At 44.9% G+C, this 64327-nt stretch overlaps 1 protein-coding gene across 1 annotated transcript; it reads right to left on the reverse strand.

The window, feature by feature from the left end:
- Positions 1–1803: 1803 nt before the first annotated feature.
- Positions 1804–58668, reverse strand: LOC139052760 (mitochondrial amidoxime reducing component 2-like). Its single transcript, XM_070529839.1, has 8 exons — positions 58336–58668; positions 53467–53736; positions 43768–43950; positions 16827–16974; positions 15572–15718; positions 15437–15498; positions 4198–4269; positions 1804–4130 (listed from the first exon to the last, which is right to left on the reverse strand). The coding sequence occupies exons 2-8, from the start codon at positions 53709–53711 to the stop codon at positions 3986–3988; spliced, it is 1002 nt and encodes a 333-aa protein (XP_070385940.1). The 5' UTR covers positions 53712–53736; positions 58336–58668; the 3' UTR covers positions 1804–3985.
- Between the last annotated feature and the right edge of the window lie 5659 nt (positions 58669–64327).

A 64327-nucleotide genomic window follows, 5' to 3' on the forward strand; every position in this document is an offset into this window, starting at 1 on the left:
GTGATCTCATTATGAAGTCATCTCTGCAGTGCGTCAGAAAGCCTGAGAACTTAGACATATCATCCTTTATACACTGCAGAGTAGAGGAGCATCATGCCCTTGTCTGATTGTTGCTTGCTAGGTAAGCCTCATAGAAGCCAATCTTCACATTGCTACAGGCACCGCCATGGTTGTGCTGTGTAATGGTCAGAAAAGGACAATGCTCCTGCACTTCACAGCACACAAAGTATGTTACTGCTGGGTCCATCAACTCTGCTACAGGTTACAAACAAAGCTGCAGAGTCTGATTGTGAAAAAATGTGGGATTCAGTAACTTAAGGTTCGCCACAGTACAACAGTTGCAGCATATGAGAAAAGGCTCTATCAAGCTTGATTGAGTTCATGCAGCCACTGCACTAGGCTGACCAGATAGGAGCTCAAACTGAAGAAGTCGCAGGAGCAAAGGTCCCACATCCAACTCGCAGCAGGCCTGCAGAGATTCTGTTGTGGCATGGAAGAGCTCGGGAGGCTCAAACTGCTCAGGCACTCAGTGGTTCCAAGCTCAGGGTTGAAAGGGTGCCCGGAGGGTGATCACGTGGAGACCAATCAGGGTGCATCTTGGTGAAGTGCGATTGCACGATTTGAGCCTGGGAATGATAACCATGGTATGTGCAGAAAAGTAGCTCCTGCTTGCTAGCCCTGTCTGCCACATTCCCACCAGGGTGGTGGTTCCCATAGACTAAGCATGGCAGATAGTCCACGGATGTGAGCTCAGGATGAGGTGCAAGGCATCTCAATCCAAACATGGACCAGGAAGCCTACAATTTTGCCCTTTCCATCAGCCCCTCAAAATCTGTCACTTTTTTGTGCAGCTTACTGCAATTAACTACTAAGCCCCTCAGCTACTCGTTCAATTTCTTTAGATGCTATGACATGGCAATGCCTCTGGCAGGGCCAAAATATTTAAAAATCGCATGACCGAGAAGACAGTGGTTTCATATGGTTGCGGTGAACCACACGACAGTGCCATATACTATGGCCTCCAAGATTAGAGGGGATGAAGGGAAAACCTTCAAAGCCGTGCCAGTTTCAAAGCCTAGTGCGGAGCAATACAGTAGTCGCTCCATGTCGGAAAAGCAACACATGTACAAGCCCAGCAAGAATGACAAAAACAACGGGAATGCCATGCAGGCATGGCCTAATGAAATTGCATCGCTGATCGCCCCACTCATACGGAAAAATCTTCTGTAGGAAAAAATTCATGAGGTGAGGTTTCTTAATACCAGAAAATTTAAGTATGTTAAAGTGCATTGCAAAGCCCCTTTAACAATCATGTGTTCCACAAAGAGAAACATGAAAGCTATATTTTCTGATCTGTATAACAATTCCAATCCACCAAGCTAAATTAGCATGCAAGAGGAGAACTGTGCTAAAATGTTTGTGGATAGTTAAATTAAATTATGGGGTTTTACGTGCCAAAACCACTTTCTGATTACGAGGCACGCTGTAGTGGAGGGCTCTGGAAATTTTGACCACCTGGGGTTCTTTAATGTGCACCTAAATCTAAGTACCACAGGTGTTTTCGCATTTCATCTCCATCGAAATGCAGCCGCCGTGGCCGGGATTCGATCCCGCGACCTCGTGCTCAGCAGCCCAACACCATAGCCACTGAGCAATCGGGGAGGGTTTTGTGGATAGTGTAAACAAGCCCAGAGCACTCCTGAGTGCTCTGTGCTGCAATGGCATGTTTAAAGGAGTACATGCAGTATGAAGAAGAGATCTAAAATACTAGTAGACAGCTAAAGGAGTAGATAATTATGCTGGTTAAATGGGGGGTAAACTTTATTGGTTACACACATCAATGCATAAAACAAGTGCTGTAGTATCCCTACACATCAAGACAAAAATATAAATGCCTTCATACATCTTGGTATCATACATTGATATTACACTGTCGAGTGTTTCCAAATTCTAGTATTAACGATTGACACTTACCACACAAAATACATTTGGTAAGCATTCAAAAGTATTTCTAGAAATAACAAGCACAAACAGCAACACCTGCTTCAATGGTTACATCATAAATGCAGAACAATAACATAATGGTCTCAATAAAAAAATGAAAAAAAGATATTGTTCTGTAAGAGCCTGGTAAACAACAAATTGCTCTTGTAAAATGCAACATCTTGTAAGTCCTTCAATGTAAGCATTTCCAAAATAAGCTTGAGTACAATATATGTACATGTAAATGTCAGGTGGTTCAATATATAAAACCAGTATCAATAGGCTCAACATGCTCAATAAAGCTATCATGAACATATGGAGCAGAAAAGGTAGGCTGGCACATATTGCTATTTTCTTCTTGTATTCTCTAGTAAAAGCACAAAACTGCAATATATGCCAGACTATACAAGCCACCATTGTCCTTAAGTTAGGGTAAAAATCATCCACACCTTGTACATGCTATCACTGTAACTTATTGAACCATGTTTAAAAGAAATGCTTGCCATATATCAAACCCTTGTGCAAAAAAGCAACCCAAAATTTTAGTATACTGTCACCTGAACCTCGGGGAATCTTATGTCACAGTAAAGCATCCATTCTTTGAATGGCTGATATACATGACTATGAAAGAGCCCATACTTGAAACGTCTCAACATAAAGTGACTGAACTTAACAGTGTAGGTCTCTTGTTATTCACAACAGCTGCCGAGTAATGATTGTGTGAGCCGTACCTTCAAAACAATTCGTCGCAATTTCAGAATGATCTATGGCAGTGGCAATTTAATCTGGAGGAAGCTTTTGTAAAAAAATCCTCTATTGTGCATGTGTGGAACAGCTTCAACAATCTTCATTGCATAATGCAGACGGCAGCTGGCCTGATGACCAAGGCAACCTCTATAGCTATCACACTGCTCACGGTGAACACAGTGGGCTACTATATTTTCAACTGGAGCAAGCCCCTTCATGGCTACATGCAGCGACTACCAGTACCGCGAGGACAAATTGGACCTCCGAACCTGACTCGCTGCCTATTTGACATCATGCTGCCAGCCTCTGATCACACGCTGCTACATCGCATCTCGTTTATAGCACATGGGGCTGCACATAAGCAAACAGATTGCCTGAGCACAATGCATACCAGTGTTGATTTTACACTCGCATATTAATTCTAGGAGTTATACAAACAGCGTGAACCATTACTTAAAACAGTCACTGTATCGGCATACCCAAAGTGTGAATGGGCACTGACAGAAACCTGTGCATAAATCAGCGGAATGTCTTGCTTTGAATACAGAGATAACAGTCACAAATCTTTCTCATAACAGCATTTGTAAACTGCCAAGTTATACTTTTGTTACAGAAGAATGTGAAAATCAGTGACAAAGGTTGTGCTTGGAGAAGTTTGGCAAAGCCTAACTATGCCCAGTTAGAGGACAGAAACGTCTCTTATATAATGTGCAAGGGAACTCTCTTACAAACACAGTAACAATATCCAAACTATCCTGTCTGATAATCAGTTGAACACTTACATGGTACCCAAATGCACTCATGTTTTTCAGTTACAGCCAACCCTTATTGTGTGGCTTCATAATAATGCAGTGATAGGTAACCAGGCTGATAAAATTGAAATGCTGACAGCAACCACAGAACATAAAAGTTATTTACTTTACTTACAGGGAACCTGATAAACTGCCATGACAACACAGTTGAGCACGAATTCCTGACACAGACAAGGCATATATAACGATTCGGTTAATGTCAAGAAAAGCTCAAATACAAGTGAACGGCCTGCACCAAAAATTGCGTTGGCTGCCAGTATATCTTTAACACAGGCATAATGTACCCATCTCTTCTTGAAGTGAAGCGCAATAGATGGGACAAAGGAAGGCGAGACAGATGATACAAGCGCTTGTCCCACCTGTCTCACCCTTGCTTCGTCCTGTCTGTCAAGCTTCACTGTAGTGAAATATGTATCATCAACTGGTCCACAAGTATACTCTTCTTACAGAAGTGGATTTGGGGCTATTATAGCGCAGATCTCATCTCCAGGTGCAATTCTGCCATCTTTAATGTGAATTGAGCCGATGCCAAGCAATGGGTGCGACTCGTACCTTTCAAGCCCTAGCTTGGACCTGTCAACTCTGTACCTGCAAAGTGAGACCATGGTCACATGAAGGCCACATTTAGATAAAGCACATCACTTCTTGCACTTACTTTCTCAATGTCACAAGTGGTTCCTTGCCCGTCTTGATACCAGTGTCTTGGTCAACTGTAGTCATTACACATCTGGTAATGGTGCACCATTATTAGTAATGCTATTTCACACAAAAAACCTGAATGTGCAACAGGACGGTAGAATAAACTATCAGATTTGTGATTCACCAAACATAATTTATTTGGCAACCACAAGTGCTAGACATGTTTACCGATCAGATATTGGCATATACCCTGATGATTCATTCAGTTCTACTGAGGTTACCAAGGCAGTAAATGTATTGAAACTCTTATACGGAATGTTACAGGGAAACAAGCCATCAAGATTTGTATATCCTCAATCGTCATACTCCTTTACAGTCACACCCACTTATTACAACCCTAATTATGGGCAAGCTGTCACTTGGTACCAACACCTTTTGCTCAAGTCAATTAAAGAAACAAGGTTTAAGTTGAACCCACTTATAAGAATATGCAAGTGCCACGAAACTGTTATGGTTATAACCGATAACTGTTATAACCAGATTGCACCTAAAAAAAAGCAAAATAGGGGGATGGCAGAGCTATATAATGGCGGGGAGACCAGTGCCCCTCCCCACCACTTTCCTCCACCCAGCTGCTGATCGTGTTGACTCATTTAACTGTTTAACCCTGTTTCCTGCACACTCCAATTGCATGTAACAAGCCATGGCTGTCGGCGTTCAAGAATGGTAATGCTATATAACAACTGCAAAGAGAGATCACGGGCGGCAAGTGACATGCGAGCTCCGCTGAGGCATCGCGTTGGTGGCCCCAAAAGGGCTTATTAAGAAGTGTGAGAAGGTTGGCGTGGCAGCCCCTCAGCTTGAGAAATCCAGAAAAAACACACTGGGAGAAATCGCCACAAGCATCTCGCCACGTACTTCTCACTGGCTTGCATGAGAAAACCCTATGTCCATCAGCCTTACTTGCTTTCCGTGAAGCTTGCCGACATCCGTTGTATTCGGCAGCAGGAAAAAAATTTCCACCCTTGAGAGCTTACACCCTTAAACAAAATTACACTTTTTGGGAAGTCTCTTGCAACACAACAATAATTGCCATCTGCCTTGTCCGCATTTGATTTCTTTAATGCTGCGAGCTCGGTATTTCCAAGTCACAAACGGCATGCGCATTATCAGCATGTCGGAGCATTCTTGACAGGGAAGTAGCGAGTGCAGCGTTTTCAAGAAAGGGAATGCAAGCAAGACAGATGATGATTATTGTTTTGTGGAAAGATAGACGCAAAGGGTGTACATTGTACAGTGTACAGTGTAGGCATGGAGTGGTGGGTACCACAATTATTTAGGATGAGCACTATCTACCTCTTAGAATGCTCGATATGGTGATCAAACTCGAAGAGCCACTCGCAAAAAAGTTCTCGTGTCATCCATGCCATGCGGTTGTGACAGTAGTGTACAGGTATCCTGGCAGCACCGCGGAAGAAGTGGGGATTTTTTCAATTCTTAATGACAAGTGTGGGGCACCTGTCTCTCCCGCCCATCTTGGCACGCAAAAAATACAGCGAGACACAGCTTGCTGTTTTTACTGCCCTTACACGTGTCTCCTCTGAGTGCATGCGTCTTGGATGGCAGCATCTCGCAAAACAGTCCTGTTTCGTCGCCATTATATATGTCTGTGTCAAAGCAGTTGTCAAGGATGCGGGGCAGCATTTCCTCCACCCACTTCTGCTTCCCCTCCATGTCAAGCGAAGCTCCCTCGCTGATGACGGCTTTGTAAACAATGCCGTGCCTCTCCTTGAAGCGTTGTGCCCAGCTGCCACCTGGCTGGAAGTCCAGATTTTTTATGAGTAGGGCAAACTGCTTCGCCTTTGTGGCCAGAATTGGCCCGGTGATGGGCAAGTTCATGGCACGAGCATCAAGGAACCACTCTTCCACCTCCCTATAAGCACCTCGAACACATTTGCGCCCGTTGTCTGCTGACCAGTTTTCTTTGCCCAACTTCTCTGCCAAGTGGATGATTGTCAACACTGTCGGTTGCGACAGTCCGTACTCCTTCACCAAGTTGCATACTTTTTTACTTTATTTGTAGTCCTTCACAATACTGCACTTCGTTTCCAAATCTATAGCAGTGCCCTTTCTTTTCACTGGCAATATTGTGCACTGCCGATGATCAGTGGGCAGATAAGGTACCTTCTGTTTTGGCGGCAAGTCAAATGAGGTGGAGAAACCATGTGGCCAGGAACAACTTCAGCGCAACCAACAAAGACGAGCACAAGCGACTTAATCCATTGGCAGAACTACGCAGCATGAGGGGCCAGCGAGCAATCTGGGAGCAGCACTGTCAACACAGTTGACGTGGCCCATTCGTGTTTCGGAGGTTGGCGCGCGGCATAGAGCTACGGGCACAGCCCACTCATGTTCGGAGGGGCAAAGGGCGACTGGAGAGAGGTGCACGAGGGCGGCGATGCAGAGAAGGCTGGAAAACAGGTTATGCAGTATGACAATACAGCAGCCGTTGGAGCAGCCGGTGAGGGTGCGACGGCTTTAATTTCTCTTCTCAAGGATTTTGCATTCCATTACCTTTTGGCACGGACACCTAACAGCCAGACTTCATCATTATAACCGATAATGCAGCATGGGAGCATTGTAGTAAGCAGGTTATTTCACCATAGAAAACATACAAAAGTTGATGGTGCAGCAGCTTCTCATTGTTATAACCTATATATTGTTAAAACCGGTATCGTTATAAGTGGGTTCGACTGTATGACATTCTTTTTTCTGGTTATTGTTAACACCATTTCTGCCATGCTTTCCCCTGACATGTGTAAAGTAATCATGACCAGCACAAATGAACACCATTTTAAAGCTTTCCAAGGTCCACTGTGTCTGCTCTCCTATGAACATCGTACAAAACACCTCTGGAAGTGTTCCATTTCTCTCCAGAATATTTTCTGCCAGCTACATCGAGACAATCTCCTGTCTTAAGCACACAATGCCCTCTAGCCAACACCCAACAAGCTGCTTAGAAAAAACTTGTGTGCTTTTGCGCAGTACACAGCAAAGTTTGTGGCTCCACTCTAATGCACTCAAGTGTTTGGAATTAAGGTTGAATTCTTGAGAAAAACCTACATTTTTGGTACTTCAAATAATTACAGAGAGATGTGGCTGTGTCCAAAGACAAAGGCCACAAAAAAGAATGTGCTTGGAGGTGCCGGGATACAGACTACAGAGTATGCACAGGTAATTATGAACAATAAGTTACACAGGCCACTTGTGCAGCTTCTTCACGAAGAAGGACTGCATCCATTTATTTAAAGGGACTGACAGCTAATTTTTATGGTACCCGTTTTTTTAGTGCAACAGAAAGCTTACTGGTGAGTGTCCAATCAAACAGTGCTAACGCATTAAACCCTGTGGAACATTTTTTATCAGAATTCTCTGGTCTGCACTGAGGATGGAGTCATGCTCAAGAAACATGCTGGAAGCAGTTATAGGTGAGTGCAATCAAGATTATACGCCGACTGTAATAAAGTAATATTTTGTGTATCAAGCCAATGTTCCTGCTGTTAATATTTCCTGAAGCGCTTAATTATTTTTACAACAATAGGTGGAGTTTGAAGCTACACCCCAGTGAGCAACCCCTCCAAGTAACAAACTGATCTCAAAGGCTGTGCTTTTGCTGGCTGCATGCGCCAGGCTTGCCTTTTTTTTTTTTTTAAGACTAAGCCAAGCTAAGTGGAAGGATATGCCAGTAGTGCTATTACTGCAGTGCTGGCACCCATTCATGACACAATTCGTCGACGGCATTTTGCATCTCGGAGACCACAGTTCTCGGGGTACTAAGTCGCAAACTCACGCGCATTACAACAGCCCTCACGCATGCCGCGATGCACTGAACAGCTCTGCCTGCTCTGCCGCTCCACTTGTTAACCTGAAGGCAGCGACGCTCATTAGTGTGGACTTCTTTTACTTCGTAATATGCATAGAATAAAGTGCGCAGCTCACATGTCTGAAGATGGGAGCGCTGGCCCCCAGACTTTGTACATCGCTACGGTGGCGATTCTCCATTCATATATTGGCACCATAGCACAAGGCCACCACTCTTGCATGCGCCTGCCACCTGTACTATGTTTATAGAAGTTTTTTTTTTTCTTTAGTCTCCTACTATTATCACTACAGCACACCTTTTCAGCGACGAGGGTGCTCCTTTTGTTGGTAAGCTTTCTCCAGGAAGCTCTGCCCTCTGTTGTATCTCTTACACTTGTTGCTCTCTTTGGTTTGTCTGGTCAAGTTCGAATAAATGAAAGCGCTCCTCTTTTTAAAAGGACCACACAATTGTTTTAAGATGGCTGCTTGCGCAGCACCTTCAACTGTTGATTGGAGCAGCGACTCTTCAGACTCCGAATGTGAGCCAAGCTCAAACTCAGATGACAGCTTGGCATCCGAAGACACTTCAACTGCATCAGAGTCTGACCCCAACACCATGAAAAAGTACTAAAAACAATAGTGCTTTTCAGTCTTCTGCAGTTTTTATTTTATGCTGTGGGTTTTTATTCCTTTCGTCATATAGGAATGTGAGGACTATCTCAAGAGACTATTTGCCATTATCCACGTCATTCTTTCCCTACTGCATAACCAAAAATAAACTGTTGTGTTTGTCTTATAATATCCAAGAAAAAATATTGATGCCTGAGGGTACATCACTTCTGAAAGAACCGGGCATTGAAAGGGTAAACAGTTTCTAGGCCTGTAGCACTTTTAATCTCCTTTAGTCCCATACAGGGTGTTCTATGCAACTAAAACCAAACTTTAACATAGACATGGTGCACTGTTGACAGATCAGCCAAACTGCATATTGCTAGCAGGTTTTTCAAGCTACTCAGTCATTCTTATTAATCGTATCACGAGAAACCAACGAGCGAAGACACCAAGGACAACATAGGGGAGATTACTTGTACTTACCAACTGAATTAAAGAAATGGGAAATTAATGGCAATGAAAGTGGATGAAAAAACAACTTGCCACAGGTAGGGAATGATCCCACATCTTCGCATTACACTTGTGCTGCTCTAACCAATTGAGCTACTGCAGCGCCGTTTCCCCATCCACTTTCTTGTATGGGGAAACGGTAATTTTTGTAGTAAATTTAGATAGTTAGACTCAACCAAGTAATATGCTAAATGCTCATTTTAAGGCACAAGTTATATTCATGAGGGTTGCAGGGAATTTCCGGAAATGCTCAATGCAGTTGTTTACGTGGAGTTATTCATTGTGCACTTTTCTTTTTCTAGACTTGGTGGCAAGTCCCTGAAGTATGTAAAAAGGAGGCCACGATGCGTTTGCACATCTGTAGTACACTGTACATCTAAAGTGTACTTTTAATGAATGGCACCCATATGCCGGCCAAAAAGGAAGCGACAAAAAAATTTCAAGCACATTTCCCTACTCCATACTCCATTTCCCTGTGCTACGGACATTTTCCTGTGCTACGGACATTTTCCTGTGCTGCGAACGTTTTTGTGAATCGCCTACGCCGCCCCCGCGCGTGCACGTCAGGCGCCAGATGCGCGACGCGCATTCGAGCGAGCTCCGTATCACCGATCAAGTTTCTCTGCCCCAGCAACGAGCATGGACCTCGAAGTGGCCGCCGAGACGGGCTGGCGAACAACTCGCCTTCGCCAACCGGTGAAGCTGAGGGACGACTCTTCACCCCAAACTGTCTCCACACAAACCTCAAGCACTCGTTCTCATTCCAAGACCAGGCCACCAGTCAAAGCACAAGTTCTCAAGGCTGGACGCATGCCTCCGCTACCTTCCAACCAAATCAAGTTTGTCATTCGCCCCAAGGGAGCCCTCAACATCGCCAAAATTGGTAGTCCTACCGTGACTACAGCCGTTCTCCAAGCCGCACAGCTCAGCCCAGCTGACATTCAACAAGACACGGTGTGCCCCAACACCCAACAAACCATTGTCGCTGTTAGTATGCCAAGTCTGCAGAACGCCAACAGGTATGTCTGCATAAAATCCATTCAAGTCAATGGGGTAACGCACGATGTTAACGCGTATGAGACGGCCGCCAAGGACACCACGAAGGGAGTCATCCGCGGAATCCCCCTCTCCGATACCCCACAGCAAGTCAACGCCAATATCGTCAATACTCGCAACCCCCTCGCACTAGCCGCAAAACGAATTGGAACGACAACCACCGTTGTTATCGCCTTCAGTGGCCCCGACGTGCCATATCTGGTCCGTTACGGAGCTACCTTAATCCCATGCTCATTATTCCGCAAGCAAATAGAAATTTGCTACCAATGCGGCCGCCTCGGACACCGGATGGATGTCTGCCCTTTTCCCAATAACAAGATCTGCAGAGGTTGCGGAGTCCGCAACCCACCTCCCGATCACACTTGTAACCCCAAATGCTCACTGTGCAGCGGCCCTCATCTTACAGCGGACAAATCGTGTACGGCTCGCTACAAGACACCATACGTTATTCGCAAGCGCATTGGGGAACGCCGAGCTGCAATGCAAGCCACCCTTCAAGAAAGCGACTTCCCGCCCTTGAACTCCAGGCCCCGCTCCAGATCCCGGACTCCATCACGCTCGAGGCAACATTGTTCCCGGACCCCTTCACGTTCGAGACAGCGCCGTTCCCGATCCAGATCTACTTCTGCCCCACCCGCCAAGTCTCCTACTACCAAGGTGAGCTTCGCAGAAGCCCTTAAGGGCGCCTCGCGAGAGGGTCGCAGCACACCTTCTCCACAGTCCATGAACACCAATGATAACGCAGAAATAGCTCACCTCAAAAAAGAAAATGCCATTATGCGCGACCTAATACACAAGCTCTCGCAAGAGGTTCACGATCTTAAACAATCCAAGACATCCGCTCCTACACCACTTGCCGAAGCGTCCCACTCCTCTAGCCACGATGCTCCACTGACACCAGCCCCCAAAAAGCGGGCCCTCCAAGAGGAAGCCACGGGCCAAGTGCGCTCAGAGGTTAAGGACATGCTAGTTGCACTTCAAAGCATGATGACCACACTCCAGAACGCAGTCAAATCCATGCAACACGCCGTTCTCGCACTGGCACAGTGCGTCACAAACATTGAAACCCACCTACAAGCTCTCCCCATGCCCGCTCCTCCTACCCTCCAAACCCCAGCACTGCCCCTGACGGCATCCCCCAATCCCCATCATGGCCCACAATAACAGAGATACACTTATCTGGCAGTGGAACTGCCGAGGCTATCTCCGCAAACAGCCAGTCATCCGTCAACACCTTCGTACCGTCACCCGGCAACCGGACGTCGTCATGATTCAGGAAACCCATATCGATTCGGTCACCCTCCCAGGTTACCAACCTTTCATCCCGCCACATGCTTCTCGCCGCCTCTGCACTTTCGTCCACAAGAGAATCACCGCCATCGAACACAATATCCACGACCGAAACATCGAACACCTTCTCGTTGAACTTATCCCCACCAGGAGACGTAAGGAAAGTATTTTTCTCCTTAAAGTGCACAGCCATCCCTCTGCCAAAGTTCGAAGCCGTTTTCTCACCCTCTTCAAGAAGGCCCTTAACGTAGCTGGCACCAACCCCCTCGTCATCGGTGGAGACTTCAATCTCCCCCACACAGTATGGGGATATGGCTACTCGACGACGGCGGCTCAAAACCTCTGCAAAGACTCCCAAGACCTCGGCCTCACTTTCATTACAGACCCCACGTTCCCCACACGCCTCGGTAGCTCCACTTCCCGCGACACGACCCCCGACCTGACATTTACCAAGAACGTCACCAACGCCCAATGGAGCAACACACAACATGATCTCGGTAGTGGCCATTGCATCATTGCCATACTTCTCCCTCGGATAGCTGCAGTTACTGCCAAACCCCGTGAGTTCACGTGGGTTGACTGGGATGCATTTCGCAAGCATCGATCCGCTGACCAGCACGCAGAACGCACAGCGGACATTGATGCATGGACCCGAAATCTCCACTCCGATACCAATGCAGCCACGCACACCATTACCACCGATGCCCCCGTCGAGCGCATGGACAGTAGACTGGCCCACCTCCTCGCGGCTAAAACATCCATCCTATCCCGCTGGAAAGGGCAACGTCTCAACAGGCACCTCCGCGCTAAAATAGCCCTCCTTAATAGGGAAATTGAAGCCCATTGCCTCACTCTGAGCCGTCAGCAGTGGACTGAACTGTGCAATACTGCTGACGGACAGATCCATTGTCCCTCTTCTTGGAAGCTTCTCAAACACCTCCTCGATAGTCAAGCCACCCGCTCTTCCCAACAAGATCGCCTCACTAAACTTCTCTATACGGAAAGAAAGAAACAGGGCCGTGCCCAAGTATTAGACTACCTCACCAACAAGTATCTTCCCGTGGGCCCAGTGCAATCTCACGGCTCCTACACCGGGGCCCCCAACCCCCCACTGGACGAAGAATTTAGTGTCGCTGAGATCCAAGCCGCCCTGCATAAATTAAACAGCCGTTCTGGCCCTGGGCCCGATGGGGTCACTAACAAAGCCCTCCGTAATCTGGATGATGCCTCCGTCACCCACCTGACAGACTATATCAATGACTGCTGGCGTAATGGTGCCATTCCGCCGGCCTGGAAAACAGCAAAGGTCATCCTTATTCCGAAACCTGGCAAGCCTTCTAGCCTCGATCATCTTCCCCCCATCTCACTAACCTCATGTGTGGGAAAGGTTATGGAGCATGCCTTCCTCACGCGAATTAACACCCATCTGGAAGACACTGCAGCGTATCCTCACTCTGTCATTGGCTTCCGGGCCCACCTGTCGACCCAAGACGTCATGCTACAACTTAAGCACCATATACTAGAAGATAGAACACGTACTACTAAAGCTATACTCGGCCTCGACCTCGAAAAAGCATTTGACAGCATAGCCCATTCCACCATTCTTGACCGCATCTCACGCCTTAATCTCGGTGCGCGCGCTTATAATTACGTCAGAGACTTTCCGTCTAATTGCACGGCCTTCCTTTCGGTGGGGGATCTCCGCTCCGACGCCCAGACTTTGGGCAGCGCAAGAACTCCCCAGGGCTCCGTTATCTCCCCAATGCTTTTTAATCTTGTCACGATCGATCTTGCCAAGGAGTTGCAGCAAGTGGACGGTGTCACCCACACCATATACGCTGACGATATAACCATCTGGGCCCACAAAGGCAGTGACGGCGAAATAGAAACGGCACTACAATCCGCCATTGAAACAGTCGAGACCTATATCCAAGGCACGGGGCTTCGCTGTTCCCCTGCGAAGTCCGAACTCCTTCTCTACAGGCCTACTCTCCGTGGCCGCCGTCCGAAATACTCCACCGCTAAACGCCATTACGAAGACATCGCGCTTCATCTCATGGATGGGAGCCCCATACCCCTAGTCACCAATATCCGTGTGCTCGGCTTGCTCATAGAGGCGAACGAAGCGAATGGCATGGCCCTCGCCAAAATCACGATGAATACAGCCAACACCATGAGACTTTTGAAGCAGGTCTCCAACCGCCGTGGGGGTATGAAAGAGGAGAATCTGCTCCGATTAATCCAGTCATTCGTAATTTGCCACATCACCTACGTTGCTGCGTATCTAAACAGGTACAAGGCTGAACACACCAAGATCAACATACTTATACGCGGTGTCTATAAACAAGCCCTCGGCCTCCCCAGTTGCACCAGCACTGACCTCCTCCTTCAACTAGGCATCCACAACACACTGGACAAGCTCATCGAGGCCCAACGTCGCTCTCAGCTGGAGAGACTCACTCTCACAGCGACGGGTCGCCATATCCTCACCTCGCACGGTATCACCTACCACCATCAACACGGCCATAAGCACCAGATCCCCTCCACCATACGAGCTTGGATTCACGCCGATCCTATCCCCAGAAATATGCACCCCGAATACAACCACGCACGTCGCACAGCACGTGCCACGGTTCTCACCAAATCCCTTACTCGGCACGACAGTGCGAGTTTCGTCAACGCCGCCGAGTATCCCCACGGTACCCGCTTTGCAGCTGTCACCACGCGTGAAGGCTCTCTCCACCATGCTATCAGCCTAGTAACCCCACACGCTGAGGAAGCTGAAGAAGTGGCCATCGCGCTAGCCACACTAGAACCAACATGCCATACCATCGTCTCTGACTCCTGCTCCGCCGTTATCAACTATATCAACGGCCGTATTTCACACCAAGCCTTGCGCATCTTGCAACAAGTGCCCCGCTCAACCGACCATCAGGTTACACTCGTCTGGTTCCCGGCTCATGTAGGCACCGTCCACCCGCACCTCCCCAACCTCAACGAGGTTACCCACTCCCTAGCGCGAGGCCTAGTTAACCACGCGGGAGAAGGGGAGGCTGCCCCCACCGGTAGGGATCGCCTGACACGCTACAATGATCTTGTGAAGTCCTTCTACTTAGAGCGTAGAACCTTCCCCGGCCCACACAACAAACTATCCCAAGCGCAGGCTACAACTTTCCGCTTGCTACAAACCAATACTTACCCCTCGTTACAACTTTACAACAAGATCTACCCAGACATTTACCTCAATCCCACGTGCCATATCTGCAAGACACGGCCAGCCACACTTCCACACATGCTTTGGGACTGTACACACCAATACCCCGACACTAACCCCACGACCCTCTCGTCGAGATGGCACGCTGCCCTGCGTAGCCCCAACCTTGACGACCAACTCTGGGCGACCCAGCAGGCCTGCGAGGCGGCGAAGAGGCAACACCTCGACGTCCCCACGTGGGAGGCCTAGGCCCAGCCACCATCTCTTGCTGGTTTCAATAAAGTTTATTCAGTCAGTCATTTCAGCATCGTGTTCGTGATCAGTTGCAAGTGTGGCGCACCATGTTCAAAACAATGAAGCTGACATGGCTGTCTGGCCTACATGCTGAATGACAGTGCCACAAGCTTTCTTGTAAAACCTGAAGGCAGGCTTCATACCTTGGAAAATGCTTGAGGTCTCTACACTCCAGATGCGTAAATCCATAATGCAGTCTACTGTTTTGTTATGCAGGTTTTCTTCAGAGCTGCTCCCACTCGGCAAACATTTTTGTGGAAGATACCCAATTAATGGAAACAAGTGCACAACAAGGTATGCTCGCAATTATATGAACCGCCTCACATAAAAAGAGTCTACTTCACATCTGAGCTAATTCATCATTTTGGCGGTGCAGTTGAAGTTTCCAATGTCTTTTTTTCCAGAAACAGTGCATTACCTTCTTGTGCGCTCCAAGAAAGCCATCTCTGCCTCTCCAATCCTGTAGCGCAACCAGTGGTCCTACAAAGAGGCAAAACGAGAGGGCCATTTGTCGTGTGGTGGCAAACACCCTAGCCCTTGACTTCACAATTACCTCTGAATGGGCTTTACAGCCTTCAACAAAGAGTGAGGGCCGAAAATTGCGCTGCCTGATGTTGCTACCTGGAGGCAGCCTCGATACTAGCTCATCCAGTGATGCCTTTGAGAGGACTTGAAATGACGACTTATCTTGGAAGGCAACCTGAAATCAAGACAATAAAAATTTCTGCTAAAAAATTACTGCTCAGGAAGAAGGAGACTCAAATGACGCAAAGTTGAAACTGATGCAACAATGACCAGTTAAGTGCCTAACATGATAGAAAGTATCGCAAAGAGCTCCAAGTATGTGCAAGGAGCAATGGTAACTGCTACGGCAACAGCTTAACATCAGCTGAAGAAAAAGTGCAGCAAAAGCTTAACATCAAGTGAAGAAAAAGTGTAGTATATTCGAGTATCATTATAACAGCTTAATAGAGCAATACTGACACAAAGTTATTTTTTTCTTTAATGGTCAACCCACGGTGTGATGCCTCAATTCAATGAGAGCACAAGTAATTAAGTACATCATATTTTATAGCAACTACCCAAAAAATTGTGCCAAAGCAGCAGAGCTTTGGGCTAGAAGCACCGCTCATTCTATCCAAATTACTCTAACAGGCAAAATAAATTGAAATCCATGATGCCACAACAACATATCTGTGGTGCTGTTTAAGCACGAAATTCAGAAAGGGAACATTTGGCCTTCATTTCCTCCACTAGTAACGAACCTTTCTGTCAAATAATTGCAAACAGAGCCTTGAACACACATTTGATCCCCATAAACATATTTGGTGGTGCACTTTAGTGTCCCTTTAATGCACTGTAGGAAAACCTGGAAAGGTGTCCAATTATGAAGGTGTCCCTCAAGGACATGGAGGATGAACAGCAAGCACATCTGAAAGTGTGGTACCCACACAGTGCATTTTGCTGCTGAGCACAAGGTCGTGGGTTGGATTCCCGACTGCAGCGGCCGCATTTTGACAAAGGGAAAAATGCCAAAACACTTCTGTAATTTGAATTGTGTGCATCTTAAGGAACTACAGATGGTCTAAATTAACATGGAGCCCTCCACTATAACATCTATTGTGACTCATTGTGCCCCCTAGTTTCGGGACATTAAATGCTACATAAAAAAGGTATTAGCAAATATTTTTTAAATAAGTGTGGTTTTTGCAGTCACTCTACCTAACATAGCAAGGTGCAACAAAATGCAGGATTTTTGCATGATTCTACTTTTTTTCTTGTCATACCAGCATAAATAAATACTTTACCGAAGCACTACCATCTCTTCCTCGATCAATGGTCTCCTTGTCCAAAACAATTCTGACGAGTCGAATGCTGTCACAATTGAGGAAGTTCCTGAACCACCGGGAAGCTTCTTCCGACACTTCCACAGCCTTGTAACTGTTTTTTCTGACCCTAAAAGGAAACCATTCACATGGATTAGCTACCGGGTAAAGTAAAACAGACGGCCTAGAATACGCTTGAATAGAAAGAAAGGTACCAGAGTGAAAATTCACGAGCAAGTTTGGAAGCGCAGCTTCAGAACTGCCAAAGTCATGCTCTGAAATGTGCTTAAGAGCAATACTCTCCGCTAAGTACAAAAATGATGTAGGTCCAATGCACATTTTGGAATATATGTGAAGCAAAGCGTGCATGAAGTAGCTTATAAAATGCCATAAATTTGCCCATTTCATTCCCGAGTCACTGGTGTAAAGGAAACTAAAGCATGTGCACTCATGCACGCATGCTATGTAATGAGACTTCTTATATTGGTTTGCATTCCTTACGCATTATTTTAACAATTCAACTTTTTCTGGGGGGGGGGGGGGTGCGTTATTTGGCAGAACAGCAGCAGCACCCACCCAGCCAGCCAGTAGCCACAATAGGAAAAGCCTGGGAGGGTTCACTAACAAAGCTAAACTTTAATAAACCCTCCTTACAACAAAGTCATTGGGATGCGAAATTAATTTTCTATATCTAGCAGCACAGCGATGAGGGGCATTAGCTAACACTCCCAGGGTCAGGTCTTGTACATAAGCAAATACCTTTCACATTAGATTGGAGAACAGTTGCTGTTGCTCAAGTGGTAGAGCTTCACACACGTAATGCTAAAGACGATTCGTCAGGTTGTATTTTCGCCCAAATTCATTTCCCTTTACCTTATTTCTACAGTGGGCGCGGCGAAACCGAAGGGATCATGCCGCTCACCAAACGATTTATGTTCCTTCCCCAGGTTTTGCTGTTTGTCAGCGCCGTTTCATCGACTACAGCAAATTTGTCGACAGTGCTCCCAGTGTGTGACGTGGACGACAGCCACTCCCCTTCTCCTCACTTCCTATCATCCGCCGACCTACATGTGCACATGTTCCATACTGCGCACGCCAAATCACCGCCTGTGACCACATCGGATTGGGATATAAAAGACAGTCCGCACCTTTTCTTCGTCAGTGGGCACGGCAAAACCGAAGGGATCATGCTGCTCATCAAACGATTTATGTTCCTTCCCCAGGTTAGTTTGTCTGTTTCTACATTCCGCAGTAATGATATTACATTGGTGGTTTTACCGTGCCCATGGACATGCTTGTCAATTGCTTACGACTGTTTCTGTGTGTGTAAATTGCTTGTCTGTGGAGACATTGAAGAAAACCCAGGCCCCACAGTTGAACAAACGTTCGAGAGCCTTCAGTTAGGGCAAGCAAGCATATTAACTGAGCTAACTGGTATTCGGAAGTGTCTTACATCGAATGAACAAGCTGTCGCCACTCTTAATACACGATTGAATGCAATCAATAAGCTTCTGCTAGAAATTAGCCAAAAAACCTTCCAAATTTAAACACTAGAAGACAAAATTCGGTCTTTAGATCAAGTAGTTATGATACAGAACGAAAAAATAGCTGACCCTGAAGACCGCAGTCGCCGATCAAACTTAGTTGTTTTTGGCGTCAAAGAGCAAGGCGATGAAGATGATAAAACGTTACGAAAATCAGTCATTGATGACATCTTTTAAAAAAAACTGCAGCAATCATGCAAATCTATCGCGCGTATTCATAGTCTTGGAAGACAGCCAGGAAAAAGACCAGTTATCGTATATTTCCACGACTTTTTGGAAAAAGAGGCCGTTTTTCGCAACGTGCGTAAGCTTAAGGGTAGTGGTATATATCCAGAATGATTACAGAAAGAAACTGAGAAAACGAAAACTTCTTTGGGAAACTGTCAAACAGGATGTCGACAATGGAAAACGTGCTTTTCTTATCAATGACAAAGTGAAATTTGATGGCTGCGTTTATGCTTGGGATGACAGTATAGCTCAACGAGTTGTCGTGAGCCGCGAAAACAAAACTTCTAGTAATGCGTGACAGAACACGTGCACCATTTCTAAAACCCTGCAAGTGCTAAATTTCAATGCCAGAAGTATAATAAATAAGGCAGAACAACTTGAATGCCTCTTCAGATACGACCCCCATATTGCAATTGTCACAGAAACCTGGCTGCATGATGGTGTTATAGCAACGAAATACTGGTATCACCATCACATAAGATTTTCCGTCGGGACCGTGGATCGAGGGGAGGAGGTATTGCGATTATTCTAAAGAGCATGTTTTCCGCAGAAATACTTCCTCAGATCGAAAACCATGAGAGTCTGTTTTTGAAAGTTAATTGTTGGGGTAATGTAGTTGTGGTATGTGCGGTTTATAGGTCACCATCATCCCCCTCCCGAGTTCTTGTCCTTGCTGCATGACTATATGACTGTGCTGAAACCCCGGAAAATTATCATGGCAGGCGATTTCAACCTACCCGCAGTTAATTGGCTGCACAGGCCCCAGATGCAGCTGGCCGATAGCCCTCTTCTTGACAATGTTTGCATGTGACATGGAACAGGTTGTGCTTGAAAACACGTGACAATGCTGATACTGGTTCAATTTTGGATCTTGTATTTCTTAGCAAAAATATGACAGAGCTCGATTTCCGAGTGGAGGAGGGCATATCGGACCACAGGCTTGTACTGGTCAGTAGTAGGCTTGATAGTTGTGAAAGGAAGCACGTCAAGCCCTGCAAAACTGTCAAAGACTTTATTAATGCCAATGATCAATCTATCCTTGATGAACTTTGAAAGCTGGTTGACAGCCTACCAAAAGCTGATGTTACTTCACTGTGGCGTGCGTTTGTGACCTGCATTAACTACTGTTTTGATGCCTTCGTGCCGACTAAATTTATTAAACCACAACGAAGAAACCCATGGATTGACAGAAAAATTATACATATAAAACACAGGTTAAAACGTGCCAAAAAAACGCTGGAACAAAAATCCTGAAGTTATTAGCCACCTGCAAGTCCAGCTTCCAGACGCATTGTCTTTTGCCCGTCAAAAATATTTTTCCAATACTTTGCCGAATTACATAAAAACCAGTCCCGATAAATTTTGGCGATATCTTGGCAGTGGAAACACACATTTGCAAGAAATAAGGCAACGTCGGCGATGTTGTGATCACCGATGCTCAGGAAATATCTAACATAATGAATGAATATTTCCATTCTGTGTTCACCTGCAGTGATAGAGCCATGGAGGCTCCTACTCCGTGCCAAGTGTCAGACTTGATATCTTTTGAAGGCGTGTTTTCCTTATTGCTTAATGTTAAAGAAAAATCTTCTGGGGGACTGGATGGCATACCAAATTCTTTTCTTCGCCGTTACGCTGAGCCTGTTGCACACATCTTAACAGCTGTCTTTTCTTTATCTATGAGCACAGCGACTTTACCTGATGACTGGCGTGTGGCTCGTGTTATTGCAGTCCACAAGAAGGGTGATCGCCTAAGCATTGAAAACTATCGTCCCATTTCGTTGACATCCACGTGCTGTAAAACACTGGAACACCTCATCGCTCATTATATAACTAATTTTCTTGAAAGTAACAGCTTGCTCTCTCTATTTCAGCATGGCTTTCGAAAGAAACTGTCGACATCTATGCAAGTTTTAACAACTGTTCACAAAATCGCTCTAACGCTTGATTCTTCCGGACAAGTTGATCTTATCTTCCTTGATTTAAGTAAAGCGTTCGATCGCGTCCCTCATGGTAAACTTCTTGGAAAACTTACTAAGCTCTGCCTTCCTACATTTATCATAAATTGGATAAGAGCCTACCTTTCAAACCGTAGCCAGTTCATAGACGTTAACGGCCATGCTTCTACTGCATTACCAGTTCCGTCCGGAGTACCTCAAGGAAGCGTACTTTTCCTTTTCCTAATCTATGTTAATGATATAACTAGCACAATTCATCCACACGTTAACATGAGATTGTTCGCAGATGATTGTCTTGTCTTTAAAGAGATTACTTGCAGTGCTGATCAAGTTCAGTTAACCACTAGCTTAGCCAGACTTAATGAATGGTGCACCACCTGGTCTATGACCCTAAATGCTGACAAAACTGTCTTACTTCGTGTCACGAACAAAAAGCAACTTATGGCATTTCCATATTGCATCAATAGTACACAAATAAAGGAAGTCTCGGAATATAAATATCTAGGCATAACAATTACCAACACTCTATCGTGGTCGAAACACATTGCGAACATTTGTGCATCCGTCTCTCGATAGCTTGGATTTCTGCATCATAAACTGAAAACAGCACCTTCAAATTTAAAACTTCTAGCACACAGAATTTATATATTGCCAAAACTAGAAAACGCCCTAATAGTATGGGACCCCTATTACATAAAGGATAAGCATAAGCTTGAAATGGTTCAGAGGCGAGCAGTACGGTTCATTTTGAACAAGTTTAGGTCCACTGATTCGCCGTCACAACTAATGACCGAAAACCATATCCCTACCTTAGAAGCATGAAGAATTGTGGCACGACTAAAATTTCTTTTCACGATGTACGACAAGTCGCTTGAATTTAATGGACGAATATACATTCAACCTTACCTGTCACGCGTGTCCCGACACCGTCCCGCTCACAACTTGCTCCCTTTCCGTGCCCGCACTAACCTGTCTAAAAATTCATTCTCTCCTCGTACTGTTGTTCAGTGGAATGATCTACCCTCAGAAATTTCCTCTGCTGATAATTTTGAGCAGGCACTACTCATGCATTTTGCACAATGTTATGGAATGTTATTTTTTCCCCTCTTTTATTCATGTTATTTTTACTATCGCATATGCAAGTGCATTTTGTTCTGATGAGAACTTGTTATTTTGATGTGATGTTGACTACGCCCACCAGAAATTTGCCCACCTGCTTGGTCTGTATAGACTGCAGTATGTACAAGCCAATAAAAATAAAATAAATAAATTTCTATTAAAACCCCAGGTAAGTTTCCCCCAGTGCTTTCCTTAGCTTCCTTTGCTTGCTGACTTTGTGCAGTTGTGTTGAACAAAGCTCGAGCCCCTTGTCTGCCCTAGTTCATAGCATTTGGTAACAAAGGAAGATCTTTGGAGCACAACACAATGCAACAATTCCTGCATCTGTGGCAGGAGCAGAAAAAACATGTTGGTCAGAGAGTACAAATTGAAATTCATCCTTCCAGTATTTGCCAACGATCTGGTTTGTACAGCTTGCACAGCTCCTTACAGCTGCAGGTTTCAGCCACTGATGGGAGACACTTAATAGACAGAACCCAACATATACGTACAAAGCAGTTAGCATTTGTCGAATTTTGCTGCTGCCCACGAGCAGCTGCCCCTCATTTGTGGATTATCAATGCATGACAGACAGCTTGAGAAGCTGCTGTCATGTTGTGTAGTGGCCTTTGCTGCTTTCTCAACTTTCCACATTAACGTTATGAAAAGAAAATGCTGTACAGCCTGTTCTATGCTGCATCAAATGGTTCCATAAAAATTTCTGGCTTCAAACCGAGTGCAGCCTGGCAGCACTCTCATATGAATAATGCAACCTAGAATGCATACACTGCCATAGAAGCCAAGAAAAACTGAATGTAGCATTAATTCAACCAAAGTGATTTCTTTATAAGACAACTTTCCTGTGCTGATAGAGGCTGCCGATATATACTAAGATGTTAAATAACACAAGAAAAACCATAAGAAACCACAGGCTGTCGAATATTTGCTACAGTAGAACTTACAATTTACTGCGCTTATACATTTTGTGAAAATTGACAAATGCTGAATGTTAACTTAAAACATCCATATACTGCTGAGCATTGCTCAGTGAAACTGCAATACTGACTATTAGAGGGGAGAAGTACTACAGGTCTTTTAAGGGAAGGTGCACCTATGTGATCAGTTTTCATCATTAATAAAGTTCATTGGATATAATTTATTTACAGTATAGACCTTAATCAAGTTCTGAATACAATTTTAGTTACTCAATATCATATTTGGTTATCTTTCTGTGTCCCCTGGAAGTAAGAAAAGTAGGATCTCTTGTGCAATGTTTGGGCTTCATACCAGGCCTAGAAGAGTTATAAAATAGCCTATATTTCCCCCTTTTAAGCAAATATAAATGTAAATAAGCTGAAAAACTTTTATACTAATTTTATTATTTAAACATACTATTTTTAATCTAGACTTCAGTGATCGAGAACATTGATGGCTGCTTTCCTAAAATGCATGTGACCAAAAATGCTTCAAATTACAATAAAGCCTACCGTAATATTCCACAAATCGAGCGAAATGAGGGAGTGGGCTAACTTCCAATGAACAATCAAGAAAAGCTGGAAAAAAATAATTAATCTTAGCCAAAGGTTGTGAAGGTTTGTTCATATGCTCTTGTTCAGTCTTCCTCAAAACCTTTAAAAGAACAGTAACTATCCCTGTTCTATTGTGTCACTCAAGTTCCATAGCATCACTTCCTTGCAGTCCACCCCAAATTGATGGGCAGTCTTACATTGTTGCTGGTGTTCCGGTGCCATTGAACCGCCTCGGCTTTCTCTTCAATCGTGAAGCACTATTGCGGCACGACCTCCTTGCTACTCCGTGACAAAAGACGAAGTGACCAAGTTTTACAAGCTCGGGTATTTTTCAGCATTGTTAGCTATCTTCCATGTACCTAGCTTCTACCAAGGTCAGGCACGTACCCAGGGGGGGGCCCGGGGGGGCCCGGGCCCCCCCCGAAATCAAGTGGCATACCCCCCCCCCCCCCCCTCTCCCCACCCACGCCACCACTCCTCACATATTCCTAAAGCGCCGCCAGATTAATGTTGAGACTTCGCACCTGTTCCTCGGTCAGCCTTATGCTGCCTTTTTCACTCCTTTTAGATGGCGGTAGTTATCGGCATTTCTTGTAATGTGAAGGACAGTTTTCTCATAGATTCCGCACCCACGCGATTAACTCGAGATGCGCTCAGTTGTCACCATCTATTCAACCGTCACGCGTATAGCTGTTGCTTTTGTTAGTTCAACCTTCTTTGTTTAGGCTGATCCTGGGACCAGGAGAGGGATGCGGCTGTTACTCAGCTGGTCTGTACTCTCATGGAACGAGTTGCAGCCGGTGAAAATACCAATTGCGTTTAACGTTTCCCTTTGCTTCATTATTTCCTTGAGTTACGGCTCGCCGCGACGCTGGCAGATGCCCGGAACCATATACACGTGATACGGGTTAGATAAGGTGTGAAATAAAATGATGTGAAAGAGCGTCCATCATGAAACCCTGCAATAACCCAATAACCCTTAAACCCATAAGCAAGATGACTGTCGCCAGTTACCTCGTCTGTTTTTCCTTAATTGTATAGCACTTTTCGTGCAAAATTGGAAACCGGAAACAAAAATCGCAAGGAGTTGAGAAATTAAGCGATCTACTAAGGGAGAGAGCCAACGCAACAACCAAACTGCAAGCAAAAGCGAATAATAAAAATGTTAACCATTGTTTATGAGAATATTTATGGAGAGAGAGAGAGAACTAAACTTTTATTTTCCGAAACGGTAAACCGAGTCAGAACCCGGTTCACCCTAGGTGGGAGGATTCCTTATTCCAAGAACCCTCTGGCTTGGGCTGCCTCTTTGGCCCGGGCGACGAGACTGCGTTGGTCGTCCAGGTCATCGGAGGAAAGCTTGGCCTCCCACGTTTCGGTTATGGTATGGATCTGCGGTGATTTGGGGCGCTCTTCTTGTGCTTCTATGGGGCGGCTTTCTTTGGAGTCGTCTTGTGGAGCTTGTGATGTAGGGTCTGTGGGTGTGCCACGCAGTGGGCAATCCTGGACCGTGTGTTGCAGGGTGTCTGGAACGTCGCAATGGGGGCATATGTACGAGTACTGCGTAGGATACAGTCTGTGCATGATTATTCCGTGCACGTAGGTGTTGGTCTGTAGGTGGCGCAGGATGACTTCTTCCTCCTTGCTTAGATTCTTGTGTGGCAAAGCGTACGTTCTTCTGCTGAGTCGGTGGTGTTGCAGAAGCTCCGAGTACTTTAGGGCGATGTCATCAACGTTGGTAGCCGGCCTAGTGTGGGATTGCAGGAAAGCCCGGCTGGTATGCTCGCGGGCAGCGGCGTGTGCCGCCTCATTTCCTGTCATGCCCTGATGGCCTGGAACCCAGTCGATGTAGGTGTCGGGGAGCGGGGCGCGTGCGATGTGATTTCTTAGTATCTTGAGCGCTGTTTCTGATACGCGGCCTTTTTGATAGTTGCGAGCTGCATGCTTGGGAGTCTGTTAGTATTACTGCTACTTCAGGGCAAGTTGTTATTGCTAGAGCAATTGCCGTTTCCTCTGCAGTCTCAGGGGCTCTTGCTCGGATGGTGACAGCTGCAAGTTCTTTGCCTTGGTGATCCGTGACGCTTAGGGCAAAGGCGTTTCGTTTAATATACCGGGCAGCATCGGTGTACCTCGTATGAGGGTCTCTCCCGTATTTCTTGCTGAGTGCGCGGATTCTGCTTTGGCGACGCTCCTTATGATAATTTGGATGCATATTGCGCGGTATACTTGCAACGCTGATGCAGTCCCGGACTGCAGGTGGGATTCTTGCTTTCTGGTCTCTGTCTCCAATGTAGCTTTCGCTGTAGTTCAGGTAGCGCAAAACTGCACGTCCGGTAGGTGTGAGCTTGAGCCGCTCTAGTTGGCTGATCTTATGAGCCTCGACAAGCTCTTCCCATGTATTGTGGACGCCGAGCCGGAGGAGTTTCTCCGTTGATGCCATGGGTGGCAGCGTCAAGGCTACTTTGATTGCCTTTCAAATGACGACACTGAGTTTTTTTATTTCTGCCGGCTTGAGCTTCAAGTAGGGAGTCCCGTAGGTGATACGGCTAGTTAGGAGGGCTTGAATTATGCTAAGCGTGTCGTGCTCCTTGAGTCCGCTTCTTTGGTTTGTGATCCTCTTGACGAGGTGCGTAACTTGTGACAGTGTCAACATCTTTTTATTTAAAAAGGAAGTAGAGAAAAGGCCGCCGGAAGCGGAGAATAATTACTTGCTTTGAATGACGCTTCTATAGTTATCGGTCGAACCGCCTCACGTAGCCACATCTCTGCTGTGCTTTGATGGGTGTTTTTCTAACCTTTCTCGGTGAGCGCAGTACGTCTAGAATCGCAGAGTCCTGCGCTCTACGCGGTTGTATGGCACTGGCGGCCACACAGCATTACGCAATTCGCGGAACTGTCAAAACTGATCAACAAGGCGAAAATAACTGATATTCGAAACTAAAACATGTGAAAGACTGAAGAAGCCGTAAAAAAATGAACGCAGCCTGAAATCAGTAAAAAAGAAACCTGGCATAGGACAAACCATGATGTACGCACTAAAAGATAAGAGGGATAATACCATAAGCAATCTCGAAGATACAGTAAAAGCAGCGGAAAAATTCTAAGCTGACCTGTATACAGTACCCAGAGGAGTCACGATACCTCACTTAGAAACAGTAACGAACAGGATACAGAAACTCTCCTATAACTAGCGATGAGGTCAGAAGGGTGCTGCAAGACATGAAACGATGAAGAGCGGGAGGAGGTGGAATAACAGTCCATTTAATCAAAGATGGAGGAGACATAATGCTTAGAAAACTGGCGGCTCTATACACGAAGTGTATATCGACTGCAAGGGTCCCAGAAAACTGGAAGAATGCAGACATTTTACTAATCCACAAAAAAGGAGACGGTAAAGAATTGAAAAATTATAGGACCATTAGCTTGCTCCCAGTATTATATAAGATATTTACCAAGATAATCTTCAATAGAATAAGGGAAACACTGGATTTTGTCAACCAAGGGAACAGGCTGGCTTCAGGAAGAGATACCTTACTATGGATCACATCCATGTCATCAATCAGGTTATCGCGAAATCTGCAGAGTACAATAAGCCTCTCTATGTGGCTCACATAGATTACGAAAATGCATTTGATTCAGTAGAGATACCAGCAGTCTAGAGGCACTACGTAATCAAGGACTACAGAACGCTTACGTAAAAAGCTTGAAAAATATTGCTACATGCGTGTGGTATTTGTTTGTTTGAACGAGGTGCGTGGGCGCCATCACTCCAGAAAAGAGGAGGAAGAACGAACTGGGCTCGCGCTGTGAATCCAACCGGTCAGCGCTGAAACCGTTGTTGTAAATATAATCTGTAAATAGTTTCTCGTCTTACTGGCCCGTCCTTCGCGTAAGAATATATACAGAGGCTCTACAGCTACCTTAATTCTGCACAAGAAAAGCAGGGAGAGACCTATAGGGAAATGGGTCAGACAGGGAGACACAATTTCTCCAAGGCTATTCACTGCGTGCTTAGAAAAAGTCAAGCTATTAAACTGGGAAGGCTTAGTAGTAAAGATCGACGGCAAATATCTCGGCCACCTTCGCTTTGCCGATGACATTGTTCTATTCAACAACAAGGCAGACGAGTTACAACAAATGATTGGAGACCTTAACAGAGAGTGTAAGAGTGGGGTTGAATATTATTATGCAGAAGATGACGATAATGATAAATAGCCGGGCAAAGGAACAAGAAATCAGGATCGCCAGTCGGCCACTAGAGACTGTGAAGGAGTACGTTTACCTAGGTCAATTATTCACAGGTAACCCTGATCATGAGAAGGAAATTCACAGAAGAATAAAAATAGTTTGGATCGCATATATACGGCAGACATTGCCAGCTCCTGACTGGAAGCTTACCATTATTATTGAAAAGTAAGGTGTGCAATCAGTGCATTTTGCAAGTGCTGACATATGGGGCAGAGACTTGAGAATTAGTCAAGGACCGTGCAAAGAGCGATCGAACGAAGATTGCTAGGCATAACGTTAAGAGAGAGAAAGAGAGCGGTTGGGATCAGAGAGCGAACGGGTATAGACGATATTCTAATTGACATCAAGATGACAAAATGTAGCTGGGCAGGTTATGTAATGCGCCGGTTAGATAACCGTTGGACCATTAGGGTTACAGAATGGGCACCAAGAGAAGGAAAACGCAATCGAGGACGACAAAACACTAAGTGGAGCGATGAAATTAGGAAATTCGCGGACGCTAGTTGGAATCGGTTTGCGCAGGACCGGGGTAAATGGAGATCGCAGGGAGAGGCCTTCGTCCTGCAGTGGGCATAAAACATGATGATGATGATGATGATGATGATGATGATGGAGGTGGAGGTGGTGGGCCCCCCCCGAAAAAAAATCCTGGGTACGTGCCTGACCAAGGTCAGCATTTTATCAAAGGGGGATCAGCTGAAGATCGCTGTCCTTCACAGTAAGCGTTGTTCCTTATTTCCGGCAGTAGCTAACTGACCCCGTTTTTACCACGATCACCATTGGTGGCAACAGCAGTGGTGCCACTCTAGGGCAATGGTATCATAAGAACTGGGCTATCTTTTGGTGCTTTGGTAAAAACACCAAATCATGCGAAAAACAGGGGCGGGGAATCTATCAGGATATTACGGTAGACACTTGCGTTGTACACATCTATATGCACGTGCATGCAAAATTTGGCAGTGGTTAAACCAAATTATGTACAAGAATTTTCGGGCACAAGCAGTGAAGCATCGCTAAATTGAAAGAAGAGAAAAATAAGTTGAAAGTTTGTAAACATGCGTATTACCATTGCAGATAGTTTTAAAGAAATTTGGCAAGAATGCAGACCAGTCTTTCGAGATGTGTAAAACTTCGAAATTCTCCTGTGTAGGTGGTGCCCTCAGAACACTTGCGAGCTTTTTCCTTCGGCCAGGATTTTTTTGCTACACTGCAATGACAAGATTTAGCTTCAGCTGTCTATGTTTCAAAGATTCTTTTGATTCTTCTCTGGTGTTTCTGCCTGCTTACAGTGATGAACTCTGTAGTTGGAAGGAAGTCCAGCTACTGTAGAACTTCCTTTGAGGAATTCTACAGCTTGTGGCTTTTGTTGAGCCACAGTATGGCTAAAAAACATTATTAAATTCTTCGATTTTAAATGCCAGAGAGAGAGAGAGAAAAGGAGGAAGAAAAGGCAGGGAGATAAACCAGACTGAGTCCAGTTTGCTACCCTACATGTGGGAGGGGGAGTGAAAGAGAGAGAGAGAAGCCATGTCTACATCACACTTTCACATGCACTAAGTCAGGTACAGGATGTCTACAGTCGGGCACTCAAGTCTGTTGCCTTCAGGTACTAAAGAAGCACTCGAATGGCTGTCTGGGCTAATGAGCTGTGAGGCCAGGCTCCCAAGACTTTTGCTTCTGTGAATGGCCTATCGTTTAGTCTATTCAAGGCACACTGGAGAGTCTGACATTGGTTATCGAAGTGAGAACAGTGGCACAGACGACAACTGATGGTCTCTTCACACTTGCACTTAGCGCACATTGGTGAGTCCGCCATTCCAATACGATAGCTGTAGGAGTTGGTGAATGCTACTCCTACCCACAGCCAACACAGCAGTGTTGCATCACACCGTGAAAGGTTTGCTGGTAATTTCAGTTTCAGTGATGGGTCGAGGCTGTACAAACGACGGTTAGAGTTCTGTGGTGTATGCCAGTAACTGAACATGATGGTACGAGCGAGACTGTGAAGCTCTCTTGCAGCGTCTACTCTCAATAAAGGTGTAAGGAGTGTCGGTGCTCCAACCTGGGCACGTTGGGCAGCATCATCGACGAGATGATAACCAACAATGCCACAATGTCCTGGCAGCCACTGAAAGATTATATCATGTCCTCGTTCAGAAGCGCAATGGCGAATTTCATAGATTTGGAACACCAGCTGTTTGTAATTACCACATCGTAAACCTCACAAGCTCTGGAGGGCTGCTTTCGAATCACAAAGTATTGCCCATTTGCTAGGTAGCTCTTTTTCAATGTATTCAACAGCAGCAAGAAAGGGGGGCCAGTTTGGAACCTGTAGATGTCGTTATGTGCGAAGTCAAACTTGATGACCGATTCAGATGGTATAACAATGGCGCCTGCCAAACTTTCCAAGACCGAACCGTCCATGTAAACATGGATTCGGTTAGTGTACGAACGATGCAAAAGTTCCAATGCGATCTGCTTGAGAGCTGCGGTGGTCACACTAGCCTTCTTCGCAATTCCTGGAAAAGCAAGGTACACAGGAGGCTTTGTTAAGCACCACAAAGGGGATGGCGTTCTTGTTGCGGACGAGCAGCTCAATGACAAAGAGTGCTGAATAGCTGCAACTAATCTGGAAAACGCTGCCTTGGATCTTTTCTCAGGCAAGCGAGCGAGATGGTGGTCAGGGATCTGGATATATGGCAAACATGCGCCCAGAGTGCATGGACAGCTATGCAAGTCGTTATTGGGTGGTCTCTCGCAGTGGCAATTGTTGCTACACTTGAAGCACATCGAGGTAGCCCCGAACATGTTTGAAGGGCTTGGCCTTGAATGCTCTGTACGGCACAAATGTTTGTTTTGTTAGCATTAGACAGCACTTGTTTGCTATATCGCAAGTATCCTAGGAAGAGTGTCCTGTATAGTGGAAGCATAGATGCCACGGCTGTGCCCCACAATTTACCAGCAAGAAACCTTAGTATATGGGCGATAGAGGTAAGCCTCTTCTTGAAGTATGAGATGTGGGGGCTCCATGAAAGGTCCCTGTCGATAATAACGCCTAGGTATCAATGGTTTTAAATGCCAAAACCACAATCTGATTGTAAGGCACACCATGGTGAGGGACTGCAGATTAATTTTTACCATTTCACCATCTGGGATTCTTTAAAGTGCACCTAAATCTAAGTGCACAAGTGCTTTTGCATTTCGCCCCCATCAAAATGTGGCCGCTGTGCCCAGGATCAAAACCGCAATGCCATAGCCACTGGAAGACCATGGCGGGTGAATCACAGTATGGCTATGAAAGTGGCCAGCTCCACAACAGTATGTAAAGCAAATCTTGGGGCATGGAAACCAAATCTTGCTGGGGTAGTGGGCAGGGCAAAACGGCTGAGCACAGATCAATTACCATGCATTTTGCTTTCACCCTTCAGGCGTTGCTACTGTCAATTGGCGGGGCACTGTTCCCTGCTTCTGCTTCAGCTTCGCTGCTACCAGCGTCTACGGCTACAAGAATGGATGCGGACCAAGGACAAATCTACATCATCGACGCTGCTCCGTTCTTTGCTTCAATCCATTGCTCTGTGATGTCACAGAAGGCCCTGCTATACAGACTGTACCGTTCTGGACCTTCTTCAATGGGCACAGTGAAACGGCTGAGCAAAGGTCGCTTACCATGCGTTTTGCTTTCATGCTTCAGGTTAGTTATGGCTCCTGTCTACATAGTGACAACCGATTTCTCATTGTTGTGCCATGCCCATGGAAGTGCTTGCATATTGCAGATGATTGTTATTGCATTTGTAAATTGCTGCTTTATGGGGATGTGTAAGGAAACCTCTGACCTACTGTAAAGGTAATGCTGCACACTCTTGTAGAAGGTCAACAGGGTGTCTACCAAGTTGACATTTCCAAATTCCCCGAGTTTTCCAGGTTTTCCCTGAGCACCTTTGCGAAATTCCCTGAATGAGTCAGATCTTTGTTTTATGTCAAGACAGGCTGACACCACGTTGCCCGATGCTGTCACTCTCTAGTAAGCATGTTGAAACAAAAAAATGACTTAATCCAGTTTGAATAGTAAGGAGTAATATATATTTTATTTAAAAAGGAAACAGAAGGAAGGTGTTAGTAAAATGCACAGCGAAAGAAATGGTAGAGCCCATTCCAAATTGAGTCGAACATTTTCAAATACGAATGAAAAGGAGATGCATACATAAGTAACTATTTTTTTAATATCAGCTATTTCTATCAACTGATAGCAAGCTCATCTGTATGAGGTCCTGAACTTTGTCACAACTAAGGTTCTCTCTCAGCAGCTGGGAAGTCAACGTCAACTGTCCTGACATACTCTCAGCCCGTACACAACATCTCAGTGTTGGGTTTCACTGCGTAAACAATTTATTTTGGTTTGGATGAGGGACACCTGTGTCTCAGCATCAGCCATCACTTAGTTTTTTTAGCTCAAGCTCCTTCAAAAAGGTGGCGGCACCCTTCCTTTCCCGTTAATTCCTCAGTGCGTCGGTCCTTTCTGTTCTCATCCTCCTTCTACCACGCTTTCACCACATGGATCATCTGAAGCATCCTCTTGGTCAGTTGTACAGTCAACATTTGATTTCTTGGACTTCCGAGGGGCCGCAAAAAAAAATTGAAAAAAACGGGCAGTCTGAAAAAAATTAATGCATGTCTTTAACTGCCTTTAAGGGCTAAAATTACCACAGGCACGTCTCAAAAAGCTCTGAAGGCCTGCCAGTACGCTTTTTAGGCATATCAGGGCTTGTACTGTGACAGAAGACGACGTGCACGCATGTGTAATTAAGTAATGTATACTGTGTCCCGCGACGATTGCCCCCTTCCCACGCTTGTTATGCTTCACCGCCTAACACTGGTGTACCGAGGCGAAGCTAACTTTCGCAGACTGGCATTACGCAACGCGCTCTGCTCTGCGAGCTTCAAAGCCAATCGCTAGGATTACAAAGGCGGAGTCGGTGCCATTGGTGATAGCGGCGAATTCTTTCAATGAAAAACACGGCACCGCACGGCAAGAAGCTTAATAGCGAACATAGAAGCAGCTAGGCCTGACGTTGCCGCGGTGGTGGTTACGGATTTGCCTGCGAGAGTGCCGGTTCGAGGCGGCGAGATAATCAAAATAGCGGCGGTGGCGGCTTTGATTAATGCCATTTCAGACCTGCAGTCGGGGCAATATACATTGACTATATGGAGTACGTGGTGGTGCCGCAAAACCGTGCAAATTATCGGGCATGTCCGAAAAATCGGGCGTCTAGAAAATCGGTCGTTAACTACTCTGGCAATACATCGTGCCGATGACACGGCGTCAATAATGATTCGTTGCGATTCCTCTGTTATTGGAGCCAGCATTAACACGACTTTCGTTCCCTTTCAATAAAGTTACAGCTAATTTTCCCTGATGGAAGCACAAATTCCCTGAGTTTTCCCTGAGTTTTTCCAGACTGTTCAAATTCCCTGAGAATTCCCGGTTTTCCCGGTTTTCCCGGTTGGTAGACACCCTGGTCAACAATAAATTAGGTCAGATATATCAGACTTAAGAACACGCCTTGAGAACACAGAAAGACTCATATGGAGTTTTGGTGCACGTTTAACAGACCTCGAAGGCAAAGTAAATGAGATGCAGGGAAAGATTACCTTGATTTAAGTTGTAAGCCCAGCTGTCACGGCAGAAGAATCTGCACTCGCAGCACGAAATATTATTAGATTTGGAGGACAGAAGCCGCAAATCGAACTTAATCGTTTTTGGAATCCCAGACACAACTGACGAAACAGAAACAACCCTAAGAATAAAAGTTATAAAGGGCATTTTTCACGATAAACTAGGCTACCTGTTCATCGGTTGTGCAAATGCATAGACTAGGAAGGCCGAAGTCAAATCGACCAATTATTCTTTCTTTTCAGGATTTCCGCGAAAAGCAAGCTGTCTTGGCAAACAAAATATTAAAACGAACGGATACGCAAATTCAGCATAATTACTGTGCAGACACATTAAGGAAACTCAGGTTGCTTTGTGCTAGTGCTAAACGCAAAAGAGATGCCAAGAAAAAGGTATTGCTGGCATACAATAAACTTCCAACAAGTGACAAAATTTTCCTGTGGGATGACACGTTGAACACTCGAAAAGAAGTGCCAAATTCAAACAGATTATCTTCTTCTAGCTAGCAAACAAAGCCTCGCCAGTTATGTTTGCTGTGTCTGAACGCTCACAGCATCGTACATAAGATAAGCTTGACGATCTTCTGCTGCTACATGCACCTCATCTTTGCGTAATCACCAAAACTTGGTTGAACAAGTCGATTCATGATGACGAAATAGTTCCTCCAGCTTATCAATTGTATAGAAGAGACAGAGGCGCTCATGGCAGTGTAGCAGTCATTGCCAAAAAGTGAATAGAAGTAGAAGTTTCTATTCAAATCCACAATCACGAGAGCTTATTCCCAATAGTGGCATTGTCAGAAATAACGTTTTGCCTTGTCACAGTCTATCGATGCCCTGATGCTAATGAAGATTACACGATTCAATTACTATATGATGAAATTGTAAAGCTACAAAGCAGAAACTTAATACTCACAGGTGACTTTAATCTGCCAAATATTAATTGGAACAATCTCAGTTAAAGTTGTTCCGCTTCTGAAGACTCGATTCTTGACATTATTCTTTCTCTTAACCTCGAACAACTAATGAAAGTGAACACAAGAGGGAATTCGATTCTTGACCTTATGTTCGTTAGTGAAATCTTTGGTAGTGCACATGTGGCAGTTGAGATCGGAATCTCTGACCATGAATTTATTTTTTTCACGTGGGCTAGAGCTCTTGATAGCAAGAAAGAAACTTCTGTAAAAAATGCAGTTAAGGATTTCGATCAAGCAGATGATGTGGCAATAACAGACTACTTTGCGGTCCAAGGCATATTGTTGAAAGCACCATGGCAGATGTTTCATAATACTGCCGCATACTATGTTGAAAATTTCATATCGTTGAAATACGTTTGCAAACGTCATTCAAATCCATGGATTACCAGAGAGAACCCCTCGTAAGCGCAAAATAAAAAAAGAAAGCTAACAGGAACAGAATGTTTTACTCATCTTAAAAATAATTTCTTGACTCAGATTAAGCAAGCTAGACATAACTTTTTTAGCAACAGTGTGGAAAAGTTTACTAAAAATGACCCTTCCAAATTCTGGCCATTTCTTGGCCAAACTAGAATAGGATTATCGAAAATAAAGGTTGGCGACTGTACAGTGACAGACCCTTGTAGCATATAGGAAAATTTTAATCACTACTTTCAAAGTGTATTTTCGGAGCTAGATGAAACTGAGCATAGGGCACCCACATGTGATTGTGCACATGAAATTTTAATCATACGCGAAGGTGTTCTGGCGATGGTTTTGAATATCAATGTAAGGAAGGCTAGTGGACCAGATGGCATCTCTAATTTATTCTTAAGGCGCTATGCTGCGCAGATTTCTGGATTTTTTAAGGATATCTTTAACTTATCACTGAGATCATATGAAATACCATGTGATTGGCGAAAGGCACATATTGTTTCAATACATAAAAAATGGAGTTGCTGCTGGGAGGCGCCTGCTCGTTACTGTCATCCAGTTTCTATCACCAGTCAATGTTGGAAGCTGTTGGAGCATGTTCTAAGTTCCCAGCAGAAATCCCTTGTTGAACATAAGATACTCTCCGTTTACCAGCATGGTTTTAGAAAAGGTCTGTCTACAGTCATGCAGCTAGTCGCAACAGTTCATGAATATTTTAGTGTTCTTGACATGTCTGGCCAAGTGGATGTTTTCTTCTTGAATTTTTGTAAGGCCTTTGACAAGGTGCCTCATGGTAAATTATTGTTGAAATTGCGGTACATTGGTCTACCGTCCAACATCATAGGATGGATTGCTGCATATTTTAAAGTTTTAAAGACAGACAGCAATTTGTTCAAGCGCAAAATTATTCATCCAGCATGCTATCAGTTACCTCCGGTGTTCCCCAGGGAAATGTACTGGGGCCGTTGTTGTTCTTAATTTATATAAATGATTTAATAGATGTGTTACCAGATGATGTTTCAATCAGATTATTTGCAGATGACTGCGTTTTTAAAAAGATCTTGTGCACAGACGACCATAATTGTTTACAGGCAGCTCTCCAGGCAATTGATTGGTGTGCAGAGTGGAGTGGAGTGTGGAGCTAAACAGGGACAAAAAACTGTTCTACGCATCACAAGAAAGAAAAATCCCAGCATATTTATGTATCACCTCGGCAGGAGTGCGATTTGCAAACTTGACAAGTATAAGTACTTAGGAGTCACCATTATGGGCGACTATCATAGTATTATGGAATCTATTATGGTCCATACATATCATGGACATTTGTAGTTCTGCTTTTCAAAAGTTATGTTTTCTTAAAAGAAAGGTTAAAAATTCCCCTGTGAATACAAAGCTTTTAGCATATGATGTATGTGTAAGGTCCAAGTTGGAATATGCATTGGTACTGTGGGATCCCTACATAAAGAAGGACACTGAAAAATTGGAACATATTCAAAGAAAAGCAGTAAGATTTATATACGGTAAATACAAAAGACTAGATTCTCCTTCCTTGCTCATTCAAGAACACCTGATTTCAACGTTACAAATACGCTGGAAAATAAGTCGCCTTCTCTTCCTTCAAAAACTTCTTTCAGGAAAAATCCCGGTAAAGTTTCAGAATGGCACACAGCAGGCTACTACCAGGCAGACAAGGCATACAACGCAACACACATTGGCTCCAATTTTTGTAAAAACAAACTCCTCTAAGAACAGTTTTTTCCCTAAAACAGTGAAAGAATGGAACAAATTATTGAAATTACCACTAACCACTTTCGAATCAAAAGACTTCACCACTGAACTGGAATATATTTTTTTGCAAGCAAATGGGCCTTGAGCTGCAATGTGTTCTTGATTTGTGAACTTCCTTTGCGATAAAAGATTAGAGTTGAAATGGTAGTCTCTGTCTTCATGTTTTTTTTTTTCTGGTAATCTATTTGTAAGCCTATTTGCACTTTTGCCCTTCTAACTTTTGTGTTCTGGTACTTTTTCTTGTTAACTTGACTAGGGTTGAATTAGAGATAGAACCTTGCGACAAAAAAATAATTATCCTTTGTTATTGTCCCGCCGTGGTGGCTTAGCAGCTTTAGTGTTGCGCTGCTAAGCATGGAGGTTTGGCATTGAAATGAGGCTGCTGCGGCTGCATTTTGATTGGAGGCCAATGAATACTGCAGGCCAATTCATTGGCCTGCAGTATTCATTGGCCTACAATCAAAAGATAGCTTTGGAGATAGCTTCACTATTGCGAGATTTATCATGACACAGCACCAGATGTGTAGGTCACCAGATAAGGTCAACGTATTTGATCTGTTCCAAGCATGCTATCTTCACAATGTGCCAAGAGCACTGTCGGATGTACACTTTGACACGTCCAGTGCAGAGTCTCGCTATGTCCTGCAAAAGTGAAACTATCTCTGAAGGTGACTGCCCGAGAATACCACCCCTGTTGAGACCGTCTCTCATATGTAGGAAGCATAGCCTTCGCCTTAGCACTAATGAAAAGTGCAGAATGAGCTGGTGCCAGATCAGCCAGGGCTCATGCTTGTTTATTGTTACCCCAAAAAAGTTCACCATATCGGTGAAACTTGTGGTTGTGAGTCTCATCAGTACAACGCATGAATGGAAAAATGAAGCACCTACAGCTACCACACCTCGATTAGAAACGTTCTTACATCTACGGAATATGAATCGACGGGCTCCACCAGTCCTGCACAGTAGATTCCTCCTGTATGTGTGGCTCCACAACATGGGCGGATATAATGTAGGGATTCGTTCTATTGAATTCTATGCCCCTTTTATCATCCAATATTTCTGGCTAGCTGACACCAGTGATAATGCAGGTGGAGTGCTGCTTTGACCACTGACAAAGCACGACAAGGAATGACATTGGAAAAGAATCGTTACATTCTCCTGACCATGGATTACGCCGCATTCACAGTGCTGTGCGAGCACTGACCTGACAGAAGCAAGAAGAACGAGTCTTACCACAGAAAAACCCTCCACTTCAATTTCAGTTGATGCAATGCTAAGAACAAAGATGGCACTTCTTTCTTATGCAACAAAGCGAGAATCAATAAGACATAGTCTTTTCGAGCAGTTTTGCTGCCATCCATGTCTCTGAGTTGCTCTGGCAAAGGGCATCTGAAGGCAGATGGCCACCCTAGAAAAACACTGGCTCCATAGATATAAAGTAAAAGCTCATTAATTTGAACCGCAAAGGAAAGCCGCTTCATTTCAAATTAATGAAAGTTTGAACTAACGAAAGTGAAAGAGAACAACAGTACACTGCGATTTGGAAGCAGTAGGGCATGTCAGAAATTTAATGCTTGAAAACGTCCAAGATCGTAGTCTGCCTTTTTTCCTTGAAGGTGATAGCTAGCACTTTTTATTGCGAAAGCAATACTGCTCGAGGTTTCCACTCTTGGCCGTCATCCCGGAGAATCCACCATTGACCTTTAGCGTGACCTATATGTGACGTCATACCAGCTGTGGAAAAGCGGGGCCCCAACTTGGCTCGCCGCGATCGTCCCAGCGAATCCTCCATGCTACAGCTGCGCGCCGCTGCCACAAGGGGCACTCGCTGTACGTGACGTCATGCCAGCTGTGGAAAAGCAGCCCCCCAACTCGGCTCGTCGCGATCGTCCCAGCGAATCCTCCACGCGCCGCTGCCGTGGGGGAGGCGCTCGTTCTATGTGACGTCATGCCAGCTGTGGAAAAGCGGCCCCCCAACTCGGCTCGTAGCAGTCTTCCCAGCGAATCCTCCATGGTATGTCGGATGATGTGTATAAGGTGAAGCTGCAACGATGTGCTGCAGCTAAGAAGCGGCGGCGTGCGGAAGAAACGGATGAAGAGCGGGAACAACGTTTAGGTAAACGGCGTGCATATTATGCAGCCAGGCGAATGCGTTCAACATCTCTTGATCTGGGTGCATCTACAAGTATCATGCATGCTCTCAATGCTGACACGACTTTGGCGGTACCTGATCATTCAAAAGCAAGCCTTATGGATGCTTTAAATGGCGACGAGACTGCATCTACACGTTCGATGAGCAGGAGGAACTCTACAACCTGAACAGAAGATTGCTTTCGCAATCCACTAGGCTTAGCCAGGCTAAGCCTCTGCCAGTTTCTGCTCTAACGAGCGAATGTGGCGGAAGGCCTCCTCTTCGCCTTCTTCAAAACTGAAGAAGAGACGGGCAGCTTCAATCCAGCCATGACCTCCACAGCGGAGGGCCGAACTGGTGCTTCGTTTTCCTCTTCCTCGTCGTCACTGGCAGCGACAGGTTCAGCGCTTCTAACCTGAGAAATTATGTCCTAATCTTTCAGCCCACCACACACCACTGCACCCTCGTCCACGTTGACATAGTCAGCAAAGGAGAAGTGCAAAGCCCCCAAGATTCGCGACGGGCAAGAAGTCTCAGAGGTCAACGTAGAACGGAGAGAAGGCAGCTGCCGCTGCCTTCTGGCCGACACCGCGCCGGTTAGATTTTTCCCGATTTTGCCTTCTCTCGCCGTTCTCTCCATTCCGGAGGCGACGCAGCCTTGTGTGTAGGCAGTATGCGCGTTTCTCTGGCCGTGTGCCAGGTGCCAAGCCGGCGGCACTATGGCGCATAGTTCGAATTATCCGTGGCGGAACCTTCTCGGGTTCAAATTAACTGGCTTTTTTATGCATAGACTTCTGTGGAGCTTGGCCAGACCAAATCGTACAGTTCGAATTATCTATAAATTCGAATTATTGAAGTTCGAATTAACGAGCTTTCACTGTACTTGTCAACCTCTAACGAGACTCAGACAAGAAAAAGTTTTCACAGGAAGACGGAGACTTGAAGTGATGAACAATTTTGACAAGGAAAGTTGTCTTTGTCAGGAATGAGAATGTGGGAACAGCCACCACCGCTGTAAAATTGGTAATGAAACCCACACATAGTGCAAAAGTTGTGGGTTCATATTCCACCTGCACTAAGTTGTTGTCTTGTCCGTATTTATTTCCTGTTAGGTAATCATATCCCGAGATTTTAACACAATGCAAAACAACGAGAGCCCGGACGAAGAAAGACACGGACGCAGCAGTGATTCAGAACTAATGTTTATTCATCGCAAATTAATAGGTACAATTGAATTCTCAGATGCTTTTATTGGCTTCTGTTGGTTTCATATTCTTAGAAATTTACTTGTACAGTAACAAAGAAAGAATTCTGGGATTTTACATGCCAATACCATGATTTGATTACGAGGCACACCGTAGTGTGGGACTCCGGATTAATTTTGATCACCTGGGGATCTTTAACACACCCCCAATGCACGGGTCACAGGCACTTTTACATTTTGCCTCAATCAAAATGCAGCCGTAGCAGCCGTAGCAGCCGCATTTCAATCTGAAACCTCATGCTTAGCAGCACAACACTACAGCTGCTAAGCCACCACGGCAGGACAATAAAGAATAATTCTTTTTATTGTCACTTAAGAAAACAGTACATTGGCCAAGTTTGGCTCTTTCTTCAATTTTCCCTAATTAAGAAAAAGGTTTGGCACCCACCTTCAGGTTCTGGTCACTTGAAAGAATGCATTACAAGTTCTGTGCTAGTAGTGCTGTTTGCAAAGACTTCCTTAATGTTGCACCCATTATTCTTTCCACAGCTCGCTACGTCATCCACAATTTAAGTAGAACCCTTTTCGTAAGACTCCAGGTTTCTGCCCCGTACGTGAGTACTGGTAAGACACAGCTGTTATACACCTTTCTCTTGAGGGATAATGTAAACCTGCTGTTCATGATCTAAGAATGCATGCCAAACACACCCTAGCCCATTCTTATTCTTCTGATTATTTCAGTCTCATGATCTGGATCTGCAGTCGCTACCTCCCCTAAGTAGATGTATTCCCTTAACATTTCCAGTGCCTCGCTACCTGTTGTAAACTGCTGTTTTCTTCCGACCCATTTTTTTTTTAAACCCATCCTTCTGCTTTGCCTCTCCAGGTCAGTGAGCATGCATTGCAATTGGTCCCCTGAGTTACTAAGCAAGGCAATATCATCAGCGAATCGCAAGCTACTAAGGTATCATCCATGAACTCTTATCCCCAATTCTTCCCAATCCAGGTCTCTGAATACCTCCTGTAAACACACTGTGAAGACCATATACATGGTCTTCACACTGTGAAGACACATTGGAGAGACCGTATCTCCCTGCCTGATGCCTTTCTTTATTAGGATTTCATTGCTTTCTTTATGGAGGACTACAGTGGCTGTGGAGCCGCTGTAGATATCTTTCAGTATTTTTACATACAGCTGGTCTACACCCCGATTCGGTAATGCCTCCATGACTGCTGAGGTTTCGACTCAATCAAACGCTTTCTCGTAATCAATGAAAGCTATATATTGAAAGGTTATATTCCGCACATTTCTTTGTCACCTGATTGATAGTGTGAATGTGGTCTATTGTTGAGCCTTTACGGAATCCTGCCTGGTCCTTTGGTTTACAGAAGCCTAAGGTGTTACTGATTCTATTTGCGATTACCTTAGTAAATACTTTGTAGGCAATGGACAGTAAGCTGATCGGTCTATAATTTTTCAAGTCTTTGGCGTCCCCTTTTTTATGGATTAGGATTATGTTAGCGTTCTTCAAAGATTCCGGTGCGCTCAAAGTCATGAGGCATTGCGTATACAGGGTGGCCAGTTTTTCTAGAACAATCTGCCCACCATCCTTCAAGAAATCTGCTGTTACCTGATCCTCCCCAGCTGCCTTCCCCCTTTGCATATCTCCCAAGGCTTTCTTTACTTCTTCTGGCATTACTTGTGGGATTTTAAATTCCTCTAGACTATTCTCTCTTCCATTCCATATTCTCTTCTCTTCCATATTCTCTCTTCCCTTCCAAGTTTCACAACAAGACCTGCCACCCTCTCGTTAATGCTATAGAATTCCTTTATGTTACCAGCTATGTCCTTACTAATCAGGAATCCGACTCCTAGTTCTCGTTTCTCCGCTAAGCCCCGGTAGCACAGGAGGTGCCCGCTTTTTAGCACTGTATATGCTTCTTTTGTCCTAACTTCACTGAGCCCTCTTATATCCCATTTACTGCCCTCTAACTGCTACAATAGCACTGCTAGACTCGCCTCACTAGATAACGTTCTAGCGTTAAACGTTGCCAGGTTCAGATTCCAATGGCGACCTGTTTGGACCCAGGTATTCTTAGCACCCTCTGCTGCGTCACAGGTTTGACCACCGCCATGGTCGGTTGCTTCGCAGCTGCTGGGGACTGAGGGCTGGGGTTTGATTGATGCATTCATATAGGAGGTTGTGGCTAAGTACTGCAACAGGGTGGCCAATCCTGCTCCGGTGAGGGAGTGCGCTACCGGTTCTGGTCACCAGGATCAGGCCGCACTCCAGGCCTGTTTATGCAATTTTATCAACATGCATTTTTTTTTTAATCGGGTGGAAAATTGCGCAGCATCAGGATTCGAACCACGGTCCTCTTGCACGCGAGGCGGATGCTCTACCTCTACACCACCGCTGCACCTGTTATGTGCTAGTAGTACTAAAAAAGCCTATTGAAAAGCTATCAAAGGTCTTTGTTATTGATAAACCTTTGACGTGTTCCGTGAAAACTTGGAGGCATTCTTTTACTCGGTTGTAGTTTGCCACACCATATTACAATAAATTTCTGCTAATATGATTACCATCGGAGTTTTGTTACCCTGTTCTACGTTTCCATTCTGCTGTGTTCATGAATGGCTGTTCATTTTTACATTGTCAGTGGTACTGCACTTATAAACTGGTGTACTGCAAGTGTTGCGAATTTCAAAATATAATCATACTTCATCAATATCTGTCTGGGAGTCTACTCAGTACAGTCCAAGAACTTCCTTTTGCATGTGCTGTACGAACAGTTAGGGAAATCACTGCCGACCGGGCTAGCGAAATTGTGATATGCGATGTTGTGCCAGCACATGCAGGTAGCGGGTGCTGGGCTCTTTCTTATATTTTTTACATGTCAAAGTCAGCATTTATCGACCATGGCAACAGCGCAATTATGGATCCTTATCTCATTAGTTTAGGCTCATTAGTTTGACCAGTCGTCAAAACCAAATTGTTACTTCCAAATCGCAAGTTGTACGTCGAACTACCCTCGAGTGTGAAGAGTGGGAACGGCCCAGTACTCTCACTCATTAGCTGCAGTGCCAGGTGTCGTAATTTTGCTGCTCAAATCACTGGTTAGTCACGCTGACCTTTTTCTGTTGCGACTGTACAAAAACTAAAGCTAAGCTGCAAAAGCAAGCGCAAAATAACGAACCGAATTCTCCACGACACCTTGTAAGTCTTAAAATTGATTTCCACAATGGTTTCGATGAGATGCCTTAGGAATTTCTGCATCTCTTTTCTACACATAGTTTTTTGCAATGTTTCTAATACCAGACTTGAAGCTGCTATAAAATGCGTTCAAGCCGGACATTAGACTAGATATGCAATGGTTTCTGCAGTATGAGCTTCTATCCCACGTCTTCTTTCGGACGTTTTCATAGTCTTGGATAAACGGTGAAAAAAATGTCATGTACCCCTTTTGTGCTACCTGGGCTGTAGTCAAAAATCATAACCAGACTTCAAATGCATCTTTAGAAAAACCCAGAACAGAAGCGTAGACAAAAAAATTGCGAGACATTGCTGTCTTGTGTTGCCTTTCCCCTTCATTCTTCATGCTTTTCTAAAAAAACCCTTACTAACTTGCTGGAATTTAAACTCTTCTGTAGGCCTCAAATGCCTTAAAACGCTGTTTTAAGGCATTTAAGGCATCTTAGGTGGCCTTGCACAGTTGGCTAAGCAAAGCTTAGAACTTTCCACGTATTCTGTATTGCTGCAGCTGTTTTGCCCATTGTGCGAGATTAGTGCAGCAGGAGCTCAATGTGAACAATGACACACATGGTCAAGGTGGCATATTTTTTAAAGCAAACCCTAAATAAAAAAAAGACATGAAATATAATTTCATTACATTTAAATCACTTAGGATAAGTGATATGCCACAGCTTGCAACACAGAATTGACTTTTCTTTTTTCCCCAGCATTCCCAGCATTACTGAAATGCAGTTGATAAAGAACTGCAGTCCCATATAAAAATGAGACAGTTGACATAACTAAATGTGGTCACTGGCAGCTGAAAGGAGCACATGTGACATATGGATAAACACTAGCCCACTATTCAGCACTAATATGCAACATGAAAGACACTTGCCTGACAGTGAATGAAGGCACATTCTGTTCCTCTGAGTCATGGAGATGAACTACCAGTGGTGGATACCCGTTCACAGTCAGTGTCAACATCAAATTGTTTTCATCAAAGACGACTCTGATCATGCCAAGACGGGGCTCTTCGCGCATTGAAACAAAGTAGTCATCTTTTACAAGGAGCATTTGCCTGAAAGTAAAAGTCACCATTTCAAAAGGAAGCTACAGGAATAACCTTTTGCGGCATTGCACATCATCTTGTAAGCAAAGACCGAGTACCAAGGCACCTTTCTTGACAGAACAATCAGCGGTGCCGAGGCTATGTCAAATGATATAATTCAAGACACATCATAAGTAGTGGAAACATGTCCAACACAATGTTAACAGCACTCATATCCATTGGCACAGAAACCAGTGGTGCTTAACCCATGAAGAAAAGAACTCAAATAAGTCCTCCAAGCCACCTTCCTTAAGTGTCCATGCTTTAAAATATAAAGAAAAAAAACACTTCAGCCTCCTACAGAGTTCCAAGCTTACTGCGGTCAATGCATAATATGTTTGGAAATTTCATTTTATGGACATTTACAGTATGCAAGAGGTATTTGAGTGCATGCTGAAGAATTCAGGAATGGCAACAGCATTTCAGAAAACATTTGTTAATCTAGAATCTCACTTATACAATTTCTCGGTGCCAACGTTCGCGACTGATAACACAAAAGTGACCCAATACAGTTATGCTTACTTTTACTAGTTCATACATTCCCGGAAAACATGATCCTTCGGTACCAACTTTGAGTACACCCACAAACTGAAATTGTACGATATGTTTTCAGGCAGCTAAATCACCTGTAAACAAGAAAAGGCACAAGGCACGTATGATCAGCAATAGTAGCTGCCTGCCGCAACAGCTTTCCCATCATACTCGCCCACCAGTCGAGCATAAAAATGCTGGCACGCACTGAGTTTCCTGTTCCGGTACCAGCAAAACTGCCGGGTGGTTGCACACCACATTCACAACTATCACTGCTAACCGTATTGCAATAAGCATCTTCACCTATCTGTTCACAGCATGTGGGGCGTAGTGCCATTGGAAAGTGCACTGCACACACTTAATAGGCAATAACCCAAACTCGCCGGCATTCTAACCTGCAGGCAGCGCGAAGTGAGCATCACGTTTTGCCCTAGTGGCATCGTAGGCACCATATTTGCATTGTAGGCACCAGCATCATAGGCGCCTCCCAGCTCAGTCTCATTTCAATTTTTCTGTCGCTGTTTTAAAGCACTACGTCACAGGAAAACGACAGCTTGCATCTCGGGTTGGTCGGGCCCAAAAGCTCCACGCAAGCAGACATCTCCTGCCCCAAAGATATGCACCAAGTGGGCATGTTAAAACTTCCCGCCAAAATGCCCTGCTCGTCTCGAAGAAGCTGCTGACCCAGACTGAATTTGAGCAGTGCAAACGTAAGCCTGCTGAAGCACGAAAACGACAACAGGCAACTCGGGCCCCACTAGCTTGGCATGCATTGGTATCTCATGCTAAATGATTCTCGCAACACTTTACATTGCGTAGATATCAACTACAGTTGAGCGTTGAATTTTTTTGTGAGTTCAGACAGTGTGTTCTCCCGGTTAAAACTATTATATACTATATAAAACTAAAAAAATTTATTAGTTACATTTTTTACATTGGTTCTTTCACTGCTGTTTCCTAAGACTGCTCAATAAGATCGTCTTCAGCCTCAACAAGTGACCGACTTTGGCTTCAATAACGACTGCATGCTTGGATCAAGTGCTGTGTTTTCACGTCCGCCAGCGCTTCCACAATAGCAGCCTTTAGCCAGCTTTTAAAACTGCATGGCTGTTTATTCGATGCCCTCTCATTGATGCCCTCCCCCATATAAAGCAGCATAGCAGGTCTAAATTATCGGGAACTAAGATGCCACAGTGAGGGTGATGTGGCCATAGAAGTTCATAGCCAGCCACTTTTGAGCTGTGCAGGTGATGTGGGAGGAATAAAATCCACTACTTAGGAGCAACCCCTAATGATTGTATGCGCACAAGACCTGACTGATGTCTTCGCCACATGAAGCCGATCTGCCAAGAATATCAATAATATAAGGGCTCTCACTTATGATGACCTCCACCTGCTGGAGAAACTAAACAGCCTGAATGAAATTGTATCACAGGCAGTGCTTGTTTCTCTTGTCGCAGATGACAATTGAGCATGCCCTCCTGTCTCACTCCAAAAAGCAGGAGAGAGAGAGAGAGAGAGAGAGAGAGACTCTTAGAAAAATAGAATTTCGCCGGTGCGTATACAACCACTGGCATGCTACTCTGTATAGGGATGGGGAATCGGATTAAAAAATTTCAGAAGAGAGTGGAAGAGAATAAAAATAAATATTAAATATGCAAGTGGACTTGATACTGATAGTTACAGGTGACATGGCGGGTAAATTTGGACTTTTGTCTATGAAATGTAGAATCTTTAAAGCTATCCTATTAGACCTATTTCTGACAGGTATTTGAACAATAAATCCAAAACCCGCCACTGTTTTGAAGGGCTGGGTTTTGGACTTAAATACTGGGTAATGTCAAAGGATCGTGGCAAATCATGTCCATTTGTTGCTCAAAAAATTGTCTCTCGTCACAGTATGCGGGGAATTCTAGCAATATGTGCTCCATTGTCTCTAAGTTGCCATAGTTATTACAGTAGGGGTTAGTGGTAAGCCCTATGCCGTAAAGATAATTGTTTGTGTATGCCACATTCAGCTGAAGACAATGGTACGTCTCTAAGTGTCGACGAAGTGGTCGTGGAATTTTCCGTCGCATTTCTGGGTCAATGTACCGCAGGAAGTTATCTTGGTGAAGCGGCAGATTCCAGATGCGGTCTTTTTCTTGATAGGCATATTTTTTTCGCCATGTTTGAAGCCATATTTGAAACTTCAAAAAGCAGGAGATTTCTCCACAGCTGAGAATGTGGCATTACCCAATTGCTGCGGTCAGCATGTAAGGTAACTAAGATTGCATGCGGCTTCATATCTTGTGTCAAACTAGAGGCTGCAATGCTCGAAAAAATGTAAGTATGTAACAGAGGGGTCAATGAATAAGAATTGCCTAGATGGAGAGACTTAGAACTTAAATGTCCATAGCATACGAAGCAGTGTCCTCAAATGCCTCACCCACCCTGTACTTTGAACGACCTGCCAGAATATTATTCATTTGCTCTTCAAGTCCTTTTTCTAGAGAAAATAAAAATATATGCCGATTCATATGACGACCCCAACAAGGTGACCAACAGACTACAATTACAGTCTTCAAATAATACAGGAGCATTATCCTTGAAAGGCATCTCACAGATCATGCATAGGCCAGGAAAGGTGTGTGAGTGTGTGTGTATACACACATACATATATACTATACTACACGGTGTTTCAGCCAACACTCAAAATATTTAAAGTTGCCTGTGGCAGATATCACAATTCTAGTCTATGAGCTGGTCTACTCAAAGACACAGAGACTACTAGCAAAACAAATTAAAATGCATAATCAATTACCAAAAATCACTAATGAAGTTAACTAATTACCTTATGGCTCATATTACAACTTACAAATTCTAGAGGGTGGGACTGCACGGCGTATGCACTTGAAAAAGAATTGTGCGGCTGACACTATTTACAAAATATGGACCATCAAACTTGCGGTAAAAATGCCCTGTTGTTCCACTTGCTTAAAGGGACCCTCAAAACAATTTTGATGATTTGGTACAAATATACTGAGTCATTCGAGTAGGTACTTCTGATCATCAATTGATGCATGTAAGTGTTCCGCGTAAAGCGTGTAATTTATTACAAGGTTTTAAAAATGTACATCGCTGCCGCTCACAGCACATCACTCGGCAAAATTGTAAGCCGTCCCTATCCGTTTTACGTAAATTTCCCTAATGACGTTAGTAGGGCGCGCTATCCGATTACGTATATGTCCAGAGCGAATCATGGATAACTTTTCCAACTTTATGGTGAACAAATGTTGTTCATAATAGTTTAAATGTTAGTTAATTTGTTTCTATGAAAAGAAAGTAACCGAAAGAGAATGCACAAGAACAATTTCTCCCTACAATTGAGCACTTCCGGCACACAGCAAGCGTTGTTTGCTTGTGTTACAACATGCTCTGTCTTTGACGAGAGCTCCGCGGTTAGTGTCAGTCAGTCTTTTTGCGAGCACCATGATTCGCCTTTATTGCATTGTGGGCTTCAAACATAGCGACTGGAAATATGTCAAGCTATGACATCGTGTCCCTCTGCAAGGCCACAGACAAGCGGAGTGGCTGCAGCGCATCGGATTGTCGCTATGTGATCGGCGCCAGGATTTGCGCGTTTGCGGCCGTCACTTTACACCGGAGGATTACTACTACAATAGAGTTTCATGAGCCCGGTATTCGGGTAAACGCAAGCAAAAGGGGACAGGGCTTGGCCATTTGACCGTGCCATTTCACGAGATGAGCAGAAACGTAAATGTTAATGGTCTGTACCATGCAGCCACCTGGTGGCACAGAGCTCAACCAAACAACACCGTAGCAGTAACGAAATGTATTCTCCTCTGCTGCTGGTGTGAACTTTTCACTGGAGTGTAATCATTAACACATTGTTTTTGTAAACGTTTAAAATGTGTTACACTTGGTTAGAGCAATATTAGCTCTTTGTTTGGCTGGTTAAGCTCTGCGCTAAAATCTGGCTGGACCGTACAGACCGATCAGGCCGCTCACGTATGTCTACGCTAAAATACCCATCCGTCAAAATGCAAAGCTCGCCTGCGGTTACCGGAATACCAGGCATGTTCAGCGCTGCGACAGAATGCTCGCAACACACGCTGCTTCGATAACTCTCGCTTAGGGTCAACAGCCAAGCAGCTGGCGGAGAGCTTGAAGAGACTTCGCACGCGCTCGTAGAGAACTGGAAGTAGATGACATGATGTGCCATCACGACGCAGACCCAGTGAAGGCGTGGCTATGGAGGATGCATGGCTATGGAGGAGGATAACTTGTAATCGCCTGTAGCTCTCTTAATGAGACACTTCACACAAATTATGGTGCGAATGATTAACATTACCTGTACCCTGTGCATCTAGAAAATTTGTCCAAACAGTTTCAAGGGTCCTTTAACAAAATGTTTTATGCATTGAAGCACAAAATGAACTGGAATGCCAATGCATTTCTCTACAAAGTTCAGGTAATAATATCTCAAAACTGGCGTCAGCCTGAGAATTTGTTCCAAGTGGATCTGCCTTCAAACTTGTTGGCCTTGTTTGCCTTGTCAGAGTTGTTTTACTCGAAGCACATACGAAAGTGCACAATTTTCTTTAGGGTCATACCCACACTGACGAGAAAAGCGACCATAATCCTTTTACTGACATACAATGCTCAAACATGTGGCCCTGTTCCTCTATTACAAAAACACTATTCAACAGAAGCTGCCCACCACAACAGGTATGTATGTGCAACATTGATAAACCCAAATATCAAATCTCCTATTAAAATAAAAAGAAATGAGTGGCCACTGCTTACTCCACTTTTCCCAACCGCTCTGCACTTATCTTTCAGTCACTGTCACGAAGGACTTGTTTATTGAACAGAAACAGTGGCATTTACAGTAGTGTGGGTGTGGTTAACTCTACTTCGACGCTTCTTCCTACATTCAGCTTACCACTGCATGGTGTGGTTTCCCCGACAAATGCCGCAGCTTGCAGCAGATTGTTAAAACAAAAAAGAGGATGTTACCTTGGCCTTAAACTACTACTGATGAGCAACACGAAAAATTTAGTCACGTAACTTGCATACAACCATGTTTATACCTTAAATGAGTTCAGACAATAACAGTTTAATTACGCCCACCACAACATTGTTTCCAGTAAGATACTTGTAAAGAAAACCTATAATAGGAGAAAACAGGAATATGTGCAAGTAAAACGCTGCACTTTCCTTTCAAGGTACACTCTAGCCAAATTGCATAACCAAATTATCATATCAACAAAAGAGTAATTACTTTTTCTGAAAGATGTACACAAGCAAAAAATTAAAAGACCAGTATTCAGGCATGTAAGTTAAGAATAACGACCTGTAAAAAAATGTATAGTATAGTAAGGAAAGAAAAAGACCAAAGTGGTAATGTAAAATGAACTGTCAATATGACTATATGAAATAGTACGCCAATATGACCAAAATTTATTGCACTGCACATTATTCCACTCTGTCCTATTTATTAAGCTTTTAATGCTTTCTCTAGCAGCCTGCCCTGCAGCATAGATCTGTATTTAAATAAAAGCATGGAGACCCTTTTCATGTATAAAATGCAATAGCAGGTTAACAAACTTATCGTCCATGAACAAAGGCCTATAAATGTCTGCAGGATGAGCTAACAGCTCAGCAGCCATAAAAATACCCTCTCGAGAAGCTCTCAGTCTTGGGCAGAATCTCTATAGGCAGTGAATGTACACTGTAGACAATGGAGCAACACACACTGGACAGTTCACACAGTCATCATGAGCTAATATACACATTCCACAAAACACAAAAGCTGTGCCTCCTGGCTGTTTCAGTGCTTGCACAAAAATTGCACGAAATTAAGCACTGCAAGCAATGGGCAACACATAAGCAGTACATTCACACAGACAAAAAATACAAAACAGTGAAAACCTAGGTTGCACTTCATATTTTTTAACAAGCTTTGTACGAAAACATTAAGACATCAAAGGAGTACTCGCATGACATTTTCAACTCTCCATTTTATTTTTCTTTAAATAAAGACCCTAGACCTAGAAACCTTAGAAAATGTACTGGAAAACGTCAAAGTACCCTAAATAATTTATTATAATGGCTCTTTCCTTTTCTTCCTCCATGAATGAGTAGTTCCATTAATTTTTAGGAACCTACGAATACACAAAGCAATGTTACTGTTCAACCATTTACTGAGATGTTTTTAGCCGTTGGATTACACTTGTAAAATTTCTGCATCGAGCAATTCCACTCTAAAGAAACTGCTTTTGTAATAAATTGAAAAGCTATACCCAAACTATACACACAGGTTTACACACACACAACTAAACAAATTACTAAGACCCTGAGAAAGATATGGGATTCAGTTTGCAGCTGGGTACTTCTAAGGCCAGACAACTTCCAAGCAACAATATGTCATGCACTTTAATCTACATACCTCACCATCATTCAATCGTCTTCACAATACATGAACGTCATACTTCACCTTGTACACACCGATACATTATGATACTGTTGTCAGTGCACATTGAAAATCATGCCCACATGCTATTTATGAGCCCTCACAATACTTATGAACAAAATGAAGTAGGTTACAGTCGAATCTCGTTAAAACAAAGTCCCATTCAACACAAAGATATTTTTGTTATATCCAATATTTGCTATAAGCTCCCACACTTAGATCGGCTTTAATAAAATTTACTATCAGGTCATTCCAAAGTAAACGCAAGTGTAATATGGCTCTAATAGACAAGCAAAGGTCTCCTAAGGATTTTGATGGCTCATCAGTGACTTGCCATGTCAATACGTGGCACCAGTACAACAAAAAATTACATGCACTGGCTTCGAGTCATCACTAATATACGCGTAGTGCACGCCGATGGACGCGCCACTGGTGGCGGCTTTGCGCCAAACACACGGGGGACGAGCCAGCCACGCGCCGTAGTTTGTTGTGCAGTTGATAGTGCTTCTCTGTCTTATTCACGTTTTCGGAGCAAAATAGGCAACCCCCTTCATATGTGTGGGGTGGCCAAAGCTTCAAGGAATGTCGAAGAATTGTTGCAGGGTGGGGGGCTCAAATACCGGCAAAAACGTGCCAGCGATACGGTTCTAATAACCCCCGCGCCCCCAGGCCTCATCGGCGAGAGCAACGGTAGCAATGGATCGTCGCTTCGGCGGGAAATTTCTTGTTCGCATCTTTTCCTTTGTCTTGCCAGTGTTTGTTGCCAGTGTCGTGCCACTCGATCATAGACGCGTAAGCGGCGAAGTTCGTCTGCAGTGCAGCATGTGGTTTAAAGGCATTTTGCTAAAGTTCGGAATGCCGTTTGCTGCTTATATTGTTTTCCGCTTCTTTACCGCGTTGCGCTAGCTAGGCAGCACGACTGCACTAGTGCATTGTGTTGTACATTAAAGCTACTGCAGTTTGCAAGAACTGAAATTGTTGGTTTTATGTGACTCGATAAATCCTCGCACCAGCTGTCCCGCACTTAATGTTTCACATATATTTTATGCGTGGCTTCGCACATGTTTAACTGTTGCTAGTTGCTTCATGAATAACTCTTGTTGATTCATTTCAGCTGCGAGGTTTTCACCCTGCCTCGTTTGTAAAGGGTATAAATCAGGCTGTGTCTTATCAGAATGATACCAAGCAAGTGCTTCTTTAAGAGCTTTATTCTTTTCACCCGAAGGTGTCTCAGATATTGTGGTTTTTTGGAAAATGTGTTCAGAAAATAGGTATTTCAGGGCGAGAATTGCTAATAGTTGCTGCATATGGTATTTTTGTTCCATTTTTCGCTGCAAAGTTCGCGTCACGTTTGGGAAGTCATCACACCTCGACACTGTCTGAGCAAACTTAGCAAGCCGACTGATTTGTTTGTTTCAGAACGTAGTCCCTTCTTGCATGTGAACTTTGTACTCAACTTAATTCTTTTTTATTACGCTTACACCACAGAGCACTAAACCCGGCCTTGCCGCCAGCGCTCATCTACTTTTACTGGTGCTGCTCTGCCTTTAAATATATTGTCTGGCACCTCTATCTAGTAACATTTTGAAAAAAGTACTGGAAAGTTAATCGGACTTTAGCTTTGTACGTTTCCAAGCAGCTCCCTTGGGGAATTTAAATTTGCAAGAACTGCAGCGGCAGTACAGCGCTAACACGCGCTTTTATTAACCCGTGCGTTTGGTGACTTTGTTGACTAGTGTACGCGTTTCCATCAATAAATTTGCAATTACTCTTCTTGAGGCGACTTTGACTGCACTTATTCGGCGATGTCACATGTATTAATCAGCAGAAAAATCACAACGGCATATGCAGACATTGCACTGTGCGGATTTGTTTGACAGAAGTCTGCGCTAACGACGGGTGCTTATTATTAATGTACAGAAGGAGCATTACGGTAAGGGTAGAATTTTAAGAAAAACAATCAATACATCGCATTACTCAACAAAATTTACCTGCTAGTTAACATTAGCTGCACTTCGTGTAAATGGGATTCCTGGCGTTTGTCTGCGGGATGCACCTGGCACATATGTGGACCATGTTGTCCCAAACACCAATAACATCGTGTCCATACCCGCTTCCACAGAGGTCTGCGTCTTCCCTACAGCTGTTACCACAGAAGAATCAGTCTGGCACCTGAATAAAAGAGAAATCGCAACCGCGAACTTCAGCCATCCTTGCGGCAAAGGGTTGTCTGCTACTGCTCCCGCGGGTACTGTTGGGAGCACCCACTAGGTGGCTATCAGTGGCGCCTCTATAGGCGGTGCACGAGGCGTATACAATAATGTGACTGGTGTTATCACCCAAGATCAGCATGTTTGTTTGCCAGTTGTATGTAATTGAAGTGTGTTATGTGTCACTTGAAGTTGCTTTTGCCGAGTACAGCCACCAACAGATCGGCAACAGCTCAGCAACAGAGCTGCAATGCATGGAATAATCACCTGTCCTTGAGCCCCTTGTAGACTGGCCCAGCCACAGTGCAGTCAGCATATGGCACCTCTATGCCAGCAAGGGACTTGATAGGGTAGATGGTGATGTTGACCAAACGAGCCACAGGCACAAAGTTGCTGGCGGCAGCCTTGCGCTTGAGCCAAATGTAAGACGCCGCTGCGACCGCCCCACCCACAACTGTGGCTGTGAAGGCAACTGTGCCAAGATGGGGTGCTCTCAGGATTGAAGATGCCATGACCAAGTTTCTTCAAACGCAGAACCTGCACACACCTTCATGTCAGCACAAACGGTTGCGTGAAATCTCATTGGGATACTTTACTACATGCAAAATACTGCAACCGTGGCTCTCAACATAAGCACACTATGGTACCCAGACAGCTTTGGTGCTGCACTATGAAACACTCTTACCCAGCAAAGATAGCTGGCTTCAAAAGTAGTAGGTAAGAAGGGATTTGAAATCCAACAGTCAAATCAGTGCAAGAGCTCAAGGCTCCACTCAGGAGAGTGAAGTCTTGAAGCTTTCTGTAGGGAGTGACCTTGCTGCTACTGCATGCTTTCATCTCCTTCAGACCCTTCTTGCAATTTCCATTTGCACCACTGTCTAAAAGCACAATCAGTACATTATCACTAAGTGCAGCAGTGGTAGGAAGACACTTCACTTTCACTTCGCTTGAGAAGAGAAAGAAGCTTGCATATATATGAGTTTGCACTGACGTCATCCTAGCCACCACAATGGAGCACCAGAACTGCGAGAAGCTGCATCTGTTGGCATCTCATGTCATGGTTCTGCCAGTTTTGCCATGGTTCTGGCACAGACGGCGTCAGCATTCCAAACACGTCTCTATGACATTGAAGCAGTTTATTTGTGGCAGTGAATACAATACACTGATGGCTGACATTATCCTGGCTGCCACGTTGGAGGACCAGCATGGTGAGAAGCTGTGTCCATGATGTGACATGCAAGCTATCTATAGTACCACTTGGACTGCAACTGACTCATAAGCATCGAGGTGACAATGCAGTGCTTGTTGTTCTCCCTTTCTTCGTCTCAATCTCTTGCGCTACCCATAACAATGAATCTATATGTGACAACCATGCATTGGAGAGGCATAACAACCATACACATGGTGGGAACAATGATCATAGTGAGAGAAATGTGACTGGGGATGTTTCTTTATAGGTCGTATTTGAGCCTCGCAATAAACATACATTAGGCAAAGTATTCTTTGCTCTTTCAAAATCGTTTAAAGCTATGGTCATAAACCTGTGCACATCTTAAAGTACTACGCAGCAAATCTACTAAATGTTTTACAACAGATGCATGGAATGGCAGTTTGCAAATGTGCATGCACTATTTACCTACAGCACGTAGAATGTAAGCTGGCTTGTGCAAGCTTTTGTGCAACAATAAACGAAGAGGAAGAATTAGCTTGAACTTCTTTTTCAGAAAGCGAGAGGATGGAACAGACCCGTCCAGTCGTTCTTGCTGTACATGGCAGAATGCAGAATATAAGCCTGCGAAGGCCAATACCACAGTCATGGGATCTTCTTGAAGACACGGTAGCCCGCGTTAGTCACAGAGCAATATTGTCCAGTGATACAAGTTAAAGGATTCTGAAAAATATTCAAGTGGCTGATGCTGACACAGATGTGCTGGCACAGAAAGTGCACGAAGACTGGAAATAGCACAGTTCAGCACAGGTAATGAGCTCACTGTCACTGTCCATATTCTTCAATCGAAGTGTTGCTGTCACCATACAGCTGGCGACAGACCTCTGTCCACATCCCTGGGTCGATCACCTCATCCTGCTGTTCGGCTTGCACTCGCACAGGAACGAAAGGCTGGATTTATGCCAGCAGTTTCCGTTTGTAGTTGGTGTTACTGTCCACCAGGAGCCTCAAGTTTGTTCAAGTGCAATTTCCACTATTCAGAAATTCATTTAAGTGAAAGATTTTTGCTTAGAATGCATGAGAAAACCGGCGGAGATTTTCTAAGAGTTTGTTATTCAGAAATGTTCGTTGAACTGACGTTAGTACAACAAAGAACTTAGTGTATATCACCATCAACTGTTGCACTGAGTCGACTGTCACATGCTTGAGTTGTTTGTGACACCACATGAATTTCAACTATAGTTTCGGTGATGAGATTAGTCTCCTGATAAAATAGTGCTGCACTTGAAGCACATATTAAACTAGCTGTATAAAATGTGATATAATAATTATTTGTGTTACTCAGGGAATTGAGGCTGCACATCATAAATGTAGGGCCGGGGCACAATGTTTTTGTGTCAGTACACCCTTAATGAATTTCTCTAGGTGCAGTAACCGATTTTTTAAAAGACTAATAATTTTGATGCACAATTTGTTTTGCACTGTTGATGTCTTGTTTTAACTCGTGCAGCATACTAGAAACCACTGAGCCTGCCAATCCCTGTGTAAGCAGCTGCATCTTTCCCTGAGGTGGCACAAAGGACATTCTGTAGCTGTGATTTCATCAACCAACTTTCTGTGTGGTAGTCACAGTTGTCCACAGAAGATTGCAACAAAGTATTCCAGCGTGCAAATCAAGTCTTTCTGGTTAGTGTAAATGGTGGGCCTCCTAATCAAAATATGGCTCCAGGGCCCACAATGAGCTCTTTGTGGTAGGCCAGCCACAATTCAGTTGCCACTCTAAGTAGTAATTTTTGAAAGCACCCCAAATCAGTTTTATTAGTTTATTTTTGTGTTTGTATAAGTACGTGTGCATGCATGTGTGTGTGTGAGAGACAATAGTATAGTTTTTTCAGCCATTATTTAAGCCAAGTAAGTCTTTTATAACATTGGTTACTGGGCAGATATATTCAAGAGAGAATTGTGAATGTGCCTTTACTGCCTTTTAAGCTTACGATTCCGTCAAGTCTCGGTTTGTTCTATTCCTGCACTGCTTGCCCCCCCCCCCCCCCCTTTATTTGAAAATGAAGCCTACTATATTTAGTGATGCTCTCAAAAAAGGTAATTGGTCCCTGTACCTGTTTTATAAACATTTCTATTACCATTTTAACTAAGACAATGTTATTTTCTGTTACAATGACAATTCAGATTTCTAAGTTCTCTGTAAAGAAGTTGCATTTACTAAGGACCCACTCTATTAGTCACATGCATAGTAGCCACACTGAGTCACACTTGCATTTATGAAATAAACTGCAGTGTTTACTGCTTCCCTTAAGCATATATAAGCCATTATGCAAGGCTGTGTCTGTGTAGAGACAGGAAACAGCCTTTATGCATGCTGTTTTATCCTCCTTAATATGCGCTCTCCAGAAAATGTTCACTCAATATGTTCATCTGCCATTAATACTGCATGCAACCATTTGTTTAGAGTACAGTTTACCTGAAATGATAGCGGTATTTATTGGCTGTATTCGTTCGTGGAAATGGCATATGTGGCTCCTGCATATGGATCCATGTATTTTCATACCAGTGAAAGTCTACTGGTACACAAGATGCACACGCAGTTGAACCTACTGATGGCTTGTGGAAAAAGGGAAATAGAATCGTACATTTGTGGCACTATTTCACACAGACACGCTTATTAAGCGAATTGCTACAGCCGACATGCATGGTATGGCGTAATGTCAGGTAATACTCACCTCCTACTATCAGAAAACAATGGTCCTTTCAGATTATCAAAATGTAGAACTGTTTACAAGCATGGTGCTGAAATTTTGAGAATGGCTGTACAAAATGACTGGACTGCAATGTACTATGTGCACTCAGCGTGTGCTTAGGCTGAACTGCTAAACTTATTTAAGCTGTATCTTAAATTCTTAAAAATAAAGAGGCATAATGAAATCCCCCTTTCTCTGCTGCACATGCATGGTGGCAGATATGTCATACTTTGTATGAAAACCTCCAATAATGTTACATTACCAAGTTTGGTACACATTAAAGTTGGTTAGTGCCGACACCATTTGACGACTAGAAATGCCTATACTTGCTCGAGCTAGGTAAGAACTGTAGTATTGCAGCTTACAAGGAGCAGTTTACAAGGTGAGGGAGAACAATACAGAAAGCACAAATACATTTCTTTGTGAATTTTGGAATAACGATTTCAGCATTTTGTTGCACTGTATTTATTACTTTAATAAATGATTATCAGTTTGGTATTTGTGCAATATTAGTGGCATGAAATCAAGGGCTTGACAACAGCTCATCTGGTTGGAAATTAACTTGGTACAAGAAAGACACTGACCACAATTAAAGTGAAAATTTTACTGTAGTTGCTTTTCTTGTGCGTTTGTAGTGACATGTAAAATATGAATTTAGCCTCACAGGATCGTAAACATGGTAAGTAGAGCTAACTATAGCACCTGCGAAGCTGGCTGACCAAGCCTGGACATTGAATGTCTACACCGCAGCTACAGCAGTGCTTCCCAAGGTGGCTACTAGCCGTAAGGGGAGGGAGCATTAGCTAAGCTACCAGCTGGCTTGTAGAGGTCTAGATATAGAGCACAGCTTACAGAAGACGGCTACTAGCTGTGACCTAAACTAAATCAAGCTGGAAGGTAGACGTCTACAAGCTAGCTGCGTGCCTCCTTGGTCAGGGTCAATTTAAACCGCGCAACTGACCTCATTACCACTCCCCCTCCCCCCCCCCCCCCCCCATCACAGCTATTTGCTACCAGTTACAACTAATGGAAACCAGAAATGAGGACAGCCGTTATAAATTACGAGGTACTGGACAGGGACACAGTTGGCGACGGTTACGTATGCCAAGAGGCGAAGGAAGCAAGCTGACACAATCGCGTACACTTGGCCACATGTAGCACGTTACGACAAGTAAAGTCGCAGGAGTGACACAAGGAGGAATCTGAACTCACCGCAATCCTTCAACACCACTCGCGTAAACAAGTTGTCCTTGCGATACAGGGATAAAAAACGCTGTCGTTCCTTCGCGCGCCGGGGTGCAGCTCAGAGCGAGTGGACGATAGCTCGAAGACCTACAACAGGAGTGGGACCTCTGTGATAAGCATGGGATCTTGTGGAGTGCCCTCCCCTCCCCATGTCTCGGCTCATGCTCTAAATAACCTGTCGCTTCAAACGTTTCGGCGGCTTCGAGTTTCGCAGCAGAATGACAACACGAAAGCGCGCGTAAACGACGTCAGTCAGCATCCAACAGATCCCGCCCCTGTCGCCGCTGCGCCGATGCTGCCGCAGCCCCGCGGTACTGTGGCGCTTCTGTCAAATGCTCGACTTATCAGTTTCGCTTTCGTTTTCTAACTGGTCTTCGCCAACCAAACAGGATTTTTTTCTTTGCTTTGAAGTTAGAGAAATACAAGGACTTGCTCTGGGCGCAAGGCATGCCATCATCATTGAACTTTTCACTTGTGGCAAGCTTCGACTATTTGAGTAATTCCTGCACCTAATTGACGGCATCGCAACTCCGGCAATTTTTCGAGGTCAGCGGATATCAATGAAATTTGCTGCGTGCGTTCTTCCGCATACTTCCGTAATTTCTTGGAAAGATCAGTTTATTTATTTCTTTCATGAGCTGGCGCTCACCCCCATTCATGTAGTCGACTCCTCTAAGGAGTTCGCGTACGAAGATTCCAGCAACGAAGTGGTCGCAAGGAGCCAAGCATCCCCTTATTCAAGTAGCTGTGGAAATTTAATACCCTTAAAAAAAGAAACTGTTCAAATCAAATCGCCTCCGGTAATCGCCTGTAACTAATATTTCTGGCCACTGTACTTCTTGCAAAAAATTCTGGTTAAGTAAATCTTGCAGCAATGCATCACTTATCAGGCGAACTTTGCGAATTTGGCGCGGGCTAGGTGCGTGCAACAAACGTATCAGAAGCATCTACGAGCGCTAACACCTCGCTGCCGCGTTCAAGTGATATAAGCGCAACATTAGTGAGATATAGCCTCTCCCCGTGTCATTTCCACGTCAAGCCGGATCGAGCATACGGAAGAGCTCTTTCTGTTGGTGGGCGGTCGCGCGCTTCTGCATAGAAGTCAATGCGATGCTTTCGCTCGTATTTGAATACGTCATTCGGTATCAATCTGAAAGAAAAAAACTGCGCGCTCAAAGAAATAAATTATATATATATATATATATATATATATATATACACACACACACACACGAGGGGAAGTGAAAAAGTAAAGGAATTTTGAAATTTCTCGCACTAGGGTTTGGTAACCCTGCTAGTATCCAGCGATGAATTAGAGTCGCCTGCAACACTTCTATAGAACGTGTCACTCTTATTCCCGCGTTAGTCGTGAGAGTGTAGTAGACTGTAAAACATGACAGCTCCATTGTCGATCTGCACCAAGGAAGAAATTAGAGCAGCGATTCGCTTCTTGTTTGCGCAGGTGTTAAACCTGCGGAAATATTTGTCGAATGCAAGGGCAGTATGGTGACAGTTGTTTATCGTGAAGCAAGATCTGCGAATGGATAGAGCGTTTCAAACAGGGAAGAACTTTATTTGACGAGGAAAGATCGGGCAGGCCCATCGGCGTCAACGACTGAGAACAATTTGAAAGTCGTTGAGGGTATGGTGATGGAAAACAGACGAATCACAGTGGACTAAATCGTCAATACTTTACATATCAGCCGTGGTTCAGCGTATTCCATTTTACACGACAGGTTCAATTTTCGGAAAGTGTGTGCAAGGCGGGTCCCGAAAGAATTGTCAGAGCAGCATAAGGCAGAAGACTTGGACATCTCTCGTAAACATTTGGCCAGTTATCGTCGCGAAGGAGATGGATTTTCACAGCAAATTGTTACTGTAGATGAAACTTGGGTACATAATCACGAACCGGAAAGTAAGGCTGCGAGCATGGTTTGGAAACACTCATCATAGCCAGAAGTTGAGAAATTGAAACGTTATCCATAAGCTGGTAACATATTATGCTAACACTATTCTGGGAGATGGAAGGTGTGGTAGCCGTTCATTTCACCCCATGAGGCGAAATTGTGAACAGTGAGAACTATATATTGTGATGTGTTGGGAACAAAACTGAAACCTGCATGCAATCAGATCCAAACGTCGTGGAAAACTGTAAAAAGGTGTCATCCTGCAGCAAGATAACGCTCGGCCACATTCTGCCAAACGGACGGCCGAAACAATAAAGGAGTTGGGATTCGAATTGCTGGAACACCCGCCATACAGTCCAGACCTGGCTCCAAGAGATTTTAATTTGTTTGGACCATTGAAGGAAGCGCTCTGGGGAAGAAGACTTGCAACCGATGCAGAAGTCATTATTGCGGTGCAAAATTGGTTAGAAGTGCAACCAAAGAACTTTTTTTTGCGACGGAATCAAAAAAGCTTTTCAAATGTTGGGCAAAGTGCGTTGAAGTGCAGGGAGGTTATGTAAAAAATAACGTATGTATCAGTTTTCTATAATTAGAATAAATGTACCTTTTCTCATCAAAAGTCCCTTTACATTTAGACTTCCTCTCGTATATATATATATATATATATATATATATATATATATATATATATATATATATATATATATGTGTGTGTGTGTGTGTGTGTGTGTGTGTGTGTGTGTGTGTGTGTGTGTGTGTACGAGAGAGAGGGGGGGGTCCTGAATATTTCGCTGAGCGTGGTCGAAAAAGAGATTTCGCGTTCACCGCGGCACAGTCCTTGCTCACATTTGGCAAAACGATCGCATCTTGGCGTCGACTTCGTTTAGTATAACACTTGGAACAGTTATTTCCTGTTCTTTAAAAAAAAAACCAATTTGCCTGCGGTTATGGGGGGTTCGAGCTGCTGCCGCTGCGGCGCAAGTGTGTGTGCATGTGTGTATCACGACTGCGCCGTCCTTCAGAAATGTGTTCCCCAAGCGCTTCCAAAGCTGGGGCCTGTTATCATTTTCTGCTCTAGAGTATGCGGAGCGTTAAGTGAGGAAATTACTTGCGGCCTCCTTTTTCCTTCTCTTTTTCTTTCTTTATTTTTCAAGTTTTAAGCTTGCGACACCACGACCAACTATTTGGAAAATACAGAAATTGCAGGATAAAGGTGTATGGCCAATTTCATTTTACACATTGTGGGGATTGCGTTCTCTCACTTCGTTGCTGCGCCATAGCCCAGCATGATTTAACCATAGGGGCCGAATCTCGGCGAAGTAGCTTTCGAAGTTCGCGCGCGCGGGCTACCGCCTGACGGTAGCCCGCGCGCGCCTGACGCCTGACGGGGCTACAGTGTACTAGAATACTGTAGCGGGGCGTAAATCCGTCCCCCTACAGTACACAGTACAACACCGCGCACCTGCAGCTGGAGTAGCGCATGCGCAGAACACCGCGCCGCTCCGTGCCGCCTGTCGTGGAGCATCGAAACAAATCTTTTAGCGCGCTTTTTCTGTCGGTAGCGATTGCCACCGCGGACCGGACTGTTGCTCGGCGATCGCACGGACGCAGACACATTCCGCAAGACGAAACATTTCGGCGTCCGATCCAACGTGTGGCGCCGCATGCTCCGGCATGCGGCATATGACGATTCGGGCACACGGTGCGTGCATCCGAACGGCGCGTAAGCTCCGCCCAGATCCAGCCCCCCAGCTTGACTGCATAGCCACGTCCAGAAACGCAATATAAACTCTGCACAACACTGCTTCGCTTTACGCGAACCCTGCAGTGTCAATAAAATTATGCCCCTGCGAGTGACAAAACACTTCACGAAGGCGCGTTGTCCACTGACGACTCCGCTAAAGCCAGCGATAGGGCCGGTAGGCCTAGCTAGGCAGACGGCGCTTACGATCCAACCCGAGCTCGTCGAAGAGCTCTTATGTTTGCCAAAACAATTAACACCGTACACTTAGGTCGCCCGTAATTAAATACAATTGGTTTACTCGACGCAGTCGTTGCGAAGGGCAAACGTTCAAGCGAAGCGAGCAGCCTCGCTCAGACGGTCGGTGTGGGATGCCTGCCCGCGAAATGCTCGCGCGTCGCGGCTCCCGATCTCGCCAGCAGCTTAGTTAGGGTGGCTACCCTAGCTTAGTGCTAGTGTACTAGGCGCTGCTTTGCATGACAGGCACACGTTCGAGATAATTTTACTGAACTGGTAACTATTTCTTGTCGAAAACAAACTGCAGCAGGCAAGGAAAAAAAAAAAAACACTGCGAGAAACCGGCCAGCCAGCGCCGCCTCCGTGGAGGGAACGTCGGAGAACGTCACATGCCAGCCGCGCTGTCATTGGCTGCGGCCAGACAACGGTACGTCCGATCCGGCGCTTCGGCACGGCAAAACACCTCGATTCCGGCGCGTCGGACACCGAATCGGACCGTGTGTCTCCCGCTTCGTCTGCGTCGCATGAGGAACAGGTCTCTCTACATAAAACACACACGTAGCCGCTGCCACTCCTTTTCGTCGCTTCAATAGCTTTCAGGTCCCTCAGCCGCTTCCATAGTTTCAGGCACTCTTCGACTGAAACAGAGAAAACAAATATGCATGTCCGGCACACGTCCGTAGCATTGACGCTCCTGTTGAGAGGCCAGAGTACATGCGTATCTGCTCCCACACGTTGTTTTCCCGCTCCGCATCCCGGTAGTCCATACTTTTGGTGTCGTAGAGACAAGGATGTTGCTTGACGGCGTCCAGAAACTTTTCGATTTCGGAGCCGCACAGGTCGGGCACGTTTTCTTGAAAGAGGCCATCTCGTTCTGGCTCAGCCTGCCGAGTAGTGAGTCTCTACCTCGACGAGAGAGGGCGCTAGGCGCTAACTTGCTCGGCGCGGTCGGCGCGAAATGCAGTCGGTTGCATTCGGCGCCGGACGACGTCGACGACTTCCGAGCGCGCTGAATGCCGCCGGTCGCGTCGGTGCCAGATGCCGCCGGCCTGTGAAGGGTCGTGTTTTCGCCAACGTAACGTCGCCATGACGAGCGCGCGCGCGCGTTACGTCGGAGTGTATTCGCGCCTTAAAGCACTTGCTGCTGTCCGTCCCTAAAAAACAGACGTGGGGCTCATCCGATTGGTCTGTTTGGGCGGGAACTCACGTCCCTCTTTCCTGGCCGCTCGAGTCGACCGGGGGAGCGGCGAGAAGCTCTCGAACGGCGACACGATTCTCCCGGCCAACCCTATTTGTTGGCCGGCCCTGCCGAGTGCATGCTCAAACCGAGGCGGGTGCACATATATTCGCTGCTCCCGTTGTGGAGGCTACGTCAAAGAGACAGGGCTCACTTCACGCGCGTTGTCTCTGCGCCGGGTCACCCTCGGAGGAGATATACTGAGCTGAAGGAACACTGCCCTGGTAACGCGGTCGTTGGAAGTGATCCTGCCGTATGGCGGCGTGTTACAGCATTTTCTGACACTGTTGTGCCACCCTTGAATTGCGGCAGCTCCGGCTCAGGCGCCCCGCGTCTACAGGGTGCAACGGTTAGACGACGCCAATTTAGTCGTCCAATAAACACCTTCCTTGTACTATGGGCCTTCTTGCGGCGCTCTGTCTGGATCCCAGTGGAGACCGAACGAGCGTTCGCCTCGGGCACACAAGACACACGCGGCTGAGCGTGCTGTCTCCCTGAGGGCGCGGATCCTCGGACCCACGCAGGTGGTACGGGTGACTCCCGCGATGGAGCCCCGCGCGAGACAGAGACCACAGCATGGACCATCTGCTTGTTATCGCTCGATACTACATGACGAAGTAGTATCGTGCGTGGTCATGGCCGAAAGGTGGCGTACGATCCATCACTCGCCAGGAGCGAAAGGTCACGTGTCACCACTGCACAATGCGCCCCAACAATTACAGCACATCGTCTAGCTCCTCTCTGCGAGAAAAGGAATGAAACGAAATATGGCTGCATATTACGCTTTACTTCGAGCTAAAAAATTACGCATTGTTTAGCGAAGAACGTGTTGACTTT

This window comes from Dermacentor albipictus, unplaced genomic scaffold, assembly GCF_038994185.2.
Source record: "Dermacentor albipictus isolate Rhodes 1998 colony unplaced genomic scaffold, USDA_Dalb.pri_finalv2 scaffold_33, whole genome shotgun sequence".
NCBI classification, from domain to species: Eukaryota; Metazoa; Arthropoda; class Arachnida; order Ixodida; family Ixodidae; genus Dermacentor; species Dermacentor albipictus.

What these genes read in the sequence shown, in the direction of transcription:
- LOC139052760 (XM_070529839.1), bottom strand. Translation starts at nt 53,711, where the DNA reads ATGGCATCTTCAATCCTGAGAGCACCCCATCTTGGCACAGTTGCCTTC. An exon ending in GAAGAGATGGTAGTGCTTCG is followed by an intron (nt 15,719 to 16,826) that starts GTAAAGTATTTA and finishes TCTTGATTTCAG; the next exon opens with GTTGCCTTCCAAGATAAGTC. An exon ending in TTCTTGGAGCGCACAAGAAG is followed by an intron (nt 4,270 to 15,436) that starts GTAATGCACTGT and finishes CACCATTACCAG; the next exon opens with ATGTGTAATGACTACAGTTG.